This window comes from Mobula birostris, chromosome 24, assembly GCF_030028105.1.
Source record: "Mobula birostris isolate sMobBir1 chromosome 24, sMobBir1.hap1, whole genome shotgun sequence".
NCBI classification, from domain to species: domain Eukaryota; kingdom Metazoa; phylum Chordata; class Chondrichthyes; order Myliobatiformes; family Myliobatidae; genus Mobula; species Mobula birostris.
The window spans coordinates 25,120,741-25,192,829 of record NC_092393.1 but is presented as its reverse complement, the minus strand read 5'-3'; the positions used below and the strand labels follow the sequence as shown (position 1 = coordinate 25,192,829).

General features: G+C 40.8%; 1 long non-coding RNA gene across 5 annotated transcripts; it reads left to right on the top strand.

Annotated features, from left to right (window-relative positions):
- Positions 1 to 20,598: 20,598 nt before the first annotated feature.
- On the top strand, positions 20,599 to 68,465 carry LOC140187130 (uncharacterized). Of its 5 annotated transcripts, XR_011883009.1 has the most exons (4): positions 20,599 to 20,718; positions 21,616 to 21,722; positions 35,259 to 35,432; positions 43,563 to 44,124. It is a non-coding gene; the product is annotated as an uncharacterized lncRNA (long non-coding RNA). The 5 variants fall into 5 exon arrangements; XR_011883011.1 differs by lacking the exons at positions 35,259 to 35,432; positions 43,563 to 44,124 and adding an exon at positions 68,259 to 68,465; XR_011883007.1 differs by lacking the exons at positions 35,259 to 35,432; positions 43,563 to 44,124 and adding an exon at positions 46,450 to 49,251.
- The last annotated feature ends 3,624 nt before the right edge of the window (positions 68,466 to 72,089 follow it).

Here is a 72,089-nt window from a genome sequence, read left to right as displayed (position 1 = left end):
TTCCGCCATATGGAGGAGAGTGGAGGCGGAGGGCAACAGGTTGGGTCTGTTATCTAGAAAGAAGCGGAGATTAGAGTGTATTCAGAAAGTGGTAGCCTGATGAAATTGTTAGTGAATATACCTAATGTTAAGTGCATTCACATAGCATCAATGTATTCACTATCATTAATGTTTTATGAAAATGGTTCAAATTATGTTGCATTAGATAATGAATTGCATTGTGTGGTGAGGACAAAAATAGCATCCATAACTTATATTTTTATATTATGCATACTTTGGCAAAAATATCCTGAGATGCTTCCAGGAGTATCCTTGAATGGTGTTGATGCACTATCAATTACTCCAAAAGACTGGAAGTAGAGTACATACTGAAAGGCTTTTATTAACAGTAAAATGGATCCACATCCATGTCTGTCCTGGACTGAGGGAGGAGCAGTGACACAATCGCCTTTATTCAGGGTCTGTGGGAGGAGCCACAGGAGCAGTCAGCAGAGGGGCGTGTCCAGGCATGTCCAGACAGGTAACCCAGTTACAACCTACATACATGGTTTACCACAGGTGTCAAGCCACTTAAGGAAATACTCAGGAAGATGAGTTCAGATATGGTCAAAGGGTATATTTTAAGTAGGAAAGAGAGAGGAACCAGAGAGCTTTTGGGAGGAAATCCCAAAAACAATACCAAATGATAGGATTGTTAAATTTACATGTCTCCCTCCACATTCACTGACTGATCTGTTGGCCATTTCCAACATTCTTTCCATGGTCTTAGATTTCAAGGAATGGATAATGAGAAACTTACTTTTTCCACAACAGAGATACTAAAATCAGATGCATAGGTTTAAAGTGAAGAGCAGGAAATTGAAAGGGGATTTGAGAAATGAATTACTTTCACCCAGAGGTGGTTGCAGTCTGGAATACATTGCCAGAGAAGATGGCAGGTACTCTGACAAATTTTAAAAAGTGCCTGAACAAGCACAGGAATTTCCAGGGCATCAAAAGCCATGGACCAGGTGCTGCCAAATGGGATTAATATAAATGTACACTTGATGGTCAACATGATGAGCTGAAGGGATAGCTTCTGTGCTGTGTAACTCAATGACTCTCTGACTTAAGGATTCGTAAAAGGCCAGAGTATAGAGAGTGCAGATGTCTTGGAGGGCAGGGTTGGATGTGGTTATGGAGAAAAGGAAGAATAAGGAGATGGAAACATTTGGAATGAAATATGGGACTCATATAAGTGTGGTGCTGCTTCGCAGAGAAACAAAGTGGGTCAGCAAAATGGATCAGATAACTGACGAAAGCGCGAGTTAGGAAATGGACAGCAGATGGATTTTGAATGAGATCATATTTTTAAAAATATGACGGGCAACCAACAGTATGTGAGATAAACAGAGGTGAAAGAGGGATGGGTAAGGGCTGCAGGAGCAAAGAAAAGCCACAGCTGGTGAAAATGTTGCAGTAAATATGATGTGAAGCTGTGGTTCAAAACTTAAGTCATGGTCAAGTATGGCGCCATTGTAGAGAGCATTCTGGTTCCATTTATAGCAGTTGACAGAACGGGTGCAGAGCTATAGTTAGGGGACTGCACCTGTGACAAGAACTCACAGAGCAGAGAGTTTGAGGTGAATGCCGACACAATCAGTAGTGAAGAACACTGCACTGTACAGATGGATTTTTCATCAGTATTAGAAAGTGTTCAAAAGAGGCCCCCAGAGAACTGACTCAATATTTACATACTGCTATTAACACACTTCACAAAATAACTACTATTCAGAATGGTCAGTAGTAAAGCTCTCCACCCTTCCACCAAGTTATTACTTCAGGTATAAGAACAATTGCACAAAGAGCTTGACAAAGAAAGGCAGAACAGAGGTAATCACTATAATTAATCAACAGTCACTGAAAGCCTACAAAAATCACTAATATAAAAGACAAGAAACTCACAATAATTTCAGTTAATGAGATAGAATAATTCTGAGTTTTTGTGCATGCTTTTCTCTATGTTGGATCAATGTTCCAAAGGGGCTATTTTGCTCCGATTATTTTTTGAGAGTGCTAGTGTACTTGAACGCTAATCAGCATGACTGCTGAACATTGAGTTCATTATCGACCCTGGTACTTGCTCAAAATAAAACCTGGTCTTTAAAACTGGGCACTCTCCCAACTGGCAATCCACTTACACATTACACAAAATGACATTTTGATTTCACTCCGTGTTAGCCAACTAAAGCTCCCATACTCAGCAGTGAAACCCACCTTCTGGCAGATACATTGAGAGCAGGGAAAGAATTGTAGAAGTTAGCAACGTAACCAAATACACTCCGAAATATTAATAAATAATTCAAAAATAGACAAGTTTTGCAACAAAAAGTACCTTAAATGAACTCCAAATCACCTAGGTTAATAACGAATACTTCCACTGAATGTACATCAATCTCATTGCTCTAGTTATTCATAACACATCTAAAATGACATGATTCCACAGAATCAGGACATATAATTCCTTCCCTCCTCTGAAGATGCTGACTTCTTCCTCTAATGGGGCCTTGGGAAAAATCATGCACCATTAACAGAACGAAGCAGTCGTTATCCATATGGAGATTTTGACAGTAAGTGCCAGCAAGCAGATCTACCGCAGGGGATGACACATCTGGATCCATTTTTATCCTGCTCTACTTCAGGAAAGCATCATGAGAGAGTGATGGGATCTCCCTCCCCTCCCCCCCCCCCCACCACTCCTTCACCTACCATTGCCTGATATCAGAGGCTATGCAATAGACCAGATGGAGATGAGGGGAATCTGTACAATAAGGGTTGAATTATTGTTGATTTACACAGTTCAACTACTCAGTAAAGAGATTCATTTAAACTATTTTCTAAAAGTTACAATGGCTAATTTACATTATCAAAATAAAGTTTCAAACAATTCATTTTTTTCCCATTAAATGTTTAGGATTAAGACCTTCAACTTCAAATCAAAAGGAAGGTAGGGAAAAAGGTTTCTAATTTATGACTTCACTTCTCTGTTCTATTCTTGCTGTTCAAAAGCTATCTCCAGCTAAATCCTTGTAAAATCTGTATTGAATTTGTTGTGTATGCCTATTGGTCTGTGTCACATGTATGCCAGGTGCTATACATAACTGTTAATTTAAGGTTGGTGAGGTTTCTTACACCATTGAAGGTATCAGACACATGAGAGAATACAGATGTTGGAAATCTGGAGCAACACACAAAATACTTTGCAGGTCATACTTTATACTTTATGCTTTATTGTCACCAAACAATTGGTACTAGAACGTACAATCATCACATCAATATTTGATTCTGTGCTTCCCACTCCCTGGATTACAAATATTAAATATTAAAAATAGTAAAAATTAGTAAATATTAAAAATTTAAATTATAAATCATAAATAGAAAATAGAAAAATGGAAAGTAAGGTAGTGCAAAAAAAACCGAGAGGCAGGTCCGGATATTTGGAGGGTGCGGCCTAGATCCAGGTTAGGATCTGTTCAGCAGTCTTATCACAGTTGGAAAGTCTTATCATGCAACATCTATGGAGAGAAATAGACATTGATGATTTGTTCGGAGACCATTCATCAACACCCAGTGTCCACTTCCCTCTATAGCTGCTGCCTGACCTGCTGAGTTATTGAATATTGAATATGTCATGCCTCAGTTCGGATCAGAAGGGTGACTGCCCCAATAAGGAGGAAACCATCGACATCCCAAGTTCAAAAGAGTTTATGATACATTTAGGAGAAGAACTCAATGCATCTCACAAGCTGAGCATGCCGACCTTTCATATTGATGTAAAATAATGAAGCAAGCAATTCAATAATTGTCCCAAGGGAAAATGGGAAGTAATGGTCTGGCTTTCACAAATCTGGTGGTGAATCTTGATGAAGGGCAAAGGTTCAGAGCTTTAATGAACACACTGAGAACTTCCCTTTGAAACAAAGAACTTGCTGTCATGGGTGTGTAAAATGGTTTCAGAGGAAATTAAAATTGAAGAGCAGTCAATACTGGGGTGTGCAGTTGGTATGACCAAAGACCCAACAGACTTCAAAATGGGAAATGAAAGCATAGCCAAAGACCTTGAATTCCAGCAGGAACAAGAGGCCAACAATGATTTGCCATATCTGATAGATGGGACTATTCTTTAGATAGGTGTGGATGGTATTCTCAGAAATATGCTCTTGGAATGTGCTGAGCTTGAAAGGATAGGATGAAGGCAGCAATCTGCATTGGGATTAACTACTTCTGCTATGCTGGATCAAGAGTAGAATACAAAGTACACAGCAAAGCTTAGTATAGTCAGAAAGCACGTCTAAAGAGATCTGATAACATGGCGTCTGTCCCATGGCCTGCAGAGTCATCAACTGGTTGTTGGTCTTCCACCAATTGCTGCTGTTTGTGGAGTTCTTAAGAGGGATCTATTGGGAATCAAACTGGATAAGTTTTAAGAAGAACATGCAACATTATCGCAGCAACTGTTGGGGATAAATTAAAAGCTGCATCACCTCAAATAGCTAGAGGATGGAAAATTGCAGGTGGTATCTGTTCAGTGTCCGGTTGCTCAGGTACACAGACATGAAGGGCTTTGGTAAAGACAGAAACCAAAGGAAGATTTTAGGAAGCAGCAATGCCAAAATGTCAAAGAGTAATCAGTAAAGTGGATCAGCACCGGAGGACCCTGTGACAAGAATCCAGAGGTGAATTCCATAATTCTGAAAGGTGCTAAGGAATACATTTACTGAACAGAGTTCACCAAATATCCAAAGGAATAAGTGTGCCTGCCAAGGTATCAGTGAACAAGAACCTGATAATGATCAGATGTACAGCACAGTTACAAAAAGACCGTGGAATGCTCCCAACAGAACAGCAGGAAGGTCAGAATGGAGTTGAAACAAAGGACAAAGGATGCTGTAAGGCAGTCTCAGAAGACTGGGAAAGCTGCAATGGGTTTTAAATCCATGTAGGCATACAAGTTGGGATGGCATGGTGACATAGTGGTTAGCACAACGCTTTATTGTATCAGTGTCTGTCCAGAGTTCAATTCCCCCCACTGCCTGAAGGGAATTTCTACATCCTCCCTGTGACCGCGTGGGTTTCCTCCGGGTGCTCCAGTTTCCTCCCACAATCCAAAGAGGTACTAATTGGTAGGTTAACAGGTCATTGTAAATCGTCCCATGATTAAGCTAGGATTAGATAGGGCATTTCCTGAATAACACAGCTCAAAGGGCTAGAAGAGGCTATCGCACACTGTAACTCAATCATCAAAATCATCAGGTGCTGTGCCCAGTTTGAGATTTGAATGCCATGGCCCACATACTCCTGTTTCAGGTCAAGTGGATCAATTCATTGGTATTCATTTCCAGTTCTCTGGCTGCTGTCTCCATCATCATTTGTCTTTGTCTTTCTCCTGCTTTATTCCCTTCAATCTTTCCCATAATTACCGTGCATTCTAACTCCTCTTTCCTAATCACATATCCAATGAAGTCATGTTGCCTTTTCATGATCTCATACATTATTTCTCTTTTTGTGCTTGCTCTATTCATGACATCCTCGTTAGATATTCGTTTTGCCCATGATATTCTTTGCATCCTCCTCAAAAACCACATCTCTGCGGTTTCAGTTCATTTCCTCATGAGCCATATAACATAACTGGATAAACGTAGCATTTCAGTGTTCTGAGGTGGGTTGTCATGCCTAGTTTAGTGTTGGTCAGTATACCCTTCATCCTCGTAAAGGTGACTTTTGCCATCCCTATTCTTCCATGTCGTACCTGCTATACCCAGTTTCCTAAGTAGCAGAAGTTCTGTACTTGTTTTATGTCTTCCCCATTTATTCTCAGCCTGCAGATAGGATTCTCCTTCTTTTTGGATATCACCATACATTCTGTCTTTTTGCAATTGATAGATAGACCAATTTTTGCACTTTCTTCAACAACCATATCAACTAAGTTTTGTAGTTCTTCCTCCGTACTTGCAATTAACACAGTCTCATCTGCATATCTAAAATTATTGATGTTTTCACCGCCAACTTTGATTCCCAAAATGTCTCTTATTGTTTCTAATATTGTTTCACTGTACACATTAAACAAATCAGGGGAGAAAATATACCCTTGTCTAATGCCTCTCTTGATTTTCGTAAACTGACTCACTTCTCCATCTATTCGTACAGCAGCAGTTTGTTCCCAGCACAGATTTCTGATTAGGTGGAGGTCTTTGGAATCTAGATCTAGAGTTTCCTGTAATATTTTGAATGACTTATTGTGCTTCACTTTATCAAATGCTCTTGTGTAGTCGATAAAACAAACAAACTTTTCTGCACTTGAATAGCTCGTTCCGGTAGTATCCTTAACATCAATATCGCATTTCATGTACCTTTGTCTTTCACAAAACCACATTGTTCTTTACCTACTTCAGCTTGTATCTTACTTTTAGCTCTTGTCATCAAAATTCTTAGAAGTATCTTAGTGATATGACTTATTAAACTTATGGTCCTATGTAATTCACATTCTCTTGCTCCAGGTTTCTTAGGAAGAGTGATAAATACTGATTTTTTTCACCTCTTCTGGTATTATACCAGTCTCATAAATGTCATAGACTAAATCAGTAAGTTTTTTAATTCCATAATCTTCAAGGGCGATAATTTGTTCTATTAGTAATTCATCAGGACCTGCTGCCCTTCCTTTCTTCATCTTATTTATTGCATTACGAACTTCAGATTTTAAAATACTTGGACCTTCAATGTTCTTAATTTCTGTTTTTTTGCCTTGATAATCTTCAGACAATTCCTGAATATACTCAGTCCATCTGTTCATAACCTCATCTTTTTCCATGATAATGGTACCATCCTTTGCTTTCAAACATCCACCTGAAGAACAGAGGAGCTTTTTACCAGTGATATTCTTGATTTGTTGATGTAATCTTTTTGGAGCAGTAATAGGGATTCTTTCTAATTCCTCACATTTCTGGTTTAACCATTCTCCTTTGGTTTTTTGACATAAGCTTTGTAGCTCAATAAATAAACAATAAATAAATAAATAAATTCTTGACCCTACATAGACAGTTACTGTGCTTAAGTTCTTAATGTAAATTTGTACATATTTGCATGGTTATTCATTTATTTTCTTTATTTAAACTTGAATTTGGGTGGTATATGTACATTGGTTTGTGCCTTGAGTATACCTGCCATTATATGCCATTGCTAATCCTGGTAGGATTGGGAGCAATGTTCCCTCTAAGGTATGCATGTGGGCACACACACATCATTTGATACTGGTGCACAAAGGAATTTAAACTGCACACAAAAGGTTGCACACACCATCTCGATGACATGCTAAGTATATTACACGATCGTACACAATCACATTTCCTTTTCTGGTTTCTGGCTTGGATGGTGTTGACAACATGGAGTTTGCAATGATTTGTCTGCAGATTTCATAACTGGCTTACTTATACAGTTTTTATTGAAGGAATTATTCAGTGTGCACATGTTATTGTCACTGGGCAAAAAATTGCACAGCACAAGATTTTTGCACACACTGGTCATTACGAATTAGAGGGAACATTGATTGGGAGGCATTACTCTTAGGTTAAGTTGGGTCACAATAACACCGCTAGTACTATGCTTACAGTCAGTGCAAAGAGTTGTCTGCTACAATAATGATGGGTTCCCTGGGTGCTCAAAGTCCACGTGAGTTTGCATTATACTGCACATTACAGTTAAAAGAACTAGTACATTTCACAAGCTGAATATATTGACCTTTAGAGTTCATACAGAACAATGAATAAAGCAATTCAATATCTGACCTTTCACCAAAAGCAAACCTCTCAGGGGAGCAGTATAATATCCCCATCACAAAAATAATTCTTTATGGAACAAGAAACACGTGTGTGCCTCTGAAAGCTGACATACCATCATGCACTGGAATCAGATGACTGAGGTAGAAAACGAGAACATTATAATCAGTTGGTTGGCTCTGCACTGGTTTTCTTTTACATTCGCGGTTTGTCATTTTGAATAAAAGATTACGTTTGCTTGGTGCTGCACTCAACAGAGCTCCCACCCAGCATTTGGATTGGCTGCTTACCTTGATTCAAAGAACAATAACAAGCTCATATAAATGTGGAGTCTGGGAAACATCCTGTGTGGAGATGAATACAAGGTACAAGCTTCAAGAGCTGTACTGGCTGCAGAAGGGAGGGGAGGGGAGGGGAGGGGAAGGGGGGAAGGGAGGGGAGCAGAGGGGAGGGGAGGGGAAGGGAGGGGATGGAAGGGAGAAGGATGGGAGGGAAGGGAGAGGGAGAGGAGGGGAAAGGAGAGAAGGGGAGAGGAGGGGAAGGGGAGAGATGGGGAAGGGAGAGGAAGGAAAGGGAGGGGAGGGAGAGGAGGGGAAGGGAGGGGAGGGAGAGGAGGGGAAGGGAGGGGAGGGAGAAGAGGGGAGGGAGAGGAGGGGAGAGGAGAGAAGGGGAGGGAGAGCAGGGGAGAGGAGAGAAGGGAGGGGAGGGGAGGGGAGAGGAGGGGAGGGGAGGGGAAAGGAGGGGAGGGGAGAGGAGGGGAGGGGAGGGGAGAGGAGGGGAGGGGAGGGGAGGGAGGGGAAGGAGCAACCTAGTTAGGTTGAACATAGTGGCAAACTATCTTTCTGAGATTGCTCCACAATAGGACTATGCTGCAAAGCTGGACCGATCCCTCGGACACTGATGTAAGGTTTCAATATGAAACATCGATAATTTGCTCCCTCCAGAAATTGATCAACTTTTTAAGTTCTTCCAGCAGACTCTTGTTTCTCCAGATTCTGCAGGCTCTTGAGTGTCCCTCTGCGACTGTTGCCCAGTTTTAGTCTTCTCAAAGTCAAAGTTGAGTTCATTGTCATATGCACAAGTATAAGCGCATGAAAAAAATTACTTGCAGCACCATCACAGACACATAGCTTTAGAGACACAATGCTCAGAAGAAAAACATAAAATTAAACACAAACTATATAAATTATATAAGAAAGAACATAATTAGAACAGAAAAACACAGAAGCTGTTGTAGCTCAAAGTGCTAACATAATGAGGTAGTGTTTAAGTTTCTGCAGGTAGGTCCAAGAACCAAATAGATGAAGGAAGGTATTCCTGAATCTGGAGGGTCAAAATGGGATCTCCACTAGCTCTCAGCCAATGAGCCTGTTTTGCTGAGGTTTATTTCTGGTGAAATCTTACTGGCTAAACTGACAAACCCTCAATATTCTGAAATAATGCAAACAGGAAAAAGCACTCGAAGCTCAATGGTCAGAAGTAGTTTATCAGGGCAAGCAAAATCCAGAGCTCCAGGCCCAAGATTTAGTAAGTTCAGTCCAATTCTGTCTGCTATCATGAATATGGTCACAAAGCTCTCAGGTCTCCAGCTTCACCTCGGCTTTACAAGATCAGAGTTAAATGTGTTCAGAAGAATGTCGAAGGGTACATCAACATATAAACTAGCATCAGGAGAAGATCATTCAGCTTTTCGAGCTGACTCCACCATCCGATAAAATCACGGCTGAACTAAGTTTTATCACAACTCTGTATTCTTGTCTACCCTCAGCAACCTTTCATCCCTTGCTCATCAAGAGCCTATCTCTGTCTTAAAAAATATTCAGATGTTATGTTTCCATTGTACTTTGAAGAAAAGAATTCCAAAGGCTTGCCACCCCCAGAGAAAGAAAAAAATAAATTGTGGAAGTCTGGGGAGGGGTAATAAGAAATAAATGTTCAAGTGCATCCTATTTCTCAATCCTACCAAGAAGAGCTGAACTAGAGTTATGTTAGGCCATAATCTGGAATTAGGGTATTTTACAAATAATTCAGCAACCAAACTTCAGACCTGAACATTAATTGTAGATTAAATTTAAAATGCAGCTCTGGACAATAGTTTCCTGGAGATATGGGCATCAGTTAAATGAAAACTAGACAATGCTGATTAACATTCATTTTGGGTATCTGGAGTGTGGGTGCAGAGAAGGAGGTCTCAAAATTATTTGTAGTTCAAAGGAAGAATTGTAGATACATTGTAACTCTAGAATTATACACTGATCTTTAGCTTTTAAGATTGGGTCAAACAGGCCTCTTCCTTCAGAGACTGTCTCATTTTGCTCAATAAAAGACTATTTTTATATCTACCAGCTGCGTCTTTCCAGTAACTTTGTTCACGTTACAAATTAGACCTATGTTTCACCACAGCTCATGCATGTCCTGCATTCATCTTCCCTGAAAAATGAAGTAATGATTGATAAAGGATTGCCATAAGCCCCAACCTTAACCTTGCGACAGGTGTATTTGTAAAGGGCTTATATTCAACACCAGCAGTCTCTCCACACTGAGTTGGTGTGTTGCATTATTGCAAGAGCTGTAGCGGAGACCAGGAATTGGCACTAGGTTCCAGTTGGAAACAGTCAGCAGCACACAGCAACAGTGACGGCAGGGAATTAAACCAAATTCCACTTCACCCCCTTTTAGTGCCAACACTATTAAGGCTCTCATTCTTGAGATTAATACAGTAACAGATTTACACACATAATTCCAGAAACAGATTTTCCATGGCACCTTCCCTATATGACGTGTATTTAATGGAAATGCCATTAATTCCAATTGCAACATTTGGAAAGTAGTGAGAAGGAGCAAATGTAATGCAGTTCATGTTGGGTAACCTTATGATACCTTTGAAACCCAGGTTTCATCAATGGAATCAGAATCAGGTTTATTGTCACTGTCTAATGTCGTGCAATTTGTTGTTTTGCAGCAGCAGTACAGTGCAATTCTTAAACAAATTGCTATAAAAAATGCACTCAGTGGCCATTTTATTCGGTATTTCCTGCACCTAATGAAGGGCCAGTCTGTGTATGTTCATGGTCTTCCGCTGCTGTAGCCCATCTGTTTCAAGGTTCAACATGTTGTGCATTCAGAGACGCTCTTCTGCATACCACTGTTGTAAGGTGTGCTTGTTTGAGTTACTGTCACTTTCCTGTCAGCTTGAATCAGTCTGGCTATTCTCCTCTGACCTCTCTCATTAACAAGGTGTTTTCACCCACAGAACTGCACTCATTGGGTGTTTTTGTCAGGATCCCTGTGGCTTCCTACAAAATGTTAAGCTCCTGGGGTTCTTGAGCACCTGTATTTACTAATTGTTAACTTAACTAGACCTATTAAACTCTTGTGCTTTCAGTTTAATTTGTCGAGTTAGTTGTGACTGACACACATTTCTTGCATTCTATGATTATTTAAAGACTCTTGTTTAGTGCCTTAGCAAAGTCATTGTGTTGGAGAGAGTGAATTGTCTCATGGTGTTTGTCAGTCACTCCTCCAAGGCTCTGTTTGTGTTCCTATGTCTAACCGCTTGTTTCCGTCTCTTCATGGGGAATCTGCCATCCTCCGCTCCTGAATTGAGTCAGTAGCCGTGACTCGCCGAGACAGGGAAGCCTGCTGTTCCTCCACGCCTGGGTCTAGTCCTCCAAGAGCACACCATGACTGTTTTTTTTCACTTCTCACAGCATTCTCTGTAAACTCTAGAGCAGGGGTTCCCAACCTGGGGTCAAGATAACCCTTACTCAGTGGTACTGGTCCATGGCATAAAAAAGATTGGGAACTTCTGGTCTAGAGACTATTGTGTGTGTGAAAATCGCAGATCAGCAGTTTCTGAGATACTCAAACACCCTGTCTGGCACCAACAATTATTCCACAGTCAGAGTCAATTTGATCAGATTAATTCTTCATTCTGTTACTTAGTCTGATCAACAACTGAACCTCTTGACCATGTCTGTGTGCTTTTATGCATTGATTTGCTGCCACAGGACTGGTTGATTAGATATTTTCAATTTGTACAGGTGTACCAAATAAAGTAGCCACTGAGTGTATATAAAAAATAAAAAAAATTGTACAGAAAGAGAGCAAAATATTGAGGTAGTGTTCATGGACCATTCAGAAATCTGATGGCAGAGGAAAAGAAGATGTTCTTGTGATCCTTAGGCTCATGTACCTCTTCACTGATGGTAGTAATGAGAAGAGGAGCTTGGACTATTGTAAGTATGTATCAACATAGACTGATTTCTCAAAGAGCATATTAATCAAAGATGTTCATAATCCAAAATAAGTTTTATAGGATACTAACCTGTCTTTTTTGTAATGTTATTTCTTCCCATTCTCCTCACTTTGTTTTTGATCTCTTGATACCTCAATTTATCAAACAAGCCAGTTACTCTTTTACTGAACGACTACTGCTCCTCATAAAATAGTTTGAATGAGTGGGTTTCCTGCTTCATCATTGTACGGACTTTGGCAATCATCCCCAATTTTTGCTTTTTTATTCAACTACAGTACTGTAAATATTTAAGATTATTCCATTAGTAACTCTATACATATTTATTGTTAAAGGCAGAACAGTATAGACTAAGGTAAGTACTGCACTTCAAATGCCTGAAATTGTATTTCTTATCTTGTGAAGCTATGTGACTGCAGACCATTCAAGTCATATATTATGAATGTTGTCTTCAATTGCTGAAGATAGATAGCCTTATTTAAGATAACATCAATGCAGTCTTTTGAATACTTCTTAGCACTGTACTGCATTAGCTGGATAGATTTCCCTATTTTGTTTACATTCTGATTGTCTGAGTGGAGAATTAGTAGCTTAAAAAGGACTGAAAGCAAACATCTGTTTCAAAAGTCAGCAGGTCATTACTTCTCAAACACAAACAATCTGGGGCATGAGAAACTGTCCGTCAGTCTCTTAAAGTACTTAGTTAATCACAGTTAATGTAACATCCAATGGTCACTGATGTTTGAGGAGATCATGTCAGCAAACACAGCCCAAAAGGAGTGAAGAGCTGCTGCCTGGTCCTGACCCAGAATAGCTTGGGTCATATGCTGAGGAGTTCCCAGATAACAGTTCTACAATGTACTTCAGTCTAATGTGAACTTACATATCTTGAATAGTAATTAGACATCCTCACCCGGATCTGAAAATATTGGATCTGCACTGATACAGCTGTACTCTTTGATGTGTGGCTCTTACAAACTACAGTAAATGAAGACTGCAGAGTATTTGTGGAAAGAAAATGTTAAGCAAACACACACCATAAGTCTGATGACTTCATAGTATGAATGAAGGGAGCACAACCAACTGCAAGTCTTTAAATGGCTGTATTAGCAGTAAAACAGCAGTGAAGATGTATGCTTTGGGCAGAAGCAATATTTAATTGGAGCTGAGTGAGCTGCCGAAGTTCCTCAGCAGTGGAGAGACACAGTCCTAAATCGCCCGTGCCCACTCTGAACAGAAGCACGAACGAGAGCATGGAGGAGCGAGATGGCCAGCGCAGAGAGGAGAGGGCGAGGAGCGAGAAAGGAGTCTGAGGCGACAGAGATAGAGTCCAGTTGGAGGAAGGGTGCCCGGCAGAGGTGGGGTTGGGAGTCAGTGCAAGTGAATGATAGATGGGGGGGGGGCGGGGGGAGAGAGGGAGAGGGAGAGAGAGAGACTATGGAGACAGGTGGAACAAGGTCGGGCAGGGGAGTGTGAAGATAAGATAGAAGGCAGCTGGAGGAAGATAAACAGGATCACAAAGTGCTATCAGCACTGGACTCCGAAGGAGGTGCAAAGGAGAGCCATTAAAAGAAAGTGATTGACAGTTCAAATGAGAACCAGGTGGGGAAGATAGCAGAGACACCTGTGTGTGTGAGAGAGAGAGAGAGAGAGAGAGGCAGGAGAGGGACAGAGACGTGTGAAGGGGTGCTGGAGGGGTATGAGGTAAAGAGGACAAAAGTGGGAAGACTGGAAGAGAATGGGACAGAGAGGGGATTAAAGGTGACTTTGGAGAATAGGCTGCTGTTTATGAAGCCACATCATCTGCCTCTGCCACTGACGCATCAGTGACCAAGCAGCAAGGATCCTCCGGACTGGATGTGTTTGCAATATTTTTGTCCACCACCAGCCTCTGTAATCATCAGCCACCAGCAGGCTCTGAACAGAGTAGACCCCAAAAGATTCTCAAAAAGAGCACAATATGGAAAAAGGCCATTAGAAATGAAGGCAAGATGTGTTGTAGATAATCAGCATCTGTGGCGTGAGAAACTGAGATGTTGCCTAGTTCAAATGATTAACCCCAGCATTTCCTGCTTTGTCATATTTCCAGTATCTGCGGTTTCTAATTCCTTTTCAATGAACTGTCATAAAGTCATAGATCAGAAGCTGAGCCTTGGGAGCACTTGAGTCAACACTATTAACTCTATTTTCATTATCTTTTTCCCATATTCCCATCGATTCCCCACAGGTTCTATCACTTGCCGGCACCCAAGTGGCAACGTACGACAGCTTCAGCATCTTTGGAACGTGAGAAGAAACCAGAGTACCTAGAGAAAAGCCACACAGTCACAGGGGAAACATGCAAACTCCACATAGACAGCACCCAGGTTCGGAACTGAACGCAGGTCACTGGAACTGTGAGGCAACAATTCCACAAGCTGCATCATGTACTGCCTGCAATACTGACTGCTTTCCTGCACAATTTATCCTCAAGACCAATCATCACGCTGGCTCTGCTTCTCTGCTTAAATTTCTTGATTGGGTAGATCACCTGTGAGATTTTTTAAACGTTTTAATGAAATTTAAAGATTAGAGATACTTCTCTTCACTTTCATCAAAATTATGCATCAGAATTGCTTCATTGTTGGAAACATCTGTATTTTACCGGTCACACCCACTATGTGCCTTTATCATATATGGTGGGCACGTGGCCAAGTGGTTAAGGCATTGGACTAGCTACCTGAAGGTTGTGAGTTCGAGCCCCAGCCGAGGCAACGTGTTGTGTCCTTGAGCAAGGCACTTAATCACACATTGCTCTGCGATGACACTGGTGCCAAGCTGTATGAGTCCTAATGCCCCTCCCTTGGACAACATTGGTGTCATGGAGAGGGGAGACTTACAGCATGGGCAACTGCTGGTCTTCCATACAATCTTGCCCAGGCCTGCACCCTGGAGAGTGAAGACTTCCCCGGCGCAGATCCATGGTCTCGCAAGACTAACCAATGCCTCTAATGACATCTCTAACGCCAGTGAGTGGCACTGGATTCTCAGGTACAATACCGAAGAAATGTTTGATCTCAAGACTGTGGGCTGACCGGGCTCTTTAACAGCTGTACTACAGTTGATCAAGGAAATACAGCATGTGCAATAATCTCACCACAAAAGACCTGCAGCTCCCTCTGGGAAGTTTAAATTATAACATTTATATTTTTTGCATATACATTTATCTATGCACGGGACATGGGCATAGATAGATAATCTCATATTGCCCTAGAATTGAGTGGCTTTTCAGAGGCCAGTTAAGGGTCAGCCACATTACAGTGGATCTGAAGTTACATATGGGTGAAACTATTAAGGTCTGTACCCGCTGCTGAAATAGATAAGCTTACACAAACAGTTTGTCGTTTCATTGCCTGCAACTTACTGAACTCGTTCTGTAACATTGAAAGGTTCAAGATTCAAAGCATACTTATTATCAAAAGGTGTATGAATTATACACCTTGAAATTTGTCTGTTTATAGTCAGCCACAAAGCAAGAAACTTGAATAACCCAAAATGAATCTAGCACTTTCCTGGCATATACGATGAATAAACTCTTCCTGGGCTTTCAGCCGGCTGCAGGTATCAATTTTAACCAATGTTTCAATGGTAAACTCTGCCATCTTCATCAGTGATGGTGCCTGAGCATGTCTAGTCCAGTGGTATATAGTCCTTCCTGATTGGTTAGTCCTCATCCAATCAGGTTTCCGCTATCCCAGCTTGTTTACAATTGAATTCCATTTTTTACATTGAGCGAAACCTTGGTCTTTGTTAAAATTATTTTCCTCTAGTTTTATTTCAATGGCTTCCTTCACCAGACAGCCCCAAAAGCCATTGGCGCAGGACAGTAGTTTTGTGCTGTCGAAGTCAGCCTTTGCGAATACAATGTTCTGCTACTGACGATTTCTCCAAGTAACTCAAATTGATACACCTCCTGTGCTTCTTGATGTGGAAGCCCATAGGGAGTATAGGGAATATAAGGGAAGGCAGACAGTAACAATGGAAATCAATTGGACCCTTAAAGGGCCGACAGAAGAACCAGGAAACCTAACAGCGAGGAGGAACCCTTCACTACCGCTTGTCTTCCTATATTTCCACGGCTTCTGGAAGGATCTCTAGGATCCTGAAGAAATACTGGATTTATACTATCCACAAACCCATAAGGAAGCTCATATCACAACTTATGTGGGTCAAAGATGACCTGAGACTCAGGAAGATTGGAGTTTACAGGATTCCCTGTGAATGCAGAGCAGCTTATATCAGCCAGAAAGGGTGCACAGTGGAAACATGCACCAAGGAGCATAGGAAGTGTACCCATTTAGATTACCCGGAGAAATCAGTGGTAGCAGAGCATTGCATTCGCAATGGCTGTAGGATTGACTTCAATAGCACAAAACTACTGTACCGTGCCAATGGCTTTTGGGACCACCTGGTAAAGAAGCCATTGAAACAAAACTAGAGGAAAAGAATTTTAACAAAGACCAAGGTCTTGCTCTAAGTAAGAACTGGAATTCGATCATAAGCAAGTTGGGACAGCAGACGCGTGATTGGATAAGGACTAACCAGTCAGGATGGATGGACGATGGAGGTATATATACCACCGGACTAGACATTCCCGGAAAGCATCATCCTTGATGAAGATGGCAGAGTTTTTCACTGAAATATTGGTTAAAATCGATACCTGTACCCAGCTGGAAGTCAGAGAGGCATTTATTCATTGAATAACCTAATTTTAAAAAAGACCAAAAACTACTTTGCTAAGAAAGAGAGAGAATAAAACCACATTGTGCAAACACAGAAGCAAGCCAACTCCATCCCGAATCAGACTGAGTCCCAAGCAGACAGAGTAGGCCCAAGCAAAGCCTTGGTCCCCAGTTTTCACACTAGAGGGACAGAAACGCACAGCAGCCAGATCAGTTCATAGCCTTAGCACCATGGAGAAAGGAATAAACATTTCCAGGACAGCAAACGAAATCAGCCCGAACCCTTTCCTCCATACCCGATACTCGATGTTCCAATCTATCTGGGCGGTGTTTAAATTGTCCAAGCATCGAGTAGTGCCATTTTCTAGGACCTGGATCCAGACGCCCCAATACACCTGGCCCAAAGCCGTTCTCGATCTCACCAAATTGGCTCGGCGCTTGTAGCAATCCAATGTTGCACCCAGGTTAGGTGGAGAGGCATCAGAACTCTCCCGTATCAGCTCCTCTCCAAATAACTCACTCCATCTCCAGTAGCGATACGAGCTCCAACAGCAAACCTGGTGGCTCAAACACGCTGCACCTCATAATGCCCCAGCATAGCTCATCCCCCAAACCAGCCTCGCTTTCGCCTGCCTCCTCACTGTCTGTGGCGACAATCTACCACAATTTGCTTCATGAAAGATATTATACTGTAAGTAATGTTTTTAGTCGATTCTCTTGCCTTATGATTTACCAGTAAGCTGCTGCACATCTTCAGTAGCGCCATAGAAACATAGAAAATAGGTGCTGGAGTAGGCCATTTGGCCCTTCGAGCCTGCAGCGCCATTCAGTATGATCATGGTTGATTATCTAACTCAGAACCCTGTACCTGCTTTCTCTCTATACCCCCTGATCCCTTTAGCCACAAGGGCCATATCTAACTCCCTCTTAAACATAACTAATGAACTGGCCTCAACTGCTTCCTGTGGCTGAGAATTCCACAGATTCACCACTCTCTGTGTGAAGAAGTTTCTCCTCATTTCGGTCCTAAAAGGCTTCCCCTTTATCCTTAAACTGTGACCCCTCATTCTGGACTTCCCCAACATCGGGAACAATCTTCCTGCATCTAGCCTGTCCAATCCCTTTGGAATTTTATACGTTTCAATAAGATCCCCCCTCAATCTTCTAAATTCCAGCGAGTATAAGCCTAGTCGATCCAGTCTTTCTTCATATGAAAGTCCTGCCATCCCAGGAATCAATCTGGTGAACCTTCTTTGTACTCCCTCTATGGCAAGGATGTCTTTCCTCAGACATCTTAAACCATCGCCTGTCACACCAGGGAATGTTACCTTGACAGGCAAATGACCGCTGCAGTACATTTGGAAATGAACCCCGAGGATTGTTCTAAGTCAGACATTGTTGAAAGCATTCAGCAGAGCAGGCAGCAGATGGTCCCTGAATCACCATTAATCAGAATTGAAAAAAGTTGAAATAATCTAAAACTCAATGATTCAAAATTTTGAGCCTCTGTGAAGGTGAAGTGGGATGGAGAGAACACGAAGGAAGATCTATGAATGTGTGGAAGACAGGAGAATTTGAATGACATCAGTGGCGGGGCTGTCAGAGTGTGGTAAATATTAGTGAATAATAAAAGACATATGTGCTAAGGGGTACAGAACAGAAGGAGAAAGTGAAGGGGAGAAGGAGAGAAGAAAAGAAAAAGGCAGAATGAGAGAGAGAAAGAGAGAGAGAAAAGGAGAGAAGAGAGAAAAAGAGAGAATGAAAGAGAAAGGGAAGATTTGAGAATGCTGGAAGTATATAGTGTGAGGCTGCAGTTGCTGATGATCTGAAATCATTCAGTTTGATGCTGAGCATAGAAGGCTATACTGTACATAATCAGAAGGTGAGGTGCTGCTCCTCGAGTTTATATCGGGCTTTGCTGGAGCTGTGTAGGAGGACAAAGACAGACAGATCAGAGTGGGAGCAAACTGAAAGGAAGTTGGCAGTGACAGGAAAGTGGCACGAAATTAGAAAGACTCAAGCTTCCATTGCAATCTGAATGGAAGTGTTCAGCAAAGCATCCAGTCTGCATATGGATCTGTTTCTTATTTATGCCTGTCCAATATTTCGCCTTATGGCTTTTACTCAAGTAGTGAAATCCATGCTGACTCCCCCTCATTGGTTACAAATCAGTCCCAAAATAACTCACAGCTGCAAAGCTGGCAGTACCTCTTCTGGCATATGAAATCACATTTTATGTGGATGAATCTTCAGAATCACAATCCTAATCCTGGAATACAATGTCCATACTGTTCAATTTTCTTTCCCTTGGAACTCATCTTGCATCAGATAATGACAACAAATACATTATTATTATATCAGGTTTTTTTTCAGAGAAAAAAACATTTTTTGGCCAATTTTTCCTTTGGAAATGCATTTGCAAGATTTAAGATCACTTTCCTGCATGCAGACCTGTCACAGAGCTGCTTACCAAAGGAGCATCAAGAGAAGTTCTTTGTGGCCCTGCCAAACTTGGCTTCACACTGGAGTGGTCACAATGATTATTGGGGCCAGTCCCATTGTATAAGTGGAGCCTGCTTCTTTGGCATTACACCTGGAAATTATTAGCTGGAACTCTATCATGCTTCAAGCCATGTTCTAAATGTTTCAGTTTGTTTTTCAAACACTGGGGTACACTGGCTCTTTTACTAAAATTTCTACCCTTTCCCTGGTTTCCTCCTGCCAGTATGTCCTCTGACAGATTTGACAACCTAACCTTTCAAACATAACATATTGATTTATCTCATGCTGTAAAAAATAACTCTACATATTTTTAAGTTAGACAGAGGTCCTATAGTTTTCTGAACATATGTTTGGGTCTGTTTTATGATGTAGATTAGATTAAGGTAAGCAGTCATATTGGTAAAGGTGCAAATGAACTGCCTTAAAATCACTGTTAGCTTTTTGAGGAATGCAGTTGGGAAGCATTTTGTCAACACAAAGTGGGAAACTGAAGACCGCTTTCATACATGTTGAGTTAGTTGAAACATTTAAGACCAAAATCTAAGATTTCTGATCATTGAGGGAACCATAAGATTCAAATCAAAGACAGAGATCAAGTTCAGGTCTGCCACACAAACTGAGTAAATTGTGGGACAACACGAGGAAATCTGTAGATGCTAGAATTTCAAGCAACACACATAAAAGTTGCTGGTGAATGCCTGCTGCGTTCACCAGCAACTTTTAAATTGTGGGACAAGTTTGAAGAGCTGAACGGTCTGTTGCTATCCTGACATTTCACGGTGAATTGAATCATTGGGTTAGAAAGTATGTAACAGTGGTCTCCTGGCAAAAACTGCCCTGAAACAGGTTTGATTGAATCGAATCCTCAGACTTCACTTAATTCAACTACATATCTCAACGCTTGCTGCTAGTGAATGGGAGATGAATTAACTGTGTATTCTTTCCCCTCCACTGATCCAGTGCTATCACAAACTGTCAGTGCATTTCAGCTTGATTTCCTATAGTATCTGTGCTAAAAGTCTCCAGTTTTCTTCTGTATTCGGATTGCCCGAGACAGCAGACGGTAGTTATTTCATATGATTTCTCTGGAAGTCTAGGACATCGTTCGAAGATCCACTTTCCCCCGTCTGCCCAGTAGAGTCCGCACAAAAAGGCTAAATAAAAGCTGTGTACACACATCTTCCACATAGCCTTGGCACTGTTACTGTGTTGCTCAGGAAACTGCAGCTTTAAGTATCAAGAGTGACACAAGTTTGGAACTGAGAGGATGTTGTTTTGTGTGTATAATCCCCATATGACAAATCCCTGATCAAAACTTTTTTCCTTTTTGTAGCACTAAAAGCTGACTGAGACTTTGCATTAGGAAACAAAATCACTGCAACTCAACAGTATATCTTCCAGGCACTTCGATTCAGGACACCATCGAAAGGTAAATGGAACCAGTTTCAGTTCAGTCCTGGAAAGGCTCCTCCACAGGGAAATGCAAGAAAATTCATGCATCTTCAAACAGTGAGGTGATAGTGAAAGGTTTGGAGAAGTTTAGATATGGAATCATTGACTTTCAGGTAAAGAGTTGTGTAACGTTACAAGTTTCTCACGGTAAATGGAAACAGACCCGAGGTAATCCAGAGTGTGGATGAGATTAGTTTTCTTTACTAATAGATTTCCTGATCTGTTCAAATATTTTAACACGGTAAATGGATCACCAACTGCTTTAGAAGCAATTTTATGCAAAATAACTCAACTATGCACAAGGAAGAGAGTTTAATCCCTCCCTTCTATTTTGACAGCTGCTTTACAATGGTAGCTATGATATTATGAAATAACTAGCAGTTTCTTATGAACTTTCCATCAAGGTACTTCAAAGTTTATGACATTATTTAATCCATCTAACCTTAATGAACATTAAATATTTCATTACTGGGTCAATAAGTATCGATATATATCAACTGCATCGAAGGAGATGGGATGTTTCCCTTCACAGGCTGCTTTGTACTTAGTTGCTTTCAGGTTTCATGTTCATCCCTTGGAGAAATATGTTCCACACTAAGGGATGTCCAGATAATACTTAGTCAAAATGTAAATTTGAGTCGAAGCAATAGAGCTTATTAACAGAAACAAGGCAATTTTAAGTGTTGGGGGGGGGGCGTCTACATCAGAAATTGGTTTTCTGCATTAAGATTGTGTGGCCCGCTATTGCTTCTGCATTTAAAAATAATCTATTAGTGAAGAAAGAGGCCATTCTCCTCTGACCTCTCTCATTAACAAGGCACTTTGGCCCACAAAACTGCTGCTCACTGTATGTTTTTTTTTCTCTGTTTTATAGCACCATTCCTGGTAAACTCTGGAGACTGCTGTGCATGTAATTCCCAAGAGATCCGCAGCTTCTGAGATACTGAAACCACCCCGTCTGGCACCAACAATAATTCAAAGGTCAGAGTCACTTAGTTCACATTTCTTCCCCATTCTGACATTTGATCTGAACAACAACTGAACCTATTGACCATGTCTGCATGCTTTTATGCATTAGTTGCTGCTACATGATTGGATGATTAAATATTTGCATTAACGAGCAGATGTAAGGTGGCCACTGAGTGTAAGAGCAATTATTGTCACACGGAATAGTTCTTGATTCATTTTATAGATATGAAAAACAATAATTTATTGATCATTCCTTTCAATGCCGATGAAAGGTTAGTGGTAAACAGTCTTTCTGTTGAAGATCTGTTCCAGGTTTTAGGTTTTAGATCCAGTAATTATGAAGGAAAATTAAGCCAGAATAATGTGCATCTTGGGGGGGAAGCTGCAGATCACGGAGTTCCCCTACTGTTGCTAATCTTATTCTTCTGGATAGCAGGGTTTTTGAATTTGGGAGAAACTGCTGAAGTAACCTAACTGCTTTCAGTATTCTGAAGAAACCTTGCCTCTTGGCAAGATCTAGTTCAGTTTCCATTTCCACCAGCATTTCAGAGGAAGTGACCATTGTGAGATATTCTGCTTTGCTGTGACAATATGTGTTCCTCCACAGTCATACCCCTTTGCTGATGAAATAGGGATCTACTTAGACATCTTCACTTACAGTGCGGTTTCTTGAAACTGAAGGCTGACTGGGTGACCATTACATGGATTACTTTGATTTATTCTGGAGGCAATATTCTGAGTTAACAATCACATGTAAGTTTGACGTTCTGTCGTCGACCTACTCAGATTTCTTCAGTTTCCCTCAAATCAAGCTGGAATTACAATGCATTTCCATCCATCTAAACACATTACAGTCCTTAGTCAGCATCATTTCTTCTCTCTTTTAATTATTTCATAACTGATTCACCTCACTACTCATACATTGTCTTATCTTTCTCCTTCAGCTGCCATCTCATGGATCATTCAATTTCTCTTGTCTTCCATCGTATCATAGAACCTTGTCTCTACTCTCCCTGCTTTTCCTCACATGTAGAACATAGAACAGCCATGATGTTTTGCCGACCTTTTAACCTACTCTAAGATCTACCTAACTCTTCCCTTCCGCATAGCTCTCCAATTTGCTATATTATCTATCGTTTCTATCTTTATTGATTTATTTATTGAGATACGGTGTAGAATAGGCATTTCCGGCCCTTCGAGCCGCACCACCCTGCAACCCTCAATTTAACCCTAGCCTAATCACAGGACAATTTACACTGACCAATGAACCTATCAACTGGAACATCTTTGGACTGTGGGAGGGAACTGGAGCACTCGGAGGAAACCCACGTGGTCACGGGGAGAACGTACAAACTCCCCACAGGTGGCAGCAGGAACTGAACCCGGTCACGTGTACTGTGAAGCATTGCTTATACCTTCAAACAGAGCAAAATAGGCCCTTCAGGCCTCACACCAACCCCCAATTTAACCCTAGCTTAGTCAGGGGACAATTTAAAATGACTGATTAACCTGCTAACCAGGAGGAAACCACATGCAGTCACAGGGAGATAATATATCCCTTAATTTATCCAAGTCCTGGAGAAAGATAGTCAACTGTATTTTTCTCTCTCAGATGCTGTCTGGTTTGCAGATTATTTTCAGAATTCTCTCTTTTATCGAACTAATCTAAATAATGGATAACTGCCTTTGCTTCCTTTGAGAACAATTTGTAGAATAATCCAACACAATGAGTGTTTATAACAGTTTTAATAGTTAAATCAGCCTCTAAAAGCTCCAGAATCAAACAAAATATGGTGTTAAAGGCTTGTTTAAACACAAATTTGATAGGACCTGTCAAATTTACAGCTACAGCTTTATTGGTCCATTGTTAGTTTGGGAGCCATGTTCTTGCATTTACCAATTTAAAAATCCCAATCTTGGAACACAAGAATACAAACCATTATGGGGGTTTTGAACAAAATGTGACTTTTCCACAACTGAGCAGAATCTTACTGGTGGAATTAACATTTTATTCACAATATTCTCTGCCAGAAACAGACAACAAATAATTAAGTCTTAATGGTAAACTGCTGTTAACTGTTAACATCTGCCACAAACAAAAGAATTCACCCCAGAGAAAGGTTTTGAATTCCCTTCCTGCTTGTCGATAAGCCTTTTGGCTACAGTGTCAGCTTTGCAGCCCACAGTCCCTGAATTGAGTTCAAGTCATTTAACAGCAATAACAGCAAGAACTGCTCCCATTTATGCAATATCCGTAATGGTGCAGTATGAGTAAAAGGCATCAAAGGAGCATTATCAAACAAAAATCAGTGGTGACTCAAGAAGGCAATCAGTGGTGAGTCAAAAGGGTAGGTGTAAAAACAAACCAGCCAAGAAGCAAGGGTTCAGGGAGGGAATTACTTAGCTTAGGTTCTTGATAATAATAATGGCCAAATTAATATTCCATTTGGCCCAGAGTCACCCAGCTGCAGACAAAAGCAACAAAGTGCTGGAAGAATTTAGTGGGTCAAGCAGCATCTGTGGGAGGAAAGGAATTTTTGACATTTTGGGTCGAAACCCTGTGTCAGGACTGAGAGTGGAGAGGTGAGACAGCCAGTGTAAAGACGAGGTGGAAAGTGGCAAGAACGGGTTCTGAAGTGATTAGTGAACTGAGGAGGGGTGTAAGATGATAGGCAGGTGGTTCCAGATACCAGGTAGGTGAGCAGGTGTGGAGCTGGAAGTCTTTGGCAGATAAGTGATAGAGGGAGGAAGATGAAGAGAGATGAAAAAGCAGATGGAGCAAGGTTGTTGGAGGGATGTGTGAAAATAGGGGTCAGGAGGAGGTAAGCAAGGAGACAGGCATCGGATTCAGATAAGTAAAGGAAGTGAGAACAACAATCATTTTGGTAAATGGCAGAGGAAATAGATGGGGGAGAGGAATAAAGATGGGTGAAGTGGGCTAGGGATCATGTGGGAAAGAGAACAAAAATAAGAGGAGCAGAGGATCAGAAGGAGAGATGGAGGGTGGAGGTGGGGTAACGTCAAGTTGGAAAACTCAATATTCTATATAAAAGGTGTTGTTCCTCCAGTTAGTGTTGAGCTTCATCCTGGCAGGAGAGAAGGTCAAGGACAGGAAAGTCAGTGTGGGATTAGGAAGGGGAGTTGAAGTGATCCGCAGCTTGGAGTTCCAGATGACCATTGCAGACTGAGCATCTGTTTTCTGCAAAACGGTCACTGATATTAGGGAGGTTACATCAGGAGCACTAAGTGCATCAGACTGGGGAGATGCATCTGGAGCTTTGCCTCACATGGAAAGACCGTTTAGGTCCCTGGATGGTGGTGAGGTAGCTGCAAGGCCAAGTGTGTGTCATGTACTGTGAGCACAGGGGAGGTGCCTTGGGTCAGATAAAGATGGGTGTGCAGGCAAGGGTGGACCATGGAATCACAGAGGGAATAGTCCCTCAACGTTGATAAGTCATTTCCTCCCACACATGCTGCTTGACCCATTGAGTTCTTCCAGCAAATATTTTGTTACTCCAGATTCCAGTATCTTCAGAGATTCTTGTTTCTGCAGATGAAAGTATTTTTTTAATTTCTCGTCCAGGTTGCGGCAGGCAATCTTACCTGGGGCTAACCTCTGTGAGTGACAGCCTTGTTCTCTTTCTCGCTGCTCCCAAGTGAAGGTCCTTGTGTTTAAATGTTCTCTCTCTCTCTCTCTCTCTCTCTCTCTCTCTCGATGCTGTCAGAGAATGATGCCAGAGCAAGGTTTAATCAATACGCTTTGTTGATTGTGCACTCTAGTACACATTTATTAGGGGTTCTAGTTTTTGGTCGCTCTCTTTTGTTGCTAACTTGGGCAATATTTAAATCGGGGTAGCCTGCAGATTATGAACACTGAGCTGAACTGAAGTATGCCTTGTGATTTTGGGATTTATCTTCTATGTTTTCACTCATTTTTTGATGCCATTTGCGCAATTTTTGTTTGTGTATTGGGGAGGTGGGGTTGATGTGTTTTTTATCTTTGAACGGGTTCCATGCCTCTTCTTTGTTTCATGACTGCCTTTGGGGAAGACAAATCTCAGAGTTGTATACTGCACTGTACCTTGAATCTGATCATGAGCACAGCCCAGCACATCGCACAAACCAATCTTCCATCCTTGGACTCACTTTACACCGCACGCTGTCGGAGAAGTGCTGCCAGGATAATCAAGGACACGACCCACCCAGCCAACACACTTTTCGTCCCTCCTCCCTCCGGGAGAAGGCTCAGGAGCTTGAAGACTCGTACAACCAGATTTGGGAACAGCTTCTTTCCAACTGTGATAAGACTGCTGAACGGATCCTGACCCGGATCTGGGCCGTACCCTCCAAATATCCGGACCAGCCTCTCGGTTTTTTGCACTACCTTACTTCCCATTTTCTATTTTCTATTTATGATTTATAATTTAAATTTAAATATTTACTATCGATTTGTACTCAAGGGAGCGCAAAGCGCAGAGTCAAATATCGCTGTGATGATTGTGCGCTCTAGTATCAATTGTTTGGCAACAATAAAGTAAAGTAAATCTTTTGAATCACAGCTACCTCTCACCTAGGGAAAAAAGACTTAACAGGGACTTCTCACATCATCTTGAAATTATTCAACACTTTCGCTGCCTATTTTTTTCAGTCTAATCAGTAGTCCCATTTTACGGGTAAATCTACACTGGGAAGAGAAGTATAAGGACAAAGTACAAGTGAGCACAAGTCTCAGGTACTGCAAGCTCAGGAGAAAATTAAATCTGCATTGCTTATTACACTATCTGTCATGTCGTTTGTCGTTTTCATAGATGAGCTGCTTGCTCCCCCAAGTGGCTGATTTGCTCAGCTTTGTTCTCCTTAAGCAGTTTTAATTTGAGTCATGCTTCCTTGTGTTGAAGACTAAAATTCAACCTGACAGTAGTGCTTGGTGTACATTAAATGTAAAATAATTCAAAACCTGCTTTTTCACAATAATATACTCACATACCAAGAATATGATATAATCTGCACTCTTTATTCTTCAAACTGCTCAAATTCATAACATATTCATAACTACAGACAGAAAGCAGCAGGAAGGTCACAAGTTCAATTCTTGGCCTATATGGAACTCTGTAGGGTGTTATTACTACAACTAACCTCATACATGGCTTTTAATGAAAAGTTAATATTATGGGTGATATACAAGAAAAGGAAACAATTGCCTGCTGTCAGGCAAAGAATAAATCATGAATCATAATTAGCATTAACATGCAAATAACGATCATCTCTGCATGCAGGTGATAAATTAATTATCCCTGGGTTTCAATAATTTTTAAAATAACTGGAAGAAATCAGATTGATTCTTTCTATTCTTCCTTCATATTATTCAATATTTAGCAGTTCCAGGAGAGTCAGAATTACTTGGAAGTTTTATTTCCATTTCCTGAGTAATCTCTAATCACTTTCTTTAATAACCCAAATCCTAAAGCGAAGAGACTGAATAAAGAAAATGTCAGTCATCCACTTGCACTTTGGAGGGTCCCTGGTGTCAGTTGATTCCCCAGTGTCAGTTGTTTGATGACATTTTATATTATACTTTATTATTATATTTCCTAATAATATAAAGCTGGGTGGTTAGCATGACCCAAGTTCAAATCCGGCCAATGCCTGGATGACGTTTGTACATTCTCCTCGTGACCGTGTGGGTTTTCTCCGGGTGCTCTGATTTCCTCTCACAGTCCAAAGACATTCCAATTGATCGGCTAACCGGTCATTGTAAATTGTCCTGTGATTAGTCTAGGGTTAAATCGGGCGTTGCTGGGCAGTGTGGCTCGAAGGGTGGAAGGGTCTACTCCATGCTGTATCTCAATAAATAAATTAAATAAATAAATAAAGGTACAGATAGATAGGTAGATAGATAAATTATATATATAAATAAATAACACGATAGGAACTCAATCAGCACTCTGAGCTCACAGATCATTCCTATCCCCTACTAATATTCACCATGATCTTATCTCCCCACTCTTTACGACTCATCTCACACCAGCAGCAATTTGCAGTAGGCATTTCTGGGTTGATTAGATTAAATTAGATTGTGAGGACACTCAGACCTCATTTATTCTCATTTAGAAATGAATGCATGCATTAAGAAATGATACAATGTTCCTCCAGATGATATCACAAAAAAAAAGGACAAACCAAAGACTAGCACTGACAAAACCACATAATTATAACATATAGTTACAGCAGTGCAAAGCAATACCATAATTTGATAAAGAACAGACCATGGGAAAGGTAAAAAAAAGTCTCAAAGTTCCGATCAACCTCCGAAAGTCCCCGATAGCAGGCGGCAGAAGGAGAAACTCTCTCTGCCATAAACCTCCAGGCACCGACAACTGTCGATGCATTGGAAGCACCCAATCATAGCTGACTCTGAGTCCGTCCGAAAACTTCAAGCCTCCGACCAGCCCTTCGACACCGAGCACCGATCACCATCTCTGCCGAGAGCTTTGATCCCGCCCCGGCCACCGAGAAACAAGCAAAGCCGAGGACTCGGGGCCTTCCCCTCCGGAGATTCGGGATCACACAGTAACAGTGGCAGCGAAAAAGGCATTTCAGAACTTCCTCCAGACGTTCCTCCGTTCTCTCACGTCTGTATCCATCAAATCAGGATTGTGCACGGCACCCTATTTGACAGATTACAGATATCGTTCAGCGGAGTGGCCGCGCAAGCTGCGTCGCGCCGCCATCTTCTCCTCCTCCTTGAGAGAGAAAACTCATGCAGTCGCAGGGAAGATAAGCAGCCTCCATACAGCCAGCATGGAAATCAGGATTAAATCCAGGTTGCAGGAGCTTTTACCCACCCAGGGTCTACTTATGAAGCAAGCCATTAATATACTATCCCACATAAAAGTGAACAGCCAATACAGAACACAGCACAGCATAACCATAAGTGTGAAAGAGAACTACAGCATGTTTAACAATATAACATTGACTTCTTTATGTAACTCAAGAAGGCACTTAAATGAAATGTAAATCCAATGCATAAATAAATTGAACTCTACACTTCTAAGCACTTCTAAACATCACAGATCTGTTTCTCTCCAAGACCATATATGAAGCTAGAGTAGACTATTCTGATCAGAGATGTAAATGTCTCCAAATCAATTCTGTGCTAGGAGTAAATTGCTAATTATGCATGTCAGAGAAAGTAAATTGCAGGTCTGCCTGCAAAAAGAACATGAACAGAAGCTCACACTGAGCTGCATCATGTCCGTCAAAATTAAAACACAAGCAGTTGTAAAACACATGATGCATTATGAGAGTCAGAGTATTTTTGGCACATGATAGCAGGGAATTCTCCGGATGTGGCCCCTAGCTATTAAAAATGCTGCAGAACTGGACATTATTGCCAGTGTTGTCTAAAGGGACTGCAACATGAAAGCTCTCAGACTCAGCTAAATCCCAAAGTTGCCAGGTGTGCTAAGAGAGTCAAATTCCTGAGCTGTATTTTCCCTTTCTGCTTTCACAGGAAACCAGTAACCCAATAAGACAAAGTTTATCTAAACTTGGCTTCTTTCCTGGATTATTAAAGTATGAATTGCAAATGGATTGGGCTTGTACTGATTAATCAACGTTAATGCCTAGCTGAGAATTTGCTAGGCTAAATATTTGAATACATGATATATAACATACTCACTAAGAGCAATAACTTATTCATGGGACCAGACAGAGTTCACAAACATGACAAGTACTTTGAGGAAGAAATTAATCAAATGGATTAACTGCACAATGTACCTGCATAGGATTTTGCTTACAAAATTACAACTTTTTACCTTTTACCTTCTACCCCCAGACCTGGTGTTGAGATTTCAGTCCTCCCTTCCAAAGCTGAGGAGTTCTGCAAAAACTCATGTTAAATCCTGATATATCTTGGAAGCAGGCAGAGAATTGTGTGTTGCTTTCAAAAGTATTGGTTGTTGTTGTTGCAGTATATGAAGTTGTGTCTGTTTGCCTTGGGTTGCCATGGTGATTTTTTTCACACATGTTAACCAGCAGGTGGATAAGGAGGTCAATAAGTAGAGATGGCTGCATCCAGAAGAACAGCATATACTCAGTCTGCCACTCTCTAATATTATGACCAAGGATCTTCCAGTGGAACCAAGCCGAACATTGACAAGCTATTGAAAGTCATTGAATCAATGAAAAGGTTGGCCTGAACTGAATACAACAAATCTCCTCCATTATTTTTGAAACCATACCGGCAGGCTGTAATTACTGTATACCGATGCCGAGGAAGAACATGGTAACCATCATCTAGTAGCACTTACATCCACAGTGATGAAGCATTTTGAGAGGTTGGTAATGAAATATATCAACTCCTGCCTGAGAAGCAACTTGGATCTGCTCCAATTTGTCTACCACAGCAGATACCATCTCATTGATTCTTCACTCAACCTTGGAACATCTGGACAGCAAAGGTACATATATCAGGATGCTCTCTATTGACTACAGCTGAGCATTCAATATCATTATCCCCTCAGAAGTAATCAATAAGCTTCAAGACATTGACATCAATACATCCTTGTGTAATTGGATCCTTGATTTCCTGACTTGCAGACCATAGTCAGTTCAGATTGGCAATAACATCTGCTCCATGACCTCCATCCACATAGGTGCACTACAAGGCTGTGTGCTGAGCCCCTGCTGTACCTGCTTTACACTTATGAATGTGTTGCTAAACACAGCTCCAATGTCATATTCAAGTTTGCTGACAAAACTACTATTGTAGGCCAAATTAAATGTAGTGATGAATCAGCATATAGGAGGGAGATTGAAAATCTGGCTGAGTGGTGTCGTAACGACATCTTACTCGATGTCAACAAGACCAAGGAGCTGATTATTGACCTCAGGAGGAAGAAACCAGATGTCCATGAACTAGTCCCCAGTAGAGTATCTGAGGTGGAGAGGGTCAGCAACTTTAAATTCCTCTGAGTTATTATTTCAGAAGACCTGTCCTGGGCCCAGCATGTCAGTGAAATTACAAAGAAAGAACAGCAGCACCTCTACTTCTAAAAGAGTTTGCGAAGATTCAGCGTGACATCTAAAACTTGGACAAACTTCTATAAAGGTATGATGGAGAGTTTATTGACTGGCTGCATCGCAGTCTAGTATGGAAACACCAATGCCCTTGAACAGAAAATCCTACAAAAAATAGTGGATGTGATCCAGTCCATCACAGGTTAAAGCCCTCCCCACCATTGAGCATATCTACATGAAGTGCCGTTGCAGGAAAGCAGAATTCATTATCGGGGACTCCCACCACACAAGTCATGCTCTCTTCTCGCTGCTATTATCAAGAAGATGGTGTAGGAGCCTCAGGTCTCACACAGTCAGGTTCAGGGACAGTTATTTCCCCTCAACCATCAGGCTCTTGAACTAAAGGGAATAACTTCACTTGTCCCATCACTGAACTGTTCCCACAACCTATGGACTCACTTTCAAGGATTTTTCATCTCATGTTCACAATATTTAATGCTTATTTATTTTTTTATCATTATTTCTTTCTTTTTGTATTTGCACAGTGTGTTGCCCTTTGCACATTGGTTGAACACCCAAGTTGGGGTGGTCTTTCATTGATTCTATTATGATTATTATTCTATTATAGATTTATTGAGTATGCCCATAAGAAAATGAATCTCAGTGACGTACATGGTGACATATATGTACTTTGATCTGAACTTTGATCAGCTTGTTTTATTACAATTACATCCCCACAATTGAGAAAAACTTCAGAGCAATATAATGCCAGCAATTAAGCTGGAAACTCAATTTGGTGAGTCGAAGTAAGATTTTGAAAGGAAAGTACACTTAGTGACCACTTTATTAGGTACCACATGTACCTAATAAAGTGGCTACTGAGTGTATGTTCATGGTCTTCTGCTGCTGTAGTCCATCCACTTCAAGGTTTGAAGTATTGTGCATTCAGAGATGCTCTTCTGCACACCACTGTTAAAACGCATGGTTTGTTTGAGTTACTGTTGCCTTCATGTCAGTTTGAACCCATCTGACCATTCTCCTGACCTCATTAACAATGCATTTTTGCCCACAGAACTGCCGCTCACTGCGTTTTTCACACCATTCTCCATTATCTCTAGAGACTGATGTGGGTGCAGGTCCACAGCATTCTAAAGGAGGAGAGTGAGCAGCCGAAGTCTTGGTACATATTGGCCCAAAGACGTAGGTAGGAAAGGTGAGAAGCTCCTGAAAAGAGATTTTAGGGAGCTAGGTAGAAAGCTGAGAAACAGGACCTCCAGGGTAGTAATCTCTCGATTGCTGCCTGTGCCACACACCAGTGAGGGTAAGAGTAGGAGCAATTGGCAGATAAATGTGTGACTGAGGAACTGGTGCAGAGGGCAAGGGTTCAAATTTCTGGGTCATTGGGATCACTTCTGGGGAATGCACAAGCTGTACAAAAAGGGACGGGTACACCTGAACCCGAGGGGGAGTAAAACCCTTGCGGGCAGGTTTGCTAGAGCTGCTTGGGAGGGTTTAAACTAATTTGGCAGGGGAATGGGAACCGGGGTGATAGAGCTGAGAATGGAGTATTGGTTTACAAACTGAGGCAGTGTGCAGTGGGACCACTAGAAAGGACAGGATAAAATTGCAGTCAATGGCATGAGTTGTAATATAAAAGAGGAACAAAATCATAAAGGAAGGTGAATACAGGACTGAAGATTTTATATTTGAATGCATATGTTAGGGCATATTCTGGAGTTACAGCATAGAGCAAATATTTCCTTCAGCAACCACTCTTTAGACCAGAAAATGGATTGTAAATTAAGTTTAAAATGCAGCCCTGGACAATAGTTTCCTGGAGCTGTGGACACCAGTTATTTGAAGACCAGACAATGCTGATTAACATTTATTTTGAGTGTCTGGAGTGTGAGTGCAAAGAAGGAAGTGTGAAAATTATATGTAATTCAAAGCATTGTAACTATAGAATTTTCCTACTCCAGGAAAATTTGATCTTTAGCTATAAAATATCATGTAATAGTGGGTCAAACAGGCCTCTTCCTCCAAAACTGTCTCATTTTGGTGAATAAAACATTTCTGTACCTATTAGCTTCAGTGTCTCTCTGGTGACTTTGTTCATGTTACAACACTTGGACTCTTGTCCGGGATGCCTTTGTGACCCACCGAGGTGGGTGGCCATCGATCTCAGCAGACTCAGTGTGTGAGTGTTTTTCGAATTAGCACTCATTTTTGGACCTGTTTGGGTCGCTGACTATGAGATCATGAAGTATCATGAACATGGCAGAGAGCTGAACTAGTAGATATATAAGTAGTGTGGCGTGCATTCAGGAATATGTGTTTATGTAAGAGACTAAACATTTGTGTGCTCCTTTAGTGAGAAGGGGCCACCAGTAGCATAGGGTGGTCACTGACAGTTTGGGATGCCAGTGGGGTGTGTATATACTCATTCCAGGAACTGTATCTTGCAAATGCTTTTGTTAAGAATACATCCGTAACCCTGGTGTAACAGTTTCAAATGCAAATGAATACAACACGCACAAGGAGTTCAGATGCACATAAGTGGCAGATTGCAGAGTATGTACTCTGTGATTTAAAGTATGTAGTGTTTAATTTTTATCCACATTTATATCTTGTGGGAATAAGTGTGGCGACATTTGAGGGAGAGGTTATACCTGCATATATCTGTTGGGATAACACCTACTGAGGTAGGAATGATAGGTTGAGAACCCTGATGACCCAAGCCTACCTTTCACTATGATTACAGCCATCCTTAAGCCCTTCACCCCAGAGAGAAGCAGAGCATTTTGTCAAAGTTGCCCTCACTTATGATCACCTGCAGGAATGTAGAATTCTGGTTCCAGCGTAAGGAAATGATTGAAATTCAGCAGAAGCAACCTAAAGATATACACCTGTTGGTTAAAGCGAAGTGCCCGAGGAAAATGTGGGAAAATATGGCCAAGGGAGTGCAGGATGGTACATGAGCAACTGCTGGGAATACCAGCAATGAAGAGAGATATTGCTTCTTTAAGGAGGAAGTGACTGAGGGAGGTGAGAGCAACTGAGGAACAATAATGTCAGTGGTTCAGAGAGCTGAAGAGCCTGCCATGGATTATGCAGAACGTAAATATCAAGCGTATGAAGAGTATTCAGGTTTGGATAATCCAAGGAAGGATGACCCAGTCTTCCTGAAAATGCTGAAGGAAGCCTGAGCTCAGCCCACCAGGTAGTTTTAGGTATGTGGACAGTGATGGGATTGATCTACTCTGCGATAATATCATGGGCCGGTAAGAAAGACAAGAGGAGGAGCAAGAGAAGTCATAAAGTGGCTGTAAGTGACAGAGAACTTGCTTTGTGTGCCAGCAGCCGGGGCACGTAGCAAGGAACTTCTGGAGTAGGTGTGAGCAGGTAAAGGAGATGATTTGTTACAGCTGTGGCTTCTCAGACCATGGTTGGAGGCAGTGTCCCAAAAAGAGGGCGAAGTGTGAAAACCTCTCACCTGCAGTGGCAGAATCCACAGTAGCAGTATCTCTTTCCGATATGACTGCTGACCAGATTACAGAGCTGGGTCACACAACAGCTAATGACAGCCCCAATTGCAAGTGGAGGTCATCCACCGATATACACAAGAAGTTTATTAGGGGACCAGCAAGGTGGGATGTTAGTTGTCACAGGGTATCAATAACTGATCTACCCTTGCCCACGACTGGAGAGGCAAGTTACATTACCAGTACAGGAGGTGAAACAATGAGGGCGGAGAGGAGTCAGCCCCAGGTACCAGAGATTGAGGGAGTGCAGCTTGCTGTAGATTTCTAGATGTGCCCAATCAATGAAGGTACTATCCTGGGAATAGATGCACTGAGTAAGGCAAGTGTGGATTATAAACTCAGGAAAAGGTAAAATAACACGGACAAGACAGGGACAGCAAACATGTGTGACCTGCAAAGCAGCTAGCATGGGCCACAAAGAGACAGCAGCTCCAGGAAGGGAGGAGAGACAGGGCACTCTGTAGGAATCATGTCAGGAGGTTCCAAGGGTAGGGGCCAAACACAGTGAGGAGCTGTTTGAAGTAGTGTTGCTGCCTGAGGAGGGAGCAGTGATTGAAGTAAAGGCTCACCAGAAAGGGGATGGCAAGGAGCAAAAAAGGAACGAGTGAGCAGACATCAGTGCAAGGAGGACAATGGAAGACCAAGAAGCAGCATAAATTACAAGTGTACAGGAAGAAACTACAGTGGCCAATTGAATAAGATTACACTGCAATCAGGTTAGCATTGAGGGATTGAACAAAGCAACAGCAACATATTGCAGATCAGAGAGAGCCAGAGGGAGAGAAGATAGTCCTCCCACAGCCAGGTGACCTAGTCAGGTAAGAGAGCTGGTTGAAAGGACAGGGTTCACTCCCAGGTGGATTGAACCACAGGTGGTGCTCCAGACGAATGATGCCTGTGTTGCTGTGCAGTCCTGATGAGGTAGCCAGCAGAAACACTGGACCCAAGTTAAACCGTGTGACCTACCTTCTTGTCACCCTCACAGACAGAGCAAGAGATCAAGTGTACCTGGTAACAATGCCATTGCAGAGAACTCAAGTAAGGAACACCTGCTGGGTGCATCAGCCCTGAGCTCAGATGATGGAAGTAGACCGACAGTAAATGCAAAGGAAGAGGGCACCGAGAGAATGCAACAGCAAACCGTGAATAGCATGTGAAGGTATAATAGTAATGGTACTCTGTTAGCTGAAGACAGATGATTAGCTGTATAGTTCAGTACAGAAAAACATTCGGAAAAAATAGATTGAAAGGGATCCGAGTTACAGCAGAGACATCAAGTTCCACAACTTCGATGGTGGTAAGACCGAGAAAGAAAATAAATTACACACAGCATCTGAGGGTTACCCCGACCTGAATGGGGAGTGAGTGCAAATGAACTGGGCCCTTTCAGTGGTTGGGACAGTGATCAAATAGACAGTCCGGAAGGGGCTGGCACCAGGCTGAGGTCCTTGCAATCATTCAAATAGGGATCGCCCCAACCCCTTCAGTACGTTAATGAGAGGACCTGTGAGCCTGATATGTTTACCTTGCTGGTGCCCTGACGAGTAACCACTGATAGCCACTGCCGAGTTTTAGATATCAGTAAATGAAGGGTTGAAGATAAAGAAGGGGATTAATCTGCAATTGGCCAGCAAAGAAGGAGGCAGCAGGCATACAGATGATGAAGCTGCATTTTAAAGACTGTTGGTCAAATTTCTGAAAGAATCTCTGCTTAGAGTCTTGCAGGTAGCCATTGGGGATGATTTCATAGATGTAGATGCACATAGAGTAATTGGGGTACCCTAAAAACTACTCGTTCAACTGGTATTCGACATTCCACAGGCTGTCTCTCACTCCCCAATAAGGGAAAAACACGTGTCCCCATTTCACAGCGAGAGTACAGGGTATATAGCAAATATTTACTTAAGCAACCAAACTTTAGACCTGAACATGGATTGTAGATTAAATTTAAAATGCAGTCCCGGACAATAGCATCCTGGAGCTGTGGAAACCAGTTAACTGAAAAACAGAGATGCTGATTAACATTCATTTTGGGTGTCTGGAGTGTGGGTACAAAGAAGGAGGTGTGAAAATTATGTGTAATTCAAAGAAAGCACTGTAGAAACATTGCAACTATAGAGTTGTCTTGCTGGACCTTTGATCTTCAGTGTATAACATATTGGGTCAAACAGTCCTCTGCCTCCAAGAGTGTCTCATTTTGTTGAATAAAACACATCTGTATCCATTGGCTTCAGTGTCCTCCGGTGACTTTGTTCACATCACAACAGCACACAGTATACAGAGTACGCCAGATGAACTTGTAGCACAGTTACAGAGTGGTACATATGACATTGTAGGCATCACTGAATCATGGCTGAAAGAAGATTATAGCTGGGAGCTTAACACTCAAGGATACACATTGTATCAAAACAACAGGTAGGTAGGCAGAGGGGGTGGGTGGCTCTGTTGGTAAAAAAAAATCATATCCTTAGAAAGAGGTAACATAGGATTGGCAGATGTAGAAATCTCATGGGTAGAGCTAAGAAAACCCTGATGGAAGTTATATACAGGCCCCCGAATAGTGGTAAAGAAGTGGGCTACAAATTACAATGGGAGATAGAAAATGCAATGTTACGACACTCATAGGGGATTTCAATATGCAGGTAGATTGCGAAAATCAGATTGGTGCTGGATCCCAAGAAGGGGAATCTGTAGAATGCCTACACAATGGCTTATTAGATCAGCTCTTGATTGAGCCCATTGGAGGACAAGCTATTATGGGCTGGGTGTAATGAAATTAACCAGAATTGATTAGAGAGCATAAGGTAATGGAACTCTTCATGGCCTGTGACCATAATATGACAGAAATCACCCCACAATTTGAGAAGAACTAGCTAAAGTCAGATGTAACAGTGGGTAAAGGGAATTGCAGAGTCTATAAGACCATAAGACAAAGGAGCAGAAGTAGGCCATTCGGCCCATCGAGTCTGCTCTGCCATTTTATCATGAGCTGATCCATTTTCTCCTATTTAGTCCCACTCCCCTGCCTTCTCACCATAACCTTTGATGCCCTGGCTACTCAGATACCTATCAATCTCTGCCTTAAATACACCCAATGACTTGGCCTCCACTGCTGCCCGTGGCAACAAATTCCATAGATTCACCACCCCCTGACTAAAAAAATTTCTTCGCATTTCTGTTCTGAAAGGGCGCCCTTCAATCCTTAAGTCATGCCTTCTCGTACTAGACTCCCTCATCATGGGAAACAACTTTGCCACATCCACTCTGTCCATGCCTTTTAACATTCGAAATGTTTCTATGAGGTCTCCCCTCATTCTTCTAAACTCCAAGGAATACAGTTCAAGAGCGGACAAACGTTCCTCATATGTTAACCCTCTCATTCCCAGAATCATTCTAGTGAATCTCCTCTGTACCCTATCCAACGTCAGCACATCCTTTCTTAAATAAGGAGACCAAAACTGCCCACAGTACTCCAAGTGAGGTCTCACCAGCACCTTATAGAGCCTCAACATCACATCCCTGCTCCTATACTCTATTCCTCTAGAAATGAATGCCAACATTGCATTTGCCTTCTTCACTACTGACTCAACCTGGAGGTTAACTTTAAGGGTATCCTGTACCAGGACTCCCAAGTCCCGTTGCATCTCAGAACTTTGAATTCTTTCCCCATTTAAATAATAGTCTGCCCGTTTATTTTTTCTGCCAAAGTGCATAACCATACACTTTCCAACATTGTACTTCATTTGCCACTTCTCTGCCCATTCTTCCAATCTATCCAAGTCTCTCTGCAGACTCTCCGTTTCCTCAGCACTACCGGCCCCTCCACCTATCTTCGTATCGTCAGCAAACTTAGCCACAAAGCCATCTATTCCATAATCTAAATCGTTGATGTACAATGTAAAAAGAAGCGGCCCCAACACTGATCCCTGTGGAACACCACTGGTAACCGGCAGCCAACCAGAATAGGATCCCTTTATTCCCACTCTCTGTTTCCTGCCAATCAGCCAACGCTCTATCCACGTATGTAACTTCCCTGTAATTCCATGGGCTCTTATCTTGTTAAGTAGCCTCATGTGTGGCACCTTGTCAAAGGTCTTCTGAAAACCCAAATATACAACATCCACTGCATCTCCCTTGTCTAGCCTACTGGTAATTTCCTCAAAAAATTGTAATAGGTTTGTCAGGCAGGATTTTCCTTTAAGGAATCCATGCTGAGTTCTGCCTATCTTGTCATATGCCTCCAGGTACTCTGTAACCTCATCCTTGACAATCGACTCCAACAACTTCCCAACCACGGATGTCAAGCTAACAGGTCTATAATTTCCTTTTTGCTTCCTTGCCCCCTTCTTAAATAGCGGAGTGACATTTGCAATCTTCCAGTCCTCCGGAACCATGCCAGAATCTATCGACTTTTGAAAGATCATCGCTAATGCCTCCGCAATCTCCACAGCTACTTCCTTCAGAACACGAAGGTGCATTCCATCTGGTCCAGGAGATTTATATACCTTTAGCCTATTCAGCTTCCTAAGTACTTTCTCTGTCGTAATTGTGACTGCGCACACTTCTCTTCCCTGCCACCCTTGAGTGTCCGGTATACTGCTGTCTTCCTCAGTGAAGACTGATGCAAAATACTTATTCAGTTCCTCTGCCATCTCCTCATCTCCCATTACAATTTCTCCAGCATCATTTTCTATCGGTCCTATATCTACTCTCACCTGTCTTTTACTCTTTATATACCTGAAAAAGCTTTTAGTATCCTCTTCGATATTATTTGCTAGCTTCCTTTCATAGTTAATCTTTTCTCTCTTAATGACTTTCTTGGTTTTCTTTTGTAAGGTTTTAAAAACTTCCCAATCCTCTTTCTTCCCACTAATTTTTGCTTCCTTGTATGCCCTCTCTTTTGCTTTAACATTGGCTTTGACTTCCCTTGTCAACCACGGTTGCATCCTTTTTCCACTCGAAAATTTCTTCTTTTTTGGAATATACCTGTCTTGCACATTCCTCATTTCTCGCATAAACTCCAGCCACTGCTGCTCTGCTGTCTTTCCCGCCAGTGTCTCTTTCCAGTCAACTTTGGCCAGTTCCTCTCTCATGCCACTGTAATTTCCTTTACTCCACTGAAATACCGACACATCAGATTTCGGCTTCTCTTTTTCTAATTTCACAGTGAACTCAATCACGTTATGATCATTGCCTCCTAAGGGTTCCTTCAACTCAATCTCTCCAATCACCTCCGGTTCATTACACAATACCCAATCCAGTACAGCCGATCCCCTAGTAGGCTCAACAACAAGCTGTTCTAAATAGCCATCTCGCAGACATTCTACAAATTCTCTCTCTTGAGATCCAGTGCCGACCTGATTTTCCCAATCCACTCGCATGTTAAAATCCCCCACAATTATCATAACACTGCCCTTCTGACAAGCCTTTTCTATTTCCAGTTGTAATTTGTAGTCCACATGTAGTCAAAAGAGAGGAGCTAACCAAAATTGATTGGAAGTGAACACTAGCAAGGATGATGGCAGAGCCACAGTGGCTGGAGTTTCTGGGAGCAATTCAGAAGGTGCAGGATAGACACAACCCAAAGAAGAAGCATTCCAAAGGCAGGATACACACTGTGGCTGACAAGGGAAGTCAAGACCAACATAAAAGCCAAAGAGAGGGCATACAATAGAGCAAAAATTAGTGGCAAGTAAGTGGGAATATTTTATAAACCAACAGGAGATAACTAAAAAGTTATAAAGGAAAAGTAGGAATATAAAGGTAGCCAATAATAATAATGAGGATACCAAAAGCTTCTTCAGATGTACAAAGTGTAAAAAGAGAGGCAGGAGTAAATATTGGACCGCTGGAAAATGACGGTACTGGGGGACAAGGAAGTGGCAGATGAACTGAATAAGTATTTTGCATCAGTCTTCACTATGGAAGTCATTTGCATTTTGCTGCAAGTTTGAGAGTGTCAGGGGCAGAAGTAAGTGAAGTTGCCAACTAGGGGAAAGAAGCTTGGGAAACTGAAAGGTCTGAAGATAGATAAATCACCTGGTCTACCTCAGCTGAAAAGATTGTGGAGGCATTAGTAATGACCTTTCAAGAATCAATAAGTTCTGGCATAGTTCCAGAGGACTAGAAAGTCACAAATGTCACTCCACTCTTCAAGAAGGGAGAGAGACAGAAGAAAGGACATCACAGCCCAATTAGCCTGACTTCAGTGGTTGGGAAGATGTTGAATTCGATTGTTAATGTTGCAGTTTCAAGGTAGTTAGAGGCACATGATAAAATAGGTTGAAGTCAGCATGGTTTCCTTAAGGGAAAATCTTGTTTGACAAATTTGTTGGAATTCTTTGAAGAAATTACATGCAGGATAGACAAAGGAGAATCGGTGAATGTTGTGTACTTGGATTTTCAAAAGCCCTTTGACAAGCTGCCACAATAACAAATTAAGAGCCCATGGTATTACAGGAAAGATAATAGCTTGGATAGAGCATTGGCTGATCAACAGGAGGCGAAGAGTGGGAATAAAGGGAGCCTTTTGTGGATGGCGGCTGATGACTAGTGGTTTTCCACAGGGGTCAATGTTGGGACCACTTCTTTTTACATTATATGTCAATGATTTGGATGATAGGGTTGATGGCTTTGTGTTGAAATTTGTGGACAATACAAAGATAGGTGGAAGGACAGTTAAATTTGAGGAAGTAGAAAGGCTACAGGAGGACTTAGACAAATTAGGACAACAAGCAAAAAAGTGACAGATGGAATATAGTGTCATGAAGTGTATAGTCATGCACTTTGGTAGATGAAATACAAGTGAATACTTTATACTTTATACTTTATTGTCTCCAAACAATTGGTACTAGAATGTACAATCATCACAGCGATATTTGATCTGCGCTTCCCACTCCCTTGATTACAAATATTAAATATTAAAAATAGTAAAAATTAGTAAATATTAAAAATTTAAATTATAAATCATAAATAGAAAATAGAAAAATGGAAAGTAAGGTAGTGCAAAAAAACCGAGAGACAGGTCCAGATATTTGGGGGGTACGGCCCAGATCCAGGTCAGGATCCGTCCAGCAGTCTTATCACAGTTGGAAAGAAGCTGTTCCCAAATCTGGCCATACGAGTCTTCAAGCTCCTGAGCTTTCTCCCGGAGAGAAGAGGGACAAAAAGTGTGTTGGTTGGGTGGGTCATGTCCTTGATTATCCTGGCAGTACTGCTCCGACAGCGTGTGGTGTAAAGTGAGTCCACAGACGGAAGATTGGTTTGTGTGATGTAATGCGCCATGTTCACGATCTTCTGCAGCTTCTTTCGGTCTTGGACAGGACAACTTCCATACCAGGTTGTGATGCACCCTAGAAAAATGCTTTCTACGGTGCATCTATAAAAGTTAGTGAGGGTTTTAGGGGACAGGCCAAATTTCTTTAGTTTTCTCAGGAAGTAAAGGCGCTGGTGGGCCTTCTAAATTATTTTTTAAACAGAGAGAAAATTCAAAATTTGGGACTTGGGATTTTCTTATTATGGTTTGCTTAATCCTAAACTAAATCAAGGTTGCCCATGTTTTTACCTCCATATTAGACTGGATAATCATGCAGTTTAGCAGCCTGTCATAGAGCTTTGAAAACACCTAGATAAAACATGATTCTCTCTTGGTTCCTTCTTCCCAAAGTTAGTTCTGTTTATATTTGCACATTGAGACAAAGGACACTGCAGACTAATTTTTGGAAACTTGGAACACACTTTGTCCTCCACTGTTTCCAACCATAATCTCATCATAAGATGGCCAGGGCTCCCAGATGTTCTGTCCAGGAGAGAAGATGACGGTTCAGCATCTCAGAGATCCAAAGCAAACTGGAAATGCTGTCAAGCATAAGGGACCATTATCAGTACAGGCCAGTTCACATTCTTGTAGACTACCTCTTAACACCATGAGTTCCAGAACAGCTCGCAGATACTCTTTCTTCAGGGAAGACTTGGCTTCTGCTCCTGACTCAGAGCACATTCCACAGTGTAACCTCAACCACATGTGTAATTTCTGAATGGAGAAACCCTAAATGGAATTCAGAAGGCACCAGCAAGACCTAATTCTTGAAATGAACATACCTGATTATCTTTGTTCGTTACAACAAATTCTGTCATTGGGCAAGATAATCCCCTATACTTGTTCTAGGGTTAAGCAACACATATAAGTGTTGCTGGTGAACGCAGCAGGCCAGGCAGCATCTCTAGGAAGAGGCAAACAACAGGAATTCTGCAAATGCTGGAAATTCAAGCAACACACATCAGAGTTGCAGGTGAACGCACCAGGCCAGGCAGCATCTCTATGAAGAGGTACAGTCGACATTTCAGGCCGAGACCCTTCGTCAGGACTAACTTTCAAAACTCTTACTAGCACTTCTTTCAGTTAGTCCTGACGAAGGGTCTCGGCCCGAAACGTCGACTGTACCTCTTCCTAGAGATGCTGCCTGGCCTGCTGCGTTCACCAGCAACTTTTATGTGTGTTGCTTGAAATTCCAGCATCTGCAGATTTCCTCGTGTCTAGGGTTAAGCAGTCTACTTCAGCACAGGAGGAAATAATTTGTTCTGTATTGGGGCTAGTTATAATCTGTATACTTTTATTAAGTTATAACCTCTTACGATTGGTAAACGAAGTTCAATCTAAGTGGAAGGTGTGTAGTATGAGCTAGCTGTATTTGTCTACCTTAGGTTGACATAAAGTTGGCTTACCAGCTATTATTCAGGAGGTGGAGGATAAATAAAGATGGCTACACTCAGATGAACAGCACAGGGTTCAGCCTCCCTCTCAGTATCATGACTGCATTCTATGTTGTAAGCAAATATGCTATTTAAAGAAAATTATTACAATTAAACCACACTTTCATGATATTAACATGCCTCTTTAATAAAATGCACAAATTATTCAACAAAAACATATAATCAGATCTTTATACTAAAGAAAAACTTGCAATCAGCGTGTGAAAGATCATTCTTCCTGTGAGTTCAGGGTCTTAAATGAGTTGTGACTGTATATTGTCTTTGTTGCTGTGTCTTTCTGCCGGTGAGACAAGAAAAGTCAAAGACAAACAGAGCCAAGAAAACCTGGAGCATAATGTTCACCCGGAGTCTTGATAATTGCAAATTACGAGACTCCAGTCAAACTGGGAACGTTACTGCTCACAGAAAATGTAATAATTGCCCCAGAAGTGTTAAAATAATATGAACCTTTAAAAATAATATTATTTTCTCTGATTTTGTTTGCAATTATGCTTAATGAAAGTAATTCCTATTGCAGAATATTCTCTTCAACCCTTTGGGCTTCTACACCACCAGGACCCAAGATGCTGGACACATAATCCTCTGTAAATTTTTTGATTTGTTTCACTCCAGGCTCCTGTTTGCTCCCACAAATAACCACATAATACCACATAGCTATTCGTACAGATCAAATCAAATTATAGTGCCTCTTCCTAAATGTAAATTCAATTAACTTAATGTCAATTTGAGTTGAAAATCATGGAAGAGATGTCATTAGACTCTCCCTATGGATTCCAGTGTGCAAGCTGCTTTACAGAGGGAGCATCAAATCAATTTGGATAAAATGCGGCATATCTCGAAACACTACCATGCTGCTCGTTTTGAAATCTGCAAAGTAGCATCCGCAGCTTATTAAGATCATTTGTGTGATTCCAAAATGTCTCCACATGGAAACAATGGGTTCTCAGTCACTTAAGTGTTTTCCAGCAGCTGTACTATACGTCAGCTCAGATTTAGCCAATTCCTTCAAACTGATTCAGTGCCCTGTTTGGGCATAATTTTTGGCATGTGTACCAAAAGCAATTAGCTTTTAAAATAAAGAATCCAATGATCAATTTTATTCTGTGAAGTTTGTCAGTACTTATTGTTTCATATTTTCAACTATAGCTGTATTAGCAAGTGGAGCATATTAAATCAGGTTTGCATGATTTAAAATAGACTGATAGACTGCACAAAGACATATGGACACAAGCACAATGGAACAAAGTACACAGGCACTATTTCAACCCAGCATGCCTATTGGAAAAGTGATGGGATTATGTGGAACATTGATTTTATTCTCTGGTTAATTTTATTTTCCATTGATAGTGATATTGAATGGGTAGGAAGCCAAAAGCCTGCTCAATCCCATTGGTTCACATCTGGCATGTTAGGTTAAATCGATCCTCAAAGGCTCACACAGATTGCAAATGATTCCATGGTTGTATCGGGGGTTGCTGGGAAGCGCGGTTCAAACGATCAGATGGGCCTAATCCATGCTAATAAAATAAAAAAACTTAAACGTACAATTAATATACAGATATATGAAAATAAGGGAAAGCTACAGATGCTGAAAATCCAAAATAAAAACAGAAAATGCCGGAAGTATACAGCAGCTCAGGCTTTATCTGTGGAAAGGGAAATAGAGCGAACACTTTAGATCAAAGATCCTTCAATTGAACTGGGAAGGAGACAAAGGGAACTTGTTAAACTGCAGGGAGAGCAGCGGGGTGATGTCTCTGTAAGGTTAAACTTGGGAGTAAGCAGAAATGAAGGTTATCTGGTCAATGAGGTTAACCAGACTAAAGAATGTAGGAGCTGTGAAATGCAGTGTAAGCAGAGGAGGAGAGAGGTAGATGTGTCTGGTGGTGAAATCTCTTTTGAAAGCCATGCAAATTGTGGAAAATTATGTGTTGAATGCACAGGCTGGTGAGGTAAAAGGAGAACAGCAGGGGAAGTCTATTCTTGTTCTGTGCCAGAGGAGAATTGGTGGAACATTGCTTTAAAAGAAGATACATTTCAGAAAGAAGGGAGAGATTTAGTCAGAGAGCTATATGGCATTGAAACAGGCTCCGTGACCCAACCAAAGTGCCTAACCAGCGGAGCTGGTCCCTTTCCTTGCGTTAGGTCCATAACCCTCTAAACCTTTCCTGGCTATGTAACTGTGTAAGTACCTTTAAGCATTGTAATTATAACCTGCTTCCTCTGGGATCTCATTCCTGATGCCCACCTATGTGAAAAGCTTGCCTCTTGTGACCCTAAACAAACTTCCCCTCTCACTTTAAAGCTCTGCCTTCTAGTTCTATACTCCTCTATCCTGGGGAAAAAAGACTCAGACCATCCACCTTATCTAAACCTTTCATGATTTTGTAAACCTCCATAGGCTCGCCCCTCAGCCTTCTATGTTCCTGGGTAAACGCCCCAGCCTATCTAATAACTTAAAACACTTTCCAGAAGCATCCTGTGAATCTTTTCTGCACCGTTTCCAGCTAAATGACATCTTTTCTATAGCTGGGTGACCAGATCAGCACACAGTACTCCAAATGTGGTCTTACCAATGTCTTGCACAGCTGTAACATGTCATCTCAACTCTCATACTCAATGCCCTGACTAAGGAAATCATGCCAAACATTTTCACCATCCTATCTACCTGTGTTGCTACTTTCAGAGAGCTATGTACTTGTACCCTTCGTGCTCACTGTTCTACAACAGTCACCCATTATTCGTTAGGTCCTACCCTGATTTAACTTCCCAAAATGCAACACTCACCCTCACCCAAGTTAAATTCCATCTGCTATTCCTTGACTTACTCTCTTAGTTGATCCAGCTCCTGTTATAACTTTAGATAACCATCTTAACCATCGACTATTGATGTCATTCACAAACCTACTAACCATGGCAATTACATCATTATCCAAACCGTGAATATAAGTGATGGATAAGTGGGTAGCCTACGGCACCCCTCTGGTCACAGATCTCCAATCTGAAAAAGAACCCTCTACTACCTCTCTTTGACTGCTACCACCAATCCAATCTGTAACCAATTCCAGAAACATTTCAGATTCCATACATTGATGCAGACATAGAGAATTCCATTTACCCCCTTCCTCCAACAGTGCAACCCCAAAAGAGCTGAATCAGCCAAGGTAACTGACCTAACCTTCAGTGTCGTTGATGAGAAGTTCAAGCCTTAAGCTAACATTAATCTGAAATCATCAATATTATAGGTACACAGAATACTGAAGTGCAAACAATCTGCTTTGTATAAAATCAGCTGTGAATACAGATTTCATTCCCCAGGGGAGGCAGTAAACAGATCTTCATTATTATGTCCAGGTAATTATGTTCTCAGGTATTAATGATGTGTGTTCTTTGGTGTTCCTCAGTGTTAACATTTCGGAAGCTCAGTCCTGGGCCCAGACACAAGTGCGATTATGAAGAAAGCATGGAGTGCCTCTACTTTCATAGAAGTTTGCAAAGATTCAGCATGACATCAAAAACTTTGGCAAACTTGTAGATGCATGGTGGAAAGAATATTGACCGGCAGCGTCACAGCCTGATATGGAAACTCTAATGCTCTTGAACATAAAATATTACAAAAAATAGTAGATATGACCCAGTCCATCACGGGTAAAGCCATTCCTCTATTGAGCACATCTATGCAGACTAGTGCCGCAGGAAAACGGTATCCATCATCAGGGACCCCAGCACCCAGGTCATGCTCTCTTCACACAGCTGCCATCAGGAGGAAGGTGCAGGAGCCTCAGGACTTACACGGCCAATTCACAAACAGTTATTGCTCCACAACCACCAGGGTCTTGAACCAAAACGGTTAATTTCACTCAACTTCACTTGTGTCATTGCTGACTGAATTGTTCCCACAACCTACAGACTCACTGTCAAGGACTCTTCATCTTATGCTCTTCATATTTTTTGCTTATTTATTTACTTTCATTATTGCCTTTTTTTCTTATGTATTTGCACAGATTGTTGTCTTTTGCACATTGTCTGTCCGTCCTGTTAAAGCGGTCTTTCACTGATTCTCTTATGGTTATTTCACAGTGGTGGGGCATTGGGAGCAAGGGTGGACCCAAATGCAAGACACATCTTGTGAGGGTAATTAGATTTAGTTCATTGTTCGAAACCAGGAGAGCAAGGCAGGAGTAGGAATAGTGGACTGAGTACTACGACTAGGCTGGGACCAAGGGTCTGGGCTTGGACTCGGAATCGGCTCCCAGAACTAGAGGAGACACGAAGAGGCTAGGGTATGGACTCCAAGCCAGAGACTGGGCAAGGACCCAGTACCTGGGTCTTGCCTCGGGCTCGGACCCCAGAACCAGGCATGGCTAGGGAGAAGAGGAACATGGAAAACAGAGCCTCGGTCTTGGGAGAGCAGGTACATGGAACCATGGACACATACATAGAACACAGAGTCGGGACCCCTCCTTGGGTACAGGACATAGTGTTGGGACTTACACACGGAACAGAGAGCCGGAACCCCTCCTTGGGTACAGGACATAGGGCCGGGACTCAAGACCCTCTGTGGGGCAGCGGCAAGACAGCCTGACTTACCCCACGGAGGTGAGGACAAGACAAGACAGAACATGACTCCCCGTGGGGCAATGGCAAGACGGCCTGACTTACCCCACGGAGGCGAGGACAGGACAAGACCAACACGAATGAACGCCAGAGAGTACCTATCTAGCTCCGGTGATGGAACTAGACCAAAGTGCAGGAGAGGAATGCAGACGAGGGCTAGAGGTGAGGGGGCAGAGAAGGGATTCAGACAAGGGGGTAGGACAGGAATCACAGACCGCCAGGGCCAGGACTTGACTCAGAACTGGGAAGCCGCCAGGACCAGGACTTGACTTAGTGCTTGAATGCTGCCGGAGCCAGGACTTGACTTGGAGCTTCCGGGTAGTGGTGAGCTCTCGACTTGGCCCGGGAACAGTAGACAGCGGTTCTTGATTCCCTCCGGCAGGTTAACTGATGGACCCACCTCGGTGAGGAAACTTTGCAGGCTCGCTTCGGTGAGGTAACTGGACAGGGTTGCTCCGGTGAGGAAGGGCAAATTACCAGCACTCGCTTTGGCGGAGACTAGGCTTTCTCCGGACAGATGACATCGGCACACCGTACCTTTGATGACTTTGCAGACGCTCCCGTGCCGAACGGCTGAAAGCCGGAGACTGTAAACTACTGGTTCAGCCGAGTGTTAATTGCCTCTAATCGCCAAAGTCGAGGGACACGGGAAAACAGGGAATCAACGGTCCAGATCGTAACATAAACAAGGTAAATTTAAAGGGACCCCGATCCGGACCATGACAGGTTATTGGATTTACAGAGGAAGCCCGCAAGAAAACATGTCTCGGGCCTGTAGATGGTAACATGTATGTGCTTTGATAATAACTTTACTTTGAAGTTCGAACTTTCTCTCCAGACACGCGTGTGTGGCCTCCGTCATGGTCGATCATGGGTACTGCGCCTCTGGTAGTCACTGGGGAGTGGCCTCTCCAGGGTGCAAGCCAGGAAAGGCCACTCGATATGGAGATATCCACTTGATATGGCGATCTGTCTGCTGCCCATGCAGTGGGACCACCCTCTCCATGCTGATGGCAGGTCCAAAGGAACGACGAAAGTCCATACAGTTTGGTGCCAGCAGCATCGCAGGAGTTGCCATGCCAATGCTGGGTACAGCAGTCAGCTGCCTTCCGGACTCCGACTCTGGATTTTTCCTTGGGGTTTATTCCCAAAGCCTTTCCCATGAGTGGGTATAGCCGCAAGGGAAATCAGAGTTTTCCTTCTCCTAGATGAGCGTTAACGAGCCCCATCTGCTCGTTTTAAGGCACCAGTGGCCTGCCTTTGCCCCTTCTCCTGTCAGTGAGAACAGCTCTGCAGGGCATAAGAACTATGCCACACGTGAAGGCCAGGAGTTGGACTTGGTTGTCAGAGGCTGTTTGAGACGCATGCCATGAAGAGCATTTGTTTAGCAGTGGGAGCTCATTCCCTCCACCACCCTTCGGCTATGACTACCTTTGGAGCCTTTCCAGACAAAGCAAATATTAAGATGGAATGTTTGTGAAAATTAGTCAATAAACAGAGCCAATGTTCTTCATAACACTGATGGAAAGTTTTTAATGTGTGACTAGAGTGAATAGTAGCCCTAAAGTCAAACATATCCCCACAAGAATCACTGGTGGCTCTACGTTATTCACAATTGCCTCTTGCAGCCTTCTCACAAAAGTCAGCTCCAAAGAGTTCTGTGTTTTTCTAAGGGACGTCTTTAAAGGATTTGCCACAAAACTGCTCCTTATTTCATGGCAAGAGTATTGATACTCTTACCAGCTTTTACCAGGCACACAATTTGGCAGTCTGTGTGACAAGAATCAGTCACATTCCTGGAATAATCACAAAGCTAAACTTTGAAGGTTGCAAAGCCCCTTAGATTGATAACAAGAGGCAACAAAGTTTCTAAAGAGACTTCAAAATGCCCTCTGTATTCTTATTTCTGATTTTTGTTTTCCCTGACACAATTTATCAAAATACATTGTAAACTCAGGATTTCTTTTGACTCAGAATTGAAAGAGAACATTTGAGAATGAATTTCCTCATTTGTAAACGAAGGACGGTCATGAGAAAATCATCTTTTAGAGAGTCACATGATCTGCCCTGTGTCTGTAAGAAGCAAACGGAAGTTTTAATTGCAGTTTTGAATTCCAAGCAGCTATGATTAAACCTCATGTCTTGACACAATATTGCTGTCAATTTGACACAATGTATAACACCATCTGTTTTGCAAATCATACATTATTGGGGATATTTAAAATATAAGCTCTCTTCCTTGTGGCAACGTAGGCCTCAGGCACGATAGAATGTGGTCAATCTATTACTCTCCTTTCTTATCAAACCATGCTGCACTTTTCCTCTGGCTAAATTCTATTGTATTTTCTGCAAGGCTGAGCCAAAATAAATTATTAAACAGCACCGCAAATCCTTTGCTGAGGAAAACCTTTAATCACTTAATGGGGTGGCGTGCGAGAGAGCGGGGGGGGAGGGAGGGAGAGGGAAAGAGGGAGAGAGGAGAGGGGGGGAAGGGGGAGAGATGGAGGAGAGACAGAGGGGGAGAGAGAGAGCGAGAGAGAGAGATAGGGGAAAGGGAGAGAGAGAGGGGGAGGGGGGAGAGAGGGAGAGAGGGAGCGAAAGAGAGAGAGAGGGAGAGGGAGAGGGAGAAGGAGGGAGAGGGAGAGGGAGAGGGGGAGAGAGAGGGAGAGAGAGAGAGAGGGATAGGCATTTAATCATAAATTTCTCTGATCCAGTGTGAAAGAAGCAGAGTGATCGGTGAAATAGGTTCACTGTCCACAGACACTGGCCACATGCCCAGTTGACACAGTTGATAGGATCCCATAAAGTCAGGCAGCCTGGAGAGCTTCATGTGGAATTTTGGAAAAAAAGAAGTAAATTAGTTCATAAGGAAACATTTTAATTTTATACTATATTCATGTCACTTCCAGAAGACTGTAAGAAAATGTTCTATATTCACAAGTGTAGGAAAACTTTGAATGCAAAGGCATGTGTTTCTTTGACTCTGTCCCTATCAGGGAAATATTTGATCATGACCAAAGCTCCCAATATAGCCTCAACAGTGACCTTTAATAGAAAGTTGATTGTTGAATAACTGGATGCTGAGTCGGTTATCAACTAGATTATGACCCAGACTGCACCTTAGTGCATTCTTGACTCATTGCAGAGGAGGACATCCCTGTCATCTGCACTTTTAACTTTTCAACTTAACCTTCCCATTAAAAAAGTGTTGAGTGCACTAATGTCAGACTAACGGGGTTAAGTGCTTATCAGTGTATCAGTTTTGTTTCCATGCATTACCTCCTCAGATCTCTTCCTTTTCAGTTTCCTCCCTGAACAGCCTGAAAACACTCATTTTTTTTCTCAGTAGTTGAAAGTAACTGCATGCAGGTGACATCGGTGTTTTTACTTATTGAAATAAAGGGACAAGTTTTATTCATGGGCTGAATTTCATTTCCCTCCTCCAAAACAAATGAAATAGTAAGAGATTGGATTGGTTGGAGAAATAGGTCAGGTCTTTAGATTGGAGCCATTTTCTGAGCAGATAGGAAGATTGTATTCCAAATTAAGAAGCATATAAATTATAAATTCAATCATTTCCAAAAAGCTGAACATCTACCAGGGCAAAACAAAGCATTTTGAATGAAGAGAAAATTCTTATTTAATGTCAGCTCATTGGATAAGAACTCAGGGATGGATTACCTCAATAATATAGAGAAGATTACGACAAATAATATCTTCAAAGGACTCATAAGATGATCAGTGCCTTACAGATGTCCTTTTAGGAAGAGCACTCTGATTTAGTTTTTGGGAGTTTAAATGCTTTAGGTAAAGAGGGTCTCCCAGCATAAGAGCTCATTTAAACAGAAGGTTACACTGACAGTCCAGTCTATTCTTTCTAAATGTTAGAATTAAATAAATTAATATGCATATATGACCATAATTTTCAATATCATGCTGTCACAATATTTTATTTAGTTTCATTGTGACTTTATTTTCAAATATGCATGTGGACAGATGTTCCAATTTGTGCATTTTACAACCCTGTTATTATTTAATGTTGCAGTTTTCAATATGACTTTTTGAAAGCCAACATTGAGAAGCCGCTTTTAAATTTTTAACAATAATGGAACTGACTAATATGCCAGACTTATTCTAGATAGTCTGAGCACTATTGCCTGGTTTGTTCTGCTCTTTAAGGTGAATTTCTCCCCTCAAGTGTTTCGTAGGCAGTAGATTCAACAGATATAATAATACCGCACAATTGTTATTCTTCACTTTCAGAACTAAATGATTTTAATTCACGGAGATTAAAAAAAAGGATGGCATGTAAAAAAAACTATAATTTTCTAAAGATGACCCTGAAATTCAGTTAGCTGTATTATTGTCTGTCTTTGTCAGTGGTGTGTCTTTTTGATATAGATTTAATTAATTGAATAATGTATTATTCTCTATGTCTAAGAATCTTGCATGTTGTGAAGGTATCGACAATCATCTTGAATGTTACAATGAAACTGAAAATGTGGAGGATGCAATCGTCCAGAGCATTGTGTGAAGGCAGTCCATTATCTGCACTAGGTGTCTGTGTTGACCTTGTTCATTAAGAGACAGTTAAAAGAACATAGGATGAGTTCTTCTGTTGATAACCATTAGGAAGTAATACTCAGTTTTATAGTGCTGTACAGGTACTGGCAGTGTTCTAATTTGTTCTGTATTTCATTTAAATACATAAATTGTTGGTTAAACTAGTTTGTTTTTTTAATACCTTTTTAACTATTTTCATGAAACTTCAGCTAACTGGTGCAGCTGCTTAACGAGGTTAAAATATACTGTTCCCAATGTGTCTCAATAAATTGGAATTCACTGTATTCTATTTTACAAATACAATGGAATTTATTACAATTTAATTCTATGGGATCATCAAAAGTTCTACCAAACAGCACTCGCTTAACAACAAGCTGCTCCAATCCAGCTAACAATCCCTTTCGTTCAATGGCAATCTCATTACTGAATCCCGAGGGACCGTTGACCAAGCTTAAACTGCAGTATCCACATATGCAATATGGCTGCAAGAGCAGGCCAGAAGCTAGGAATCCTATGACAAGTAATTCGCCTGCTAACTCTTTAAATCCTGCTCAACAAGGCTCAGGTCAGGCGTGTAAGGGAATACTCTCTATTTGCACGGATAAGTTCAGCTTCAGCAGCTCGCAAGAAGCTTATACTCGCACAGGAAATAGCAGCCTGCTTAATAGTCACTGATCAAGAACCATTTATTCACTCTACCACTGAAGCAAGGTTGCAGCAGCTCTATCATCAGCAGAATAAACTACAGTAACTAACCAGTGTACTACAGTAACTCACCAGTGAACCACAGTAACTCACCAATGAACCATAGTAACTGACAAATACTAACTACTGTGACTCGGTGAACTACAGTAACTCGGTGAACCACAATAACTCACCAGTGAGCCACAGTAACTCACCAGTGAACCACAGTAACTTACCAATGAACCACAGTAACTGACAAATGAATGCTCAGTAACTCACCAATGAGCTACTGTAACTCGGTAAACTACAGTAACTCACCAGTGAACCACAGTAACTCATCAGTGAACCACCATAACTGACAAGCGAACCACAATAACTCACTGAACTACAGTAACTCACCAGTGAATTGCAATAACTCAGAAGGTTGAAAACCAAGTTGCATGATTTCGGCCTCTCAAATTCTAATCAACATTTCACTTTGTAATTATTGCTACCAGAAGGCTTACATAAGAATTCATCAAGCATCTGATTTGTTTAACCTTATTCATCTCTCACTCAGCAGAGAAATTTCTCCCAAACCATGAAACTATAGTCCATACCCTCTCCACAACATCAACATAAGGTAAGGCAAGAGTAGTCCCTGCTTTGAACAGAGCAGTCCCACTCATAAATTTCTGATTTGAATTAAACTTCAATGTGACAGTTATATTGAAAGATTGAAAATAAGGGATCTACAGTATTTTCCTCGAAAAGAGAATACTGAAAGGGATGAGTTGGGCAGAATGGTTGGACTGTCAAAGCAGTGTAGCTCTATGTATTTTTTTGTTGATAAGTTTATCAGGGCATGGCAATGTCTGTCTTTAAATTATAAAGGGGTTTGTAGCTGCAGGTAGAAAGTGATTCCATTAGCAGAAGCAGGATTTCCAAGCAACGAATCATAAATATGCCTTGGCATTAGATCTACTTCTTGGAATTCCCGCCTATCAGCATTGTGTGAGTACCTTCCCCAGAAGGACTGCAGTGGTCCATGAAGATAGAACATAGAACATCGAAGAGACAGCGCAGAAACAGGCCATAAGGCCCACAGTGTTGTGCCAAACCAATTAAACAGTAGGTCAAAAATATCCAAATACGAATCCCTCCAGCCTACGCTGTGTCTGCATCCCTTCATCTTCCCTACATCCATGTACCTATCCAATCATCTCTTAAAAGCCTTTGCCTCTATCACCATACCAGGCAGTGCATTCCAAGCCTCCATGATTCCGAATAAAAATCTTACCCATCACATCCCCTCTCACCTTCACTGCATGCCTTCTGGTATTAGACATTTCAAGCCTGGGAAACAGATACTCTCTATCCACTCTATCTACTATACCTCTACAATGCTGTAAACCTTTATCAGTTCAACCTTCAGCCTTCACCGCTCCGGAGAAAGCAACCCAAGGTGATCCAGCCTATCATGATAGCACATTTCTTGTAAACCAGGTAGCTTCCTGGAAAACCTCTTCTCTACCCTCTCCAAAGACTCAACATCCTTCCTAAAGTGGGCTAACAAGAACTCTACGTAATACTCCAGATGTGACCTAACCAGAGTTTTATACACAAACAAGAGGAAATCTATAGATGCTGGAAATCCAAGCAACACACACAAAATGCTGGAAGAACTCAGCAGGCTAGGCAGCATCCATGGAAAAAGGTATAGTTGACGTTTCAGGCCTTGGCCTCTGGAGTTCCTCCAGAGTTTTAACTCTGGTTAGGTGACTCACTATAAACCTTCCCAAGGACAATTGAAGATATGCAACAGAAGTTGGTTTTACCAACATCCCCAATCCCTCATATTGCATAAGCATGAATAAAATCATGAGGTACTAATGAATAAGGAACTCAAGTAAAACATCATTATCCTTGGTGGTGATAAAAAAAAACAGACATTTCTACTACATGAAATAATTGGAATGAAGAGTTTTTTTGTGGTTAAGTGTGAAATGGAAGGAAATGGTGATTGGGCGAATTAAGTTAGGGAGGTAGGGAGTTTATATGAAACAAACTCTGGCAGACATCTACGAGTCATGCTCTCAAAACCACACAATTTTACATAATGACATTGGCTAAATTTGCACTTAACTCTCTCAAACTTATTGACAGTTCAGCATTTAGTTTGTTAAATAAGAACAGAATGTACTGAAAACATTAACAGTTTTTCTGACTTGTTGAATGTTTCAGTTCCAGGAGCTTTCATAAGAACCAGAAAAGAGAAAACTTGCAAGTTTTCAGTCACAGATGAGGCAGGTAAGAAAGAGGTTGAATGAAGAGAATATCTCTGAAATGGTGAGACCAAATGAGTTATTGTAGCAGTTAGATTTCAATTCTCAACCTAAGTTCCAATCCCTCTGCACTTTTTGCTTCATTTCACCACTATTTTAATCTGAAAATTAAAGCAAATCAAATAGAAAACAAATATTCAAAAGCAAAATAGAGCAGTTCATTTGTTCTAAAAGGGAAAAAGCTGCAAACATTTGATCCATCTAGTTACGAAGAAACGGAGGGGACAATGTCAGATTTCTGAACGTTATTAATAACCTCCAGCCACTTAAAATGCTCAAACTCTTAATATAGTAAGGCAAGGCAAGTTTATTTGTATAGCACTTTTCAAACACAAGGCACTTCAAAGAACAATCAGCAAAATAATGGAATAGTTGAAGATTGTACGAAGACAATAATAATGGAGGGTTTGTTCAGTTCTGCGCCAAGTGAGTCATCACAATCCCTGTAACATAATAGTGTCTTGTTTCAATTCATAGTATCTATTATGAAATTCTTCAATGATGACTACCTCTAAAGTGTGAAATCATAAGGCGAATATTACAAAATTGGAGTGATAAGGTTAAATTATACTTTCTTACTTCCTGCAAAAGTACGGAAAATAGTAAGATATACTGTATTGTTCCGATGCAATTCTGCACTCTGTATACATGCAATAGCTTTACAAACAAGGAACAATTATTTTCTTACAATGCATATATTAATTAATGCACTAAGTATTCGTTAGGAGATAGGGGCATGGGCTTCCTGTAGAAAACAACCTAAGCATGGATACGGCCAAGGATCAATACATTGAACCTGCAATAACCTTGAAGCATTAATATACATTAATAAACATTTTAAAATGTGTTGGTGCCTAAAGAGAAGTGACAATGGCAATTAAACTACTTTGTTTGAAACTTCTCAGCAGTGATGGATTTTGAAACAACAAGGTGCGGCTGTGTAAACAGAGTCTGTTGTCTATTAGAACAACGCTCAGCATGGAGCCACTTGACACAAGAGGTTTCAAAATTGAATACCATGTTTATACAAAGAATGACTCATTAATGTTTTTACTATGTACATTGGAGATTTTAAAAAACTGCGGATGTTGGGATCTGGAGCAAAACACAGACTAATGGAAGAACTCAGCAGAATCTGTGAACTGAGGGACAGTCGACATTTCGGATTGAGACCCTGCACCAGGACTGAGTGTGTAAAGGGAAGACAGTTAGTATAAAGAGGCGAGTGAGAAAGGTGAGGCATGAGCTTTTTAGGTGGATCCAGGAAGGGAAGGGACAATGGGCAGCTGGATACAGATATACAGATATGTTTGAGAAAGGGCCTGGGACCCATCTCACAAGTATATGGATCTGTAGATAGCTAACCAGCAATAACTAGGACTGGGTGAAGTTTCACAAATTCCGGCTATTAGTAGTTAAACCCAGTAATACTGTCACCAGGTCATTATTTTTTTGAAAAATCTCATTGTATTTAAACCTCACAAATTAGATGATTGCTTCTATCAAAATAGACTTAATCCAACAGTTTGTGTCTATTCCCACTCTTTGTTTGACTCCTTCACAACCTTATCAGAATGGGAGGCACAACCTCAAGTGTTTCTTGAAGACTCTTCTATTTCAAAGTCAGTAATTCTAAGGCTACTTAATATTCTGCAAATTGAGATGTAATAAACTGGTTCAGCTGGTTGAACAACAGAACACCCGAGTTAATCAAAAACACAGCAACTTTCAAACTCTAGGTTAAGTAAACTACATGCAGAAGGAATTTCAGAATTGTATACCTGCACTGCACTTCCCTTGTGCCTCCAACACTATAATCTGTATTCTGGAATTGTTTTTCTCTTTTTCCATGTTGATGCACTAATGTTTTGAAATATAATATATTATATACATATACACACACACACACATCACTGATTCTTGAGACTTCAACGAAAACATGTCCCACTAAGAAAAGTGCTAATTCTATCGAAAATGAATAACATTTTCTTATTTAAAATAATCAGGATTGATCATCTGAGGGTCTTTTGCACAAATGCAACAATTTTTTCATATGTTTGTTTTTAATTTTATAAATTATATGATTATATGATAGCCCAGTACCCACAAAATCATTTGCCCTCAGCCAAGAGATTATCATTTCAATTTGATAAAAAAAGGGTGAAAAAGATCACTTAACATGTATAATATATGCCAGATGAAACAGTAGAGTGAAAAACCTCTTTAAAACTAAAAGCAGTGAATTTTCAACAATATTTACTCTTATTTTGTAGTTTCTCAAAAAGTGTCCCAAGTTTTTGACAACACTGTCAGATATTTATAAAAAAGCAATAAAATCAGGCAACCACATATTCAGCTATATTCTTGAGGACCCCCTTTCCACCCTCCGCATCTGCTAAATGCAACAAGGTCAAACAAGCTCCTGTAAATTTGCTATTTTTTCAATTGTTTTTACATATTTATTCATGTTTCTACTGTCAACACTGTCTCTTTTGTATAGAAAGAATTATTTTAAATTATGACATAAATTTATGCATTTTAAGTAGAGGCCAGAGGCAGCAAGTAACAGAGGAAAAACAAGATGGCTCCTGTATACAACTCATGGATGTCATGTAAAAAAGTGTGTTTTCGTTACCACCGTCAGACATCACCACCGTCAGATATCAACACCGTCAGGTTTCCTGTCTGACGGTGGTGGCACATAGTTTGACAAAAACATCTAAATCATCCTCAGTGGAAGCTTGAGTATAATTTATGATCACAATAAATAGTAATATGGCTTGTAATGTTTCATTAACCTCTTTATTTATAATATACGTAATTTCCCCTTTATTTCTTTCATACACAGGCCTACAATATTTCCTTACTATATGTATCCCCAATGACTAAAACCATAAATGAATTTAGTTGCACTATTTCATAATCTTTTTATAAAATTTCACCAAGTTAAACATAATTAAATTCATAGTAATTTTGCACAATTTCATAGTAAATTCTGACCTTCCTTTTATGTATTTTAGGAAGTTATGGCTAGGCAGCAGCTATCAGTGGAGGAGCGAAGGAGAAGAAACAGGGAATACCAAAAAAAGTGGAGAGAGAAAATATATAACGAGCCAGAGTTAGAGGAGGAATACCTGCGAAAGGAAAAGCAAAGGTGGAAGAAGAAAGTAGAGGATGGGAAGATAAAAACTATCAGTGATTTGAATGAAAGGGAAAAGAGGAGTAAGAGAAAAGCGTGGAAATGTAGACAGCAAGAGTCAAGAGAGCATAAGAGAAAGGGCTCAGAACGCCCAGAAACTCCCCCAGATAGTCCATTGGATCAGACTATACAGGAGCCAGCTCACAGTAGGCAGTCTATAGCAGGGGAAAGGGAAAGAAAGAAAACAAGAGCAAGATACTTGAGAGAGATGAAAGCTTTGAAAAATAAACTTCAAGAGATAATAAAAGATAGGAACAAACTGAAAAGGCGTTGGCGACAAGAATAAACTAGAAATAAAAAAACACAAGAATCACCAAGAAAAAAAAGAGCAGATGCAACAGGGAAGCAAACTCAAAAACTCCTCCATGAAGAAAACCCTGCTCTTCCACAACTGTCTCATTCAAGAATTTAATCGAAACAAAAATAATTTACAGTTGCCCCACAAGTCTGCTCAAAAATCAAAGAACTTGACTCTGTCAGGCAGGGTTCTAAAGAAATATCACCTAATACACCAGACAAAGCAGTTCGGGCTGACATACTTACAACACACTGTGAAAGAGAAGGAGTACTGACAAAAAACCCATTTACATTCAAACAATAACCCAGATGTTCAAGATTTCTATCATAATGCTGCACGAATGACAACTGACAAACAGGACATGATCACACGGAAGAAAATAAAGCATCAGAGAATGATTCTAACTGACACAATATTCAACCTCCACAGGGAGTTCATCAAAAAGGAACCAACTGTAAAACTCAGTTATTCATCCTTCTGTGCTTTACGTCCATTCTACCATACATACCTTACGGAAACAGCAACCACTGCAGATCATTGTCATGTTTCTGCAGTGAGCCACAGATGTGCCAGTGTTTCAGTCCAATAGCATTTCAGTTGACTGAAAATACACATGCCAGGCTACAGGTTGAGGAGAATGATGGCCCTACCACAATGGGAAAGAACAGAGGGCCTTTGGCAATGCTGATGGAGGAAATGGAGCAGGAACCCCAGAGTGGTCCTGACGGGACTACGACAGATATATCTGTTGGTGTCATAAATTGTGGAGATTGGCTTGCAGCCATTTATGACTGAAATTGTTGGTTAGCAAAGGCTGTCACTCTGGATGCTCATCATCAAGATGTTCAAGTGGAGTTTTTCCATCTTCATGGGCCCAACACGTGCTTCCATCCAAAACCAGGTGGAAAGGATACGTGCTTCATACCAGTTGAAAATATTCTGGTCAAACTGATGGAGCCATCATCACCGGGTCGTGCAAGCAGGACGAGGGAGATTTACCACCTGTCTGCTGAAGTCATGGACTTCATAGAGGAGGAGCATATTAATTGACTACTCCCTGATAAAGATGACTGAATGTTTTTGAAGATTTTCAAGCCTAGAAATGGATGGAATTTTTTTTTAGTTCCTGGCGTGTTTTCTGATGTTTATGCTTAAACATTGCAGTTGTACTGTAGTTTTTATTTTGCTGTTTACTGTTGTTATTAATATTTACAGAAGGATAAAATATACATGACAAATTGTTATTTGTTGTACCAAATTGTTAAGTAAAGGAAGCATTGACCTGAGTGGTGAAAAATTTGGAATTGTTTGTTGCAATTAGGCCACTGCCACCACCGTCAGGTCTCAGTCACCACCGTCAGATGGAACTTTCTTTGTTCTAAATTAATGTGCTTACAATCTGTTCCTCCAAAACAGTTGATTTATTAAAGTAATTGTCTCTTTAAAATTAAAAATGTGTTTTTTTATGTCCAAAATTGTTATTTTGTATATTTAATGCTAATGATAAAAGTCGCATGTTGTAAGAGTTTTTAAAGGAGTACACGTGAAATAGTACAAAAAATGAACAAAAATGAATATTCAACATTTAACAGCATATATGTGTACCTATGGTGTAGACATAATGATTTAGAGCTTTAAATCTATATAAGACTAAATAAATAGGAATAATTAGCTTTTTATTTTGTCTGACTGTTGACAAAAACTAAGTAATGACAGGAAAAACACATATTTTATGAAAAAAATTACAAAATCAGGAGGTTGCACTGAAATATTGCTTGATTGCTGAGACCTTGTTCTATAAACATATAAGTCTAGATTTCTTAACATTTAAAATTTTTTTCTTTTCAAAATTAAAACCTGTTTTATCCAAATTCTCAAGAATCAGTGATATATGTGGATGGCTTGCAAAACCATGTTTTTCACTGTATCTCTGTATATACAACAATATCAAATAATTTCCAATTATTCTCAAACAACCAGAATAAGAGGTGTTGATATTATTGATATTTAACCCATGCTGTAAGTCCACTTGTCCCATATTACATATTGCCAAATTTATGTTCTGTTGTGCTGTTCTTCAAGATCAAACAATCTGGTAGCATCCACTGTTGAAAACATGAAGAAGATATCTCTGACAGGGAACCTAGGACCTATTCCACCCCACCTGCAGGTAGGAATCAATGCCTTTCTGATAGGAAGACATGGGAGAAAACTGGCAAGATAAGAATGGGCCAGAATGGGTGAGTGATCCTGCATAAGTAGTTCATTCAGATCCAATGCCTTTAGGAACAATGGGAGGGAAGAACACTGGTGCATTAAATAGGGAAGAGTGAAGGGAGGGGAGGGGTGAAGCAGCATTCATTGCCAACAGCTGTTCCCTTTGGTATATGAGTTGCCCTGTTAAATTATTCCTTCTGGCTAGGAAGCTGGTAACAGCTGGTGGGTTCAATCATTGCTATCAGTATTCGAAGGTGATCTGCCAGCATCATACTAATGATCAGAACAAGTATCATGTAGATATGGGGGTGCTCATGGACACCAACCAGGCAACATGCCAGATGTCTGCATAGGAGGTACAGGCAACAGCTGAGCTAATGGGCTATATCCTGAATACCTGCTGCACTGTGACAGAAACCCCTAGATTTCTGTCATAATGAAAGATATTGTATATACTACTGCAGACATAAGTGCTTTAATGTAATATTTGCAACAAAATGCTAAGAAATCAAATCCTCCTAAAGATGATTTGTTTCGTTCTGACATCATAAATTTGTTAGATCAAATTTATCTTCAAACTTGATGCAGTTTTAAGAACTGAAGTCATGTAATACCCCAGTAAGTAATGTGAAGGGTCTTGGCTCAAAACGACTACTGTTTACTCTTTTCCATAGATGCTGTTGGCCTGCTGAGTTCCTCGAGTGTCTTGTGTGTGAAAAGAGTGTTTTATCATCTCTAGATATAAAGTACTGAATGCAATTTCCATTATTGCTGGAAGATTCCCCATGATCTTTGACAAAAGCTCTGTAAACAGGACTACGCTTTGTGAAATGTTTGAGGGTAGTGTGTGAATGGGTGATGAATTAAGCAAATGAAATATGTAACACCTACATGAAAGATTAGATGGGAACTGTTTTGTCCATACTTAAGGTACAGGCCCTTCCTTGTAAATCAAGAAATGTCTTTCAATTTATTTAAGGACTTTACATGAATTCATTCCTCTTGTTCATTGTTAGAGTAGAGTTTATTGCAAATTATTTTGAGAAGTATGATGTTGCTAACAGAAACATAATAATCAAAGATAAATAGGATGGTTACAGTTATAAGGAAGTCCATTCAAGCCCAATCAGGCCTGAACATGGCACAAATTTCTTTGTGTTTATTTCTAGAAAGGATATCTTGCAATTTCCTGTGCAGAGGAAAAGCAAAGTGATCTAATTACAAATGGAAGCGAAAAGGCAGAGAGGGTTACAACATCATGCAGGCACTTAAACACACACCTCGACTCTTGGGAATCCTGGAATAAACTGGAAAGGAAATTTCATATAACTCCAAAGAAAGGCAGTAGAAAGGAAGGTGGATTTTGGACCACTATGCAATTCAGCAACAACTCAGGCACAGATGCTTTAATATGGTATGCAGGCTGTTTCTGGTACTCAGTCTATCAGATACATATGCTGGCATAAACAGATAGCCACTTTTCTTATTCAGTTGCCTTTCTTTCAAACCCTTTCTTAAGGTGAGTCTTGAAATTATTGCTTGTTCAGTTAACTACCACATATTAAACTGATCAAGACCTTCATAAAGTGGCAAAAACATGGTGCAATGTATTACCTGTATGCTGTCTGGTACGGGAATTGCAAGATATCTGACCAAAAGACTCTGCAATGGATTGTGATGACTTCTGAGACAATCATCAGTCACATTCCACCCCATGCTGGAGATATACCAGAAGCGCTATGTTCTCAGAGCCCTCAGCATTGTCAAGGTCCCTCCCACCTGTCCCAGAGTCTTGTTGATCTCCTACCATTAGGCAATACATACCACAGTACAAACTTATGTTCTATTGATCAGATCTTCAAGATCAAACAAACTGGTAGAATTCAAAATATAACAACGCTATAAGACCACAAAGATACAGGAGTAGCCTAACTGGTTGATGGGTTAATAAGGATATTTGAAATAGAGAAAAGAAGCAAAGGGGTATGTAAAAACTGTGAACTTCAAGTCACAGCTTTATCAAAGAACGATAACCAAAGAGAGAGTGTTGAAGATGCCCAATAAGTCAGGCAAGGACTATGGAGAGAAAGCAACTGAGCTAAAATTACAAATGGATACCCTGAGGAGTAGCCAGATCAATCGTAAGATGGTGTTTCTCAGGCTTCAGCTGAGCCTCATTGGAACCACTTAGGATACAACAGGCAGATAGGTCATAGTGGGAGACCAAAGAAAAATTGAAGTAAAAGTGCAGGTGTTGTATTTCCTGTAGGTCCATTGGAAAAAGTCACTAGATAGAAAGAAGTTGGTGGAAATGAGAAATTATATCAAGAAATGTGGGAAATGGGCCCTTCAGGAAGAGATGTACATGGTGGTAGCGTCGCACTGAAGGTAGCAGATTTTGTGCAGGATCATCTGCTAATGGGATGGTGAGGACTCTATATCCAAGAGCCAAGAGAATAAAACCAGAAGTGCTGAAAATAGATGACACATGGTCAAGGACTCTGTCAAACACGGGGGCAGGAAGCTATAGATAAAGTAAAAGGAAAACACTTCAGGTGCAGTCATGTGAACTATTTTATTACCAAAGCAGATACAATGGAGACAGAGAAACTGAGAGAATGGAATAGAAGCCTGACAAAGGCAAGCTGGGAGAAAGTATAATCGGGATACCTGTATGTATCACTGGGCTTGAGATGGATTTTTCCAGTAACATATCACCTGAGAGAGCCAGAGGGAAGAGAAGAGGCAAAAGATAGACATTGTAAAAATGAGAACAAAATAGAAATCGGCAGAAAAATTAATGGCGGGTTTAGAGCACTGTGAATACACCAATACAGTCATCATATGACAGGGAAAATAGCTAAAGAACAGATCTCAAACAAAGAATTCTCCACATATTGCACAAAAATGTCAGATATCGCTTGAGGTTATAAAAGCTCCTTATCTGCTGCATTGATTTGAAGAAAGTAACTGAAGTTGAAGGAGGACTTATCTAATGTGGAAATGTGTTCTACTGGATGAATAAGGAGAAATGTTTATTTTCCAGTTTTGGTAAAGAGTAAATTAAACTGAAACAATAACAACTTCTCAGAAAACCGAGTCATTCCAACAGTTTTAGTTCATAATGCAGATTATATCTTTGAAATAGAGTCTTCCACCTTCTACCATTACAGAGTCCATTTATCTTTCCTGGGAAAATGAGAATTTGAGCTATCCTGATGAAATTTCAAATACATTGTTTCAGCTGGCATTCAAAGGAACAAAATGGATTCCTTTATATCGCAATCACAATCAAATTCACTGCATTTTTGTGCTGCTCAAATAGCAAGCAGAGAGCACTGAATTTAGAGGCCTTCTATTGGTCAAGGTCATCCATGGATGTTGTGTCCTAGCTGTCTACATGATACACAAGCCAGGGCAGTACAATATGGAGAGCAAGCTTTTGCCCATGCAGCAGGCTTCCCCATTCCACACAGCTGCGTCCAGAGGATTAGCAGACCCCGATACAGTTTGGCACCGGTGGTGTTGCAGGAGTTGCCAGCGTTGAACTCCGTGTAGGACTGCCTCAGGGACTCTAGCTCCAGATTTTTCCTCAGGGTTTACTCGTAAAGCCTTCCCCAGGAGTGGGTATAGCCACAAGGCAGCGCAGGTTTGATATCAGAGTTTTTCTTTGGAGAGCTGCCAACAATGGCTGGTTGTAAAGCACCAGTAACACACCTTTGCCCCTTCTCCTGTCAGTAGAAACAGTTCCAGCGTGCTTAGTAGCTAAGCCACTCGTGGAAGCCAGGAGCTGCGGTTGGCTATCAGAGGCTACTTGAGACATATGCCATTGGAAGCATTTAGTAGGTAGTGGGAGCTTATCCCCACTATCTTTCCCAGCTATGACAACCTTAAGGACTGCACTGAACTTATTTGAAGTAAATTATCATGGAAATAATCAATATATAATTATAATATTATGTGCAGCTCCGAATTTCAAATTAATTAAATAATTATTCAATCAGAGAAATTCGAAAAAAAACAAATACTCGTCCATATTGATCTATCTGACTATATTTAACAAAAAAGCAAAATATAGATGTTCCACTGGTACATCTGGCATTATGACTTTGACAGGAGATATACTTGATTTTACTGCATAACCTCAGTCATCGGCACTTAAATATCTCATTTGAGGAAACACTGTAGGAACAGGTTTGCACTCCTACGGAGATCAGTTGATGTAGCCTGGGCAGAGATTAAACCTGGAAGTCTCTTGATATTGGTTACTCACTTACTCACCGGAGAAACTGACTAATCCACCAGAGAGTTAAAATTTATTTAAGAGGATTAATGGCAAGCTTAAATATAAATGTTAGTAACGTGGTAGAATTACAGAATGTGTTAGAAAATCGCCAGAGGCACAAGAATTTAATTTTGGAAACTTTATACAATTTTAGTTCATCTGGAGATTTAGTGCCCTATCTTTATCTTTAAGTTTTACTCACACTGCTGCAGTCGTGCTGCTTTAGGAACAGTTGATCCAGGATTATTATCACCAGTTAAGCTAGATGATCCCATCCAAACATCGTATGTGATTTAGCATCAGTGTGGCGCAAAAATACAATTTCAGTTTAAGCTAAACTCCTATCGTCACAAAGTCTGTGTATAATGGAACATATCATTCTCTGCAACTTCCGCTATCTCCAGAAGGATCCTACCACCGAACACATCTTTTCTTTCCCTCCCTCCACTTTTCATAGGGATTGCTCACTTCCTGATTCCCTCGTCCATTTGTCTCTCTCCACTAGTCTCCCTCTAGCTACTGTACTTATCCCTGTAAGCAGCCAAAGTGCTACACCTGGCCTTTCACCTCCCCCCTCACCTCCATTCAGGGCCCCAAACAGTCCTTCCATGTGAGGCAACACTTACCTGTGAATCTGCTGGGGTAATTTATTGCGTCCGGTGCTCCTGATGCAGCCTCCTGTACACTGGTGAGACCCATCGTAAATTGGGAGACCGCTTCATCGAGCACATCTGCTCCATCCGCCAAAAGCGGAACTTCCCAGTGGGCAAATGTTTTAATTCCAGTTCCCATTCCCATTCTGATATGTTGGTTCATGGCCTCCTCTTGTACCAAAATGAGGCCACCCTCAGGGTGGAGGAGCAACACCTTATATTTCGTCTGGGTAGCCTCCAACCAGATGGCATGAATAACGATTTCTTATTCTGATAAAAAAAGGAGTCTCCCTTTCCCTCCTGCCTTCTTCTATTTCCCACTCCAGCCTCTTACCTCTTCTCACTTGCCTATCATCTCCAATGGTTCCCTGTCCTCCTTCCCTTTCTCCTATGGTCCACTCTCTCTCCCACCAGATTCCTTCTTCTCCAGTACTTCTACTTTCCTCCCCACTTGGCATTGCCTATGACCATGGAGCTATCCTCCTTCCCTCCCCCCACCTTTTTATTGTAGTGTCTTCCCCTTTCCTTTTGAGTCCTGGAAAAGGATCTCGGCCTGAAACGTCAACTGTTTATTTCCGTAGATGCTGCCTGACCTGTTGAGTTCCTCCAGCACTTTGTGTGTGTGTTGCTTTAGATTTACAGCATCTGCAGAATTTCTGGTGTACATTACAGAACTAATTCAATTCGCAGAAAGTAAACAGAGCTGTCTTCCACAACCAATGAGGAAAACATAATGGGCAGCCTTAATTGTTCATCAGTTATTACATAAATATTACAAAGATACTGCTTACACTGTCCATTTTCACTTCCACTTTCTGGTACAGTATATTTATTCATAAATATGTAAGTGAGATGCATTTCCAGCATAGATGTTAGCTATTGTTAGTAATAATGTACATTATCATATTCTGAGACTCTTAGTGACTCCTGGAGATGAGTGTAGTTTGTAAATACCATTATTACAAGTTCGGCTCACAGACCAGCTCCAACCACTGCAATCTTTGACAAGGATACAGAGAGCATTCAACATACAGTATATCAGCTCAAAAACAAAACAGTTTTGAAGAATCTCTTCATAGTACCTATTAAGCATCATTGAATACAGGTCTTCGAAACAGCATGAGCCAAGTTTTCTAGGTTCACAGAGGGTTGGTAAACCTGTGGCAATTGGGAAAATGCGTTAACAGTCGTATTTGGCAGGGATAGAAATGCTGATAATGGGAGAACTAAACAGACAAGAGTGACTATTGAGTAGAGAATTCCTCAGCACTGCAACACCATTCTTCAGGCAGGAAATAGGACGTGCTCAGACGGCAGTATTGACAACCTAGGCATGTGCAATTGAGCGTAGGAGTTCTTTATGCCCCTTACATTTGCGTATCTGGTAGCTGCAGAGGAAGTTGTTCAAACTCATGGAAGTAGTATCGGAATTACAGGATTATTTTAATCCACAGACAACTGAAATAGAAGGGATTTACAAATTCAGTACAAGCAGTAAAAATGCATGAGAAACTGTCAGCGACTATTTAGCAGCTTTCGTCAGTTCAGCTAAACATCGCTGCAAGGTGAATCCTTAAACCATGCATTGTGAAATAGATGATAATGTGGTTTAAATGACAAACTGATTTAGGTGGCAAGAGTCTCATCTCTGATCAGGATTGCGATACTGCAACCTTAGTAATGATGGCAACAAAAATGACTAAGAAATTGCCGAGAAGAGTCACGTAAGCCCCACATGAGAGCAAGTGGCACAAATCCTTCCTATAGTCGGAAGATTAATTATTCTCCACGACACTCTTGCAATAATAATACATAATATCACATGCGGCAACTCCCAAGGCCAATTATAGGTTCAAACCCAGAGCATCTGGAGTAATAGTACCAGGGCCAACCTGCCTCCCAGAGAGGGAAAGTATGTAGCATTGATATTGATACCACCCAAAGGAACAGAACTGACTGTATTATGATCCATGCTAAGAACGGAAATAGCTGTAATCAACAATATTTTATGATGATCTCAAATAATCAAGTTATATAAATGAATATTCGCAGAGCAGCAAATTACTTGATCACTGGCAGTGATATATACAGCAGACCTTCAACTTTTGTTTTGAAGTACAATTCGTCTTAAGACATACTCATACTTCAGTAGGACTGAAGATACCAAGTCAAATTTAAAACATTTTAATAGCAGATAATTTGAAATAATTGTAGCTGATCTATGCAGAGCAGCTGATAATGTTGGACAAGATACTAGAATGGAAATACTGAAAGAACTCAGCCAGTGAAACAATTTGTGTGGAAAGAGAAACTAGTCAATATTTCGGTTAGCAACCCTCCCATATGTTTGTATAATTTCTTTTCTTGTTTCAGATTCCAGCATCTGCAGTTTAATTTGTTTTCCATTACTGGACAAGAACTAGTTAAGAAAACGAAATATTTGTCACACAGATGAACTTACAGTAAAAGCCGATGATCTACCTGGGAAGCAATATGAAGGTATGATGCAGGCAGTGATAACATGAACTCTACTTTGTAACTAGCAGATGTTGGCAGTTAGAGAAATAGTGAGAGATAACAGAAGTGCGTGATTCTGAAATGTTCGTGAGTATGGTCTCCTTTCACAACTAGACGCTCCAGTGATCTGCTGATCAAAGGTATCAGAGATGAGGTAGAAGACAATTATTATCATTTGTCCAGAGAAGATGAACAATCTACCATTGTAAATAGTTAGACTGTTGGTATTCATCATAGTGTGATTTCACTGGTTGGCATTATTGATCACGTCTATATTGTCCTGTGCATCCATTCAGTCTAATAACACTGAATAAAGCATAGATTTTAGAAATCTGTGATTCTCATGTAGTATTCTGCTTCTTATTTCTCCTTTTCACTATTGGCTTAGAATCCACATTACACTGGTGATGAGGACCATAAAGAACTGAAGCTTCCTGCAATGAAATAGTCAAATACCCTGTGCACTCATATACTCATTAGGGTAGGAATCTGAAAACTCACAATTAGTCATAGTGAGTTCAAAGTGCAGTGTTGACGTGATGGGACTTGAGATAAAACAGTTTTCAGGAGACAAGGAGTTATGAATGTAAGTGCAAGCACAATAAATGTTGTGCAAGCACAATAAAAGTCAAACAAAGTATGATACCCTGCAAAGTATGATATCATGATGTTCTTCATGGTGAGCAACATATTTGAAATTGAGAGGCAGATATAGGTGTGATGGTTCAAAATGAAGCCACATAGATCGTGGGATGTTTTCCATTTATCATTCCTTTCGACAATGTTGTCCAGGTACGATTGCTGATTGTTGATTGTTGAATTATTTTAGTCTAGTACCTTTGTGAAAATCTAAAATTCAGAATCAGAAGCCAAAGGAGATGGGACGCTAACAGCAGTTTCAAAGAATTTGTCACAACATCAGTGTCTTCCCGGATCTGGCCATGTGGAATAAGTTTGTGTCAGTTATCAGATAAGCAAATTGAATCACAATTATTAAATATGAGATTTAAATCTGATTAATGCATGTAAAATTTCCAGTGACATTATTTCCTAAAATGATAACAAAAATTAATAATAATAATAATACCAATGTGCATGGAGAAATGGCATTAACAAAGGCAGGAGTTCCAATATTAAGGCTGAATTATGTAAGTGAGTTTGGCATGCATGCAAGACTGGCAGTAAGTACTTCTGCCAGTGTAAAGGGAAGCTATCCGTCATGTGAAGGACAGTGAATGATTCAACTGCAAAGCAAAGGCTCAGCAAGAATAATATCAGTGAATTGTTTTCAAAGGCAAGACATGACCGGAAGCCTCATAACAGAAGCCTCTATAAGATTAAGGCTGTTGAGCACTGTGACAGCAATGGTAAATGCAATGATTCTTATTCTAAAGTAGAAGTTTATGACCAGTATATTGATACGAACCAATAAGGCTGCTGACTGCTCACTTACCATGGGCAGAGATACACACATCCTGGAGTTCATCAAGAAGGACATTGAAGACATATCCTGTAGAGACTCTAAAAACTCAAGGTCAAATACTAAATGTTGTCTTCCATAATGGTCAAAAAACGAACCTACCAATTGTAGTAGCCATGTAAACAAACAAACCAACACTAATAGAAGTAAAAACAATTAGGAAGAATGTTGTCCCGGTAGAAAATTATCAACTGTAATATTACCTCTATTTTCATCCTTCTGTTTGATCTATCTTTATTACAGAAATCAAGAAATGAATCAGCAGCTCGTGTTGTTTCAGCATTTTGATGAAACAAAATGGTACCTCACCAATTGCTAAAGGAAGATTTTGAGGCCAGGAAGGGAGAGAATTAGAAATGGTGATCAAATATTTTGGCAGAGATGTAAATTTAGGAATTCTTAAGCAGTGAGTAGAGTGATCAAGATTCATTGGCAATCTTGCTGCATCAAAATTTCCCTCAGTTGATCCAAAGAGAACAGAGGTCAGGGGCCTTTTTGAAACTTGATTTCACCAAAGCAAAAGAAAACAAGATGGTTGCTTTCCAATGAATGGCATAAATGAAGTCCCCCCCCCCCCTTTCCCCTCCACCCTACCACCCTCATTTTTTTCCTCAGCACAAAGGATGTGTCAGTCTTAACAGATTAAACCAACCGTGAAATAAGGACTTTTCACTGATTAAGATCAGTCTTGGTTTCCTGAAGAATTCTTAAAGTTTCTTAAGAGGCCATCTTCCATTACAGAAACTAATCACATTAGCCCACTTGAGATTAAATCCCCCTTCTGGGCCTAACAGCAACAAAAGGTGTCAGGTACCTTGTACACATCTGGATCCATCAGTAACACTTGAATAGAGTGGATTAGACATGGTTTTACATTTAAAGAAATAGATTTTTTACTACACTTGTTTCTCATCCCATAGATAATTCTAAAACCTGTGTAATGTAAATTTCCAAAACTGAACTCAAACAAAACCTCTCAATTCTAATTGTTTTAGCCGTATTTGAAGAAATAATCGTACACAAAACATAAATAACACACTAGTCTTCCACATAAAGATATACCATTCCCTTATTTGATTTTCAAATTCTTACAATGTATCTTTTCTAATTCTAACATAATTATCACCAAAAATTTGACCTCAGTTTCTCTTTAAATGGTTGACTGCCTAAAAACAGGAAGATTAAGAGTTGGCTGCTTAGCTTGTTGAACATCAACAATAATTCTCTGTGAGTTGCCTTTTTTAGCATTAGTGCAATGAACAATTAGAATGTGGTAACTTATTCTACTGCTAACAAAATCTCCAAAATAGCCAAACTGATGAATTGCTTTAGGCTAGATAGAAGGAAAGACAGGCAAAAGCACAGGAGCCCAGTGGTGGCACTGTACGTGTCAGATGTCTATGTGCATACTGCTTAGTTCCCTTAGTAAAGCACCTTTAACATGGTACAAGAATTTCCCACCTGGGATCAATAATGTACTTATTGTTATTATTATTATTATTATTATTATTAATATCCAAGGACATGTTATTGGAGAAAAAACAAGCAGGATGTGTTGCCATCCTTCATAAGGAGGTTTTAGAACATATGATAAAACTGGTGCAGAGGTGTAGGCACAAGGCTGCACATTAACTTGCATAATATCATCCATAGGTGAAAGGTTCTGATCCATTCTGCACTGTACTGTCCTCCAAAACATTAAAGAACATGGACAAATGTGAGTGATGAAATTGTTCCATGATTTCAAAGGTTGTTTGAAGATTGAGACATCAGATCTAGCACAAAACACGTGGCATACTGGAGAAATAATGAACCCTGCCCTCTTGTACGCTTCTGAGACCTGTACTACCTACAGCAGGCACCTTAGGGCTCCAGAAAAAGACCGTCAAATCTTCATCTGCAAAATCCTCTTAGTTGGTGAGACCACACCTGGAGTATTGTGTGCAGTTTTGGTCCCCTAATCTGAGGAAAGACATCCTTGCCATAGAGAGAGTACAAAGAAGGTTCACCAGATTGATTCCTGGGATGGCAGGACTTTCATATGAAGAAAGACTGGATGAACTGGGCTTGTACTCGTTGGAATTTAGAAGATTGAGGGGGGATCTGATTGAAATGTATAAAATCCTAAAGGGATTGGACAGGCTAGATGCAGAAAGATTGTTCCTGATGTTGGGGAAGTCCAGAACGAGGGGTCACAATTTGAGGAT